Source organism: Citrus clementina, unplaced genomic scaffold (assembly GCF_000493195.1).
Source record: "Citrus clementina cultivar Clemenules unplaced genomic scaffold, Citrus_clementina_v1.0 scaffold_1, whole genome shotgun sequence".
Classification (NCBI taxonomy): domain Eukaryota; kingdom Viridiplantae; phylum Streptophyta; class Magnoliopsida; order Sapindales; family Rutaceae; genus Citrus; species Citrus x clementina.
This window is the reverse complement of record NW_006263303.1, coordinates 27,718,413-27,772,835: the sequence shown is the minus strand read 5'-3', so window position 1 is coordinate 27,772,835 and position 54,423 is coordinate 27,718,413. Positions and strand designations below refer to the sequence as shown.

At 32.9% G+C, this 54,423-nt stretch overlaps 7 protein-coding genes across 11 annotated transcripts; 3 read left to right on the top strand and 4 right to left on the bottom strand.

The window, feature by feature from the left end:
• The first annotated feature begins 323 nt into the window (after positions 1-323).
• LOC18055354 lies at positions 324-2,838 on the top strand. 2 transcript variants are annotated; one of them, XM_006453419.2, is made up of 5 exons: positions 324-625; positions 1,143-1,298; positions 1,438-1,533; positions 2,033-2,153; positions 2,458-2,838. In XM_006453419.2, the coding sequence occupies exons 1-5, from the start codon at positions 332-334 to the stop codon at positions 2,628-2,630; spliced, it is 840 nt and encodes a 279-aa protein (XP_006453482.1). In that variant the 5' UTR covers positions 324-331; the 3' UTR covers positions 2,631-2,838. The 2 variants fall into 2 exon arrangements, with proteins under 2 accessions (XP_006453482.1, XP_024048075.1); XM_024192307.1 differs by lacking the exon at positions 1,438-1,533.
• Positions 2,839-3,134: 296 nt separating this feature from the next.
• On the bottom strand, positions 3,135-6,341 carry LOC18055353 (cation/H(+) antiporter 3). Its single transcript, XM_006453418.2, has 3 exons — positions 5,751-6,341; positions 4,352-5,362; positions 3,135-4,256 (listed from the first exon to the last, which is right to left on the bottom strand). Exons 1-3 carry the CDS (start codon positions 6,006-6,008, stop codon positions 3,135-3,137), a joined length of 2,391 nt encoding a protein of 796 aa, XP_006453481.1. The 5' UTR covers positions 6,009-6,341.
• A 978-nt stretch (positions 6,342-7,319) lies between these two features.
• Positions 7,320-8,623, bottom strand: LOC18055352 (EG45-like domain containing protein 2). The gene is made up of 3 exons (XM_006453417.2): positions 8,433-8,623; positions 7,866-8,142; positions 7,320-7,487 (listed from the first exon to the last, which is right to left on the bottom strand). The coding sequence occupies exons 1-3, from the start codon at positions 8,539-8,541 to the stop codon at positions 7,481-7,483; spliced, it is 393 nt and encodes a 130-aa protein (XP_006453480.1). The 5' UTR covers positions 8,542-8,623; the 3' UTR covers positions 7,320-7,480.
• Positions 8,624-13,808: 5,185 nt separating this feature from the next.
• LOC18055350 (EG45-like domain containing protein 2) lies at positions 13,809-15,029 on the bottom strand. The gene is made up of 3 exons (XM_006453415.2): positions 14,861-15,029; positions 14,196-14,472; positions 13,809-14,099 (listed from the first exon to the last, which is right to left on the bottom strand). Exons 1-3 carry the CDS (start codon positions 14,970-14,972, stop codon positions 14,093-14,095), a joined length of 396 nt encoding a protein of 131 aa, XP_006453478.1. The 5' UTR covers positions 14,973-15,029; the 3' UTR covers positions 13,809-14,092.
• A 1,636-nt stretch (positions 15,030-16,665) lies between these two features.
• On the bottom strand, positions 16,666-17,604 carry LOC18055349 (EG45-like domain containing protein). Its single transcript, XM_006453414.2, has 3 exons — positions 17,467-17,604; positions 16,861-17,137; positions 16,666-16,767 (listed from the first exon to the last, which is right to left on the bottom strand). Exons 1-3 carry the CDS (start codon positions 17,576-17,578, stop codon positions 16,761-16,763), a joined length of 396 nt encoding a protein of 131 aa, XP_006453477.2. The 5' UTR covers positions 17,579-17,604; the 3' UTR covers positions 16,666-16,760.
• An 8,319-nt stretch (positions 17,605-25,923) lies between these two features.
• LOC18055347 (RING-H2 finger protein ATL56) lies at positions 25,924-27,392 on the top strand. Its single transcript, XM_006453412.2, has 2 exons — positions 25,924-26,632; positions 27,223-27,392. Exons 1-2 carry the CDS (start codon positions 26,145-26,147, stop codon positions 27,254-27,256), a joined length of 522 nt encoding a protein of 173 aa, XP_006453475.1. The 5' UTR covers positions 25,924-26,144; the 3' UTR covers positions 27,257-27,392.
• Positions 27,393-45,932: 18,540 nt separating this feature from the next.
• LOC18054629 lies at positions 45,933-49,270 on the top strand. 4 transcript variants are annotated; one of them, XM_024177649.1, is made up of 7 exons: positions 45,933-46,081; positions 46,616-46,700; positions 47,676-47,789; positions 48,009-48,110; positions 48,490-48,552; positions 48,698-48,764; positions 48,952-49,270. In XM_024177649.1, the coding sequence occupies exons 1-5, from the start codon at positions 45,975-45,977 to the stop codon at positions 48,508-48,510; spliced, it is 429 nt and encodes a 142-aa protein (XP_024033417.1). In that variant the 5' UTR covers positions 45,933-45,974; the 3' UTR covers positions 48,511-48,552; positions 48,698-48,764; positions 48,952-49,270. The 4 variants fall into 4 exon arrangements, 3 of the variants coding, with proteins under 3 accessions (XP_024033417.1, XP_006453469.1, XP_006453471.1); XM_006453406.2 differs by having other exon boundaries at positions 48,249-48,552; positions 48,952-49,257; XR_002903928.1 differs by having other exon boundaries at positions 45,961-46,081; positions 46,616-46,777; positions 48,249-48,552.
• Positions 49,271-54,423: the final 5,153 nt, after the last annotated feature.

Here is a 54,423-nt window from a genome sequence, read left to right as displayed (position 1 = left end):
ATAATTTTAAAATTTGAAAATTGTAATTCTGAGTCGAGATATATGTGCACAACCTTTATTTAATTAATACTTGAACAGGCATATTAATCTTTTCATCTTTGTTAACCAAAATGGTCCTGAAAAGCTTAAAGGAGGTTATGACGACGATTCCATTCTACAAAGCTGAGGTTTTCTATCTAATTTCTGAATTCAAGAGGGGCATTGAGCATCACTAATACAAATGGGCCATGAAAGGCCCGGCCCACTAAGGCCCAAGAATAAAACAATTAGAATCGTATATTAAGAAGACTCGAGTCAAAAGTAAAAGAGGATAAACCCGCAGAACGAAAAAATGGCGGTCGCGGTCCTCTCATCTTCAATCTCATGCTCAACAACTAGTATCATTTCTCTCAATCACAAACACAACCGCTCTAAATTCTCTGCATTTACGCTCTCTCTCCGCTTTCCATTGCGTCCAATCAACCTGTTACACGTGTGCACCCCTCCTCACCAAGAAGACTCTCTCTCGATCGACAAGTCGTCGTTAGTCGTCGACGAAACAACGGCGGAGGACCAGCTCTGGGCCGCCGCTGTCCTCCGCGTCCGATCATTCCATCAGTTTGATCCCGACTCTTTTGGCGTCCCAGTGAGTCCACTCAGTCGCATTTTTCTTTCTTTCTTTCATTTTTTTTTCAAACATGAGTCACATTTCTCTTATTTATTCCTTTTTATTTGCTTCGGATTATTATTTTTTTTTCCAAAAATGCAAAAGAAGAATGAGAATGGAGAGAAGAAGGAAAAAAAAAAAGTCAACCCAACTCATCTGGGAATTAAAAGTCAACCGTATAGAATGTGCTTTTATTTAATAATTTAGCTGATCATATCCGTTTCATCAGTGCAATGCTACAATTACAAATTACCGTGACAGAATACTATCGATTGAATAGAAACAAAAAATAGAGAAATGAATACATGTGATGTGATGTGCTTATCAAATCAATAGTATTATGTCACATCAGGTTATGATTCCAGCATTACTTGCTCAATTAATATCAAAAGTTACAAATAAGCTGATGAGCACAGCGTTTAGTCTTTTACTCGCAAGTGTTTTCTTCTATAAATATGATACTGATGGTATTTTGCTTTTGTCAAAGTTCTATTAGGATCATAAAAAGCACTTGGCCGAGCGTGAGTTTGAAGCAATGAAGGAACGAATCGCAGGAAAGAGGAAAGAGTTTAGAACGGTTGCTTGCATCAATGCCACTCTTCCTTTGTCACAGATATCGAGTGTTTCAGAAGAGTTATGTGCTGAATGTAAGGTTTGTTTGCTTTCTTCATTGGATCAAAAGGACGATTCCCATTTTCTAGTATCTTAATTCGCATATGATTGGACTTTGGACATGTTAATTTGATGTTTCATTTGTTGCATTCTGATATTATTACCCAACTCTCCTGTAGTTCACTGATGACGGAGAAGATCGAGTGGTCGTTGGGACCCTTGATCTTAATCAGTGTTACAGGCTTCCAGATGAAATTACAGGGAAGAAACCTGAGGTAATTTATGAGATTTTGGAACTTTTGTTTTTAGATGTTAAGTGTCCTTCACTATAATAGCTAAATTATGTGCTATACACCGTATATGGCATTTTTGGTTTTGAATAACAGATTAGGGCTTGTGTAAAAGCTAATCTTTTATCTCTTGTGCTGTCTTTAATCTTTAACCCGTGAGTGGCTGATTCGAAGCCATTTCAATGATCTGCTGTCTTAAATTGGTAGTGCAGTTATCTAGGACTCCCCTCACATTCAGCTGAATGGTGTTTGATGTTTTTATTTGAATTCAGATGCATGCAAACGATTCTGTTTGTCTAGCTTGCCTGTTCCCTTTCTATATTCTATAAATGGAGATCATTATTTATGCACAGGATACGTGTAATATTACAGCTCAATACAAATCTATGCAAGTAGGTTGACATATGAATTTTCAAGCATGGTTTATGACAGAAAAAATAACTCAGTAATAATGAAAATGAGCAACTTTTATACTTTTTAACAGGGGATTGGAGGTGATTTTGCAAGAGCATACTTGAGCAATGTATGTGTAGCCAAGGAACTGCATAGAAATGGTTTGGGTTACGAAATTGTTGCAAAGTCAAAGCTAGTTGCTCAAGGATGGGGTAACAACTTAGCTAACTTTATTCTTCTTTTGATGTCTATTGTGTTGGTAATTCCGGTTGCCTATTGAACTCTGGTCATGAATACTCTGTATTTCTTGCTGCTCTCAATCTTGTACCACTACCACACCGTACAAGATAATACGAGTAGCTTATGTAGAAGAGGCGAATTTTATCTATAGAAAATGATGGGTTCATCATTTCTTTCCTTCCTCTTTTAGAACGAACATTAATTATTAATTTAGTTTTTATGGAAGAGGTTAAAGTAAGCTAATCTGGCTGCATCTGTTCTTGCACCATTTTGCAGGCATATCTGATCTCTATGTGCATGTCGCCTTTGACAATGAACCAGCTAAGAAGTTGTACATGAAGAATGGTTTTATCTTTGAAAATGATGAGCCTGCATGGCATGCAAGGTTTCTAGACCGGCCTCGGAGGATTTTACTATGGATTGGTCTCCCAGGCACAAAGGACTTGTGATTTTATACCCTTTTTTCTTCGAATTCTTCATATGTTATTGATACATGTTTATAGCAATTAAGTCTTTCTTGAGTTCTAAATGTAAAGCTTCGCTTAACAGTATATGATGACTGAATTGAATTTTGATTTGAAAAATCTCAGTTCCCTTTGATATATGAAACAATCGAAACGGAAGAAGAAGAAGAAGAACGCTACAAAAGAATCACTATATGCCAAACATTTGAATTTGAACTTTTATGTACAATTCCTTATATAATAGAAGAATGACTAACTAAAAAAGATTTTGATCAAATGTCTGAAAATACTAGAAATCCTTTCATGTTCTAGTTGGAAGATGTTGTATGCTGTAATTCCTACAAATTTTACTGCTATGAAGTTGGAGAAGATGGATATGTGCTCAAGAATCATTACAAATTTTCCAGCTTCTTGAGTATAGTGAATCACTTTTCAAATCTTTCCGCATCATCTCTTCAGTATGAGCTGCATCATTTTTAAATCTTCATGTTAAACCGTTGTCTGCTGTTGTTGCACAACCAATACTGAATATCGTCCGGGAAGATCCTCTGTAACGAGACAGTTGCCTACAATTCCGAGCTCTGGGAACTCTCTGCATCTGTCAAGACCTGATGTTTGTGGGGTTTCCGTATTGTCTCTCCTTCCAACAATTACAAGATCATATTTAGGTACCACGGATTGAATCTTTGCCAGTGTTTCCTGCCCCTCGTTCACCATCTCTACCACATATTTTACTCGTTGATTGAAATTATTCTCAGGTTTAACTTCCTTTAGCACCTCAGAATCAAGCACTTTTTCCCAATTTGTGCTTATCATCTCATCAGTCTTGACGATGAAACGGAACACAGTAAGATTGATGCTCGTGTTCTGGCTCATGCGTTTGGCCAGAGTTAATGCTTCACGATCATCACTGCCTCCTAAGAAGATCATTGCAACCCTGAAAGATGAGCCTAATGATAATTCGCTGGAAATAAATCTTCCTATGCGGCCACGGTCAATAAGAATCCCTACAGAACAAGGTGCTCGTTCAAGGACACTGCAATTCAAGGCTCTTTTTGTGTTGTCGTCTGATTCAATGGATCCATCAATAAACCATTTTCGATGAAATGGAAGCACTACGATGGATGCAAGTTTGTCAAGTGCAAGCATGCATACATCCTCATGCATGAGTTTGGGCGGAGATATTGCTGTGAACGGATAAACACAAGCTGTTCCCCAGTTCTTTTCTTCGAAAAGTTTGAATGAAAGAATCACATTCTCAGAGTAGGAACGGTTAGAGACAGTTTTCTTCTGCATTTTGTGGGAAATAAAGAGCGGTGCAGCTCTCCCTCTTAGATCGATCAGGTGAAGCACATAAACAGTAACAAGGCTTCCTCTTTTTGGACATGAAGCTTGAAGAAATTTGATGGTAGCAGGGATGTTATCTGGCCTGTAAATGCAAGCAAGTATACGCAGCTCTCCACTGGCCTTGGAATGCTGCATGATGTTTCTTTTCTGATAGCCTGCATATTTCCTTGAAGGATCATAGAGGAATTTCACGAGGATTGGTATGACGATTGCAGTCACTAGGATTTCAACAGTTAAGAAACTAAACATCTGGTCAGTGAGGGACTGCACGTGATTAAGGCAAAAATTAGGAAATTGGACATATGAAAATGATAATAGATATGCTTTGCTTATATTTTATGGAAGGATGATTGAAATACCTCTATATTTCTGCTGATGTTATAGGTACTTATTTCAACAATGCCTTTGGTACTCATGATGAGAGCCAGTGCAAAAGCATCTCTTTTGGGTACTTTGCAGTACAATGGAGGTATCATGGTGGTAGCAACTTTGGCCAAAACAACGACGGCGACAATAACTGCAGTGCTCTTTGCCAAATTGTCATCAAGTAATTTGATGTCGGACAGATTAGTCCTCATCGAGGCTGAGGTTACTACAAGTGGAATGAACAGGCCCGAGACCATTGGATCCAGTTTTTCAACCAGGGCAGAACCCAGCGGCGGTCCAGCTGGTACAGCCAAACCAAAAACGAAAGGACCGAAGTAAACGTGCTGACCAAACAAGTCAGATATGTAGCCAGCCCCTAGTGCCAGCATGATTATATTGTGAATGTGCAAGCTATTGACAGGTTTTCCTTCAGGAGTTTGTTTGACAACCCAAAGCATTGCTGGCCTGACCACGAAGACTACTGCAAGGAGATACACCACCATTATTCCCAGGTTTCGATAAGCTGAATGAAGTGGCGCATGGTATATACTGGCAATCCAGATAGCAGATCTTGTAAGAATGAGACCAATCATTTCACTGACTAATGCACAAGACAGTCCTAGTCTTCCAAGTTCGGAATTTATGATTCGAAGATCGCTGACAAGGCAAGCGATGCTAGGAAATGGGCTAAGAGAATGTACTACAGTTACAACCAAGAGTTTCATCTTATCCTCCATTCCTATCCCCAAGATTCTGCTCATTTTTTCTAATGCTGCCGCGCCAAGTAGAAAAGGTATCAACAAGGTCAGCAAACCCGTAAACAATGATTTTTTCCCTGTTTTCTGGATCATGCTAACATCCATTTTAACTCCCGTTAGAAACAGGAATAGAATGTAACCAAATGTTGCTACCAAGTCAAGAGTACCTAGACTAGTATCTGAAAACAGCACGTGCTTGTAATATCTGTTGAGGCCGGGTATTGCTTGACCAAGGATTAAGCCGCCCTGAAAAGAAACAATCCCCAGTTCTTCAGTATGAGAACGCCAAATAATATGTCTTCACTGAAAATTGAATTTTCTGTTCAGCGTGATGATAGAAGCTCACATGAAAGTCATTTTTTACTTCCGCGTCAAGTCATCTAACATTTTGTTCATTTATAAGATTTTGTGTGTGCATATGTTTACGCATATCTTTTCTTTTGAATTTGATCTAAAGAAATGAGCACTGAAAGGAAATTTTTGTAGCTTTCAACTTGCCATGTTCATATTGCATGATCAATGTTGGCTTCTTATAGCGATTTAGCTCATTCCAGAAGTGGTATATGATATCAAAGACGAAATTTCTAATCAATCTAATGCACCATAAAGATAAGAATTGTTGAAGAGCACATACGGTAATTTGAGAAGCAATCATGGGAATCCCGAAGCGCTTAAGAACAAAATGACAAGCATGTGTGACGGCGAAAGCCACAATGATCTGCAGCTCAAGGCGCGGCAGTGAAGCGTCCCACGGATGATTTCCAGCCTTACCAATGAACTGCCAAATGCCATTAGAATTAACATATGGTGGTACGGGCATGCAAAATCTTGAGCTTAAGTTGTAGCCTTGATTCTCGCTGCCGACAAATGGTCTCGGGTTTAACTCCGTCATTTTCAGGCCTGCCCGGAGCACCTCAACACCAGAGATTCCCTGCCGGTGGCTTCCTTTCTTAATTTGAGGAGAAAAGAATAGAATGAGAATGGAGGAAGAATTATGGAAATGGAAAGAACAAAGTGCATGTAAAAGGTGGTCAAAGTTTTTGTCAAACTAGTTGCTGGGTTTAAAGCCTTTGTCGGGTTAAGCTGAGTTGTTTTTCGTTTCTTTTTTTTTTTTCCTGACGAATAACAGTCAACATGTCCATATGATTAGGTAGTTTGTCTGGAATAAACAGAATCTCAGTGGCTCAAAATTTGACAGTTTGACACATCACCATTTACACCTGTATTTTGTTCATCGTTACTCAGGCTTAAGAATCAGTGGGATTATAATCTCTTACATTCCATTCCATTCCATCTCAGAAATTTTGAGACTCAACACACTGAGTACAAAACTTGGACCCTAAGACTAATTTATGGCAAAATCTTCGTAGTTTATTCTCAAATTTAACAAACAGTGATCCCGTAAGAATTTTGTTCCTTTTTTTTTTTTTTGGGTTGATTTGGATTAGAAAATTGGAGACAACTTTTCCCTCTGTTTTTAGAAAATATCTCTATTTATAGCAAAACGATCCAGTTTTCTATACACTCAATTCTTGCGATGTGCATATATCTTTCAAACACATTTGGTATTTCCTTCGTTTCCAAGGATGAGGAAAGTGTAAAATTTGTCAGGTTCACTCGTCCTTTAAAATAGTATTTAAATTCAAGTGAGAATAATTTATTCTCATTTTCTAACTTTACATAAAAAAAGTTAGAGAACAATGTAATTGATGTTTTTCCAATTTTCATTCTTCAATGAGTCCCACAAGTCTCACTTTTACAACAAAAAATAAAAATCATGCAACTTGTGATGTAGGCCCGTCACTAATATTTATTTTATAATATGATTTTGTTTATTTATTTAATCTTAAAATTATTTATCTATTTTTTATAAATGAAAATTTTAAAATAATAAAAAATTAAAATTTCAAATAACAAAAAAATTAATTGAATTATATTATGATTAAAAATAATTTTAGTTTATTTTAAACATTTTATTATATTATATTTTTTCCCACGCTTTTTTTATTGTCTTCACTTCTCCGTACAAACAACCAAACATATTTTCACTATTTTATTTTATCAATGTTATTTTAGAAAAGTCTACCAAAAGTATTTTTAATTTAACTAGAAGCTAATTATTTCTTTTTATAAAATAAAAACAAAACAAAAACATCATTTGAAAAACAATACTAAATACACCATTCATTCAAGTTCGGTAATTTTTATTTATTTTTATAATTGTTATTTTCGTCGTAAATAACCAACAAAGATTACATAATATTATATGCTCAATCATAATATATTTGTTGCATCAATAGCTGCTTATTTAAAATATATAATCATTTTCGCATCTGAGAAGTGCTTTTGTCTCGTACAAGCAGCTCAAACCCTGCAAAAAACAATACAACATTAAAAAAAAAAGAAAAGAATTATTAGCAACTTTGTTCTATCTAACTATGGTTTTTATTTTTTTATTTTTTCAAATGGAGTTTTTAAAATATATGTTATAATTTATTTTTTGAAAAATATCTCTCAAAGATCAGAAAACTCTTCTCCATACAAAGTTTCCTAAAACCGAAGACTAGGGAAAATTCCTTTGCCATCATTTTTTAAATAACTAAAAAAAGTTAAAATAAGTAACAATCTGACTTGAAAGTTATTTACCCTTTTCAAAACTTATTTTCAAAAACGTGTTTTTGAAAATGCCAAGTAGAAACTGAAAATGGATAAATATCGGTTCGCATATAAAGGAATCAGTGAGGCTTACGGGTTATATTCAACTTGAACTTTCCCGGCAACAGGATCAGCAATGACGGCGAAAGCATCTTTAGAAAGATTAAGAACTCCATTGCATGGCTGTCTGCAATAATCAACAACTTCAACTTCAACACTTGCTCCATCATGGCAAGGATGCGGGGCCGTATTCGCACCCCTTACGCATTGCACTTTGTACTTCCTCCCGCAGGCTCTTCCGCCATCCCACAGGGTGTCGCTCACCCCGGTAACCATGGTCCCGTGGTCTTGGTTTTGATAGCAGGCCGACTCTGTTCAAAACATAAAAGTTATATAGGAGTTTGAATCTAGTGGTGAAGTGAGCTATACATTTTTTTTTTTTTTCAAATTACAAATGTATATTATTATATAATAACTATCGATTACAAATTTGTAAGTCAAAATTTGTCTACCGCCATTGACAGGTGCGGTTGGCCTGCCATCCTACTTCGGAACATTTTCGTCTAATACAGTAAATCAATTTTTTTTCCTTTTTATTTCTTTTTTTTTTAAATCAGAAAAAGATGAAATGAACATAAATCAATCAAATATAAACACTTACTAGTGTAAGGAGGGTCATAGTAAACAGCGTTCCCTTGAGCAGCGTATGCTGTTGAGATGAGGCATAACACCAAGCAAGCCATCATCAATATCTTCATCTGAATCCTCATTTTTTTTTATTGTTACTCTGTAAACAAAAACCTTGGCCTAAATTTTTGCTTGTGGTACAAAACTGAAGGGCAATTCGGCTTTTTATAGAAGGAAAACTAGTTATAGAACTCCCTGTGAATGCGTACGTGGAAATCTCATGTCAACTTTTTTTTTCCCTATTTTTTTTTCTTCACAATCTTGAAGTTAATTGGTTATTTAATAAAAAGGACTAAGGACTGTTTTGTCTTTGCAAGGACTTCCTTTTTTTTTTTTTTTTGGTCTTAAACACGAGGTATCCTAAAGAGGGCTCCAACTATGGGAGACATTTTTAAGCTCGTACCACAACTTAAATTAGAAGTTTCCGCTCGAACCGAGAGGCACAGGTTCTCCCAACAAAGACGACTTCCCTGCGAAGGACTTCTTTTTTTCTAATAGTTGACTTGACTACCTCAACCTCCACGGCTCATTAATTTCTTCTTATTTCTGTGCTGTGAATGTGTGATAAAAATGTGAATGGTTGAACAATTAAATTGTGAATAGAGATTGCGTTTGAAAGAAGTTAAGGTCTCTAGGTCCGACAATTAGTAATAAGGTCTTCTCATGTTTCTCCAACTTAGGAAACACGGCCATATAATTAAATAGGAACATCGTGTAAAGATCTCTTCCTCATGGAAGAAACTAGGTTCATGAATGATGATATATATCTATAATATTTTTCTCAAATATATTCGTGTATTAAAATTGTCAATCATGGATGAACAAGACTTTTCTAATTATATAATCATGACCCAATAGACGGTAAATTTACAAAAGAAAATTGAAATAGAAGACGAAAACTACTTTTTGAATGGTTGTTTAATTTGGAGTAATTGATTCCTGTTTTAGCAATTGAAGTCATTGCTCGCACCTTCGGGCAAAGATAAAAGGAGAGAAGTCAACCCAACAACTTCCACACGGCATTTGGTAGGTAGGTAGCATTAAGAGATGGAACGTGTTGCAGAGACTTCTATAAGGAAAGTTTTAATTTACCCTTTTAAGCGTAAATTCTCCTCTGGTTCGTAGAGTTCGAGTTAATTAATTATCAATTTAGTTTTTGTTGTGTTAAAATTAAGTTACACAATTCTTGCAGCTATAATTTCATTTGGCTATATATTAAGTTAAGTTTCTATTCAAGGCTGATTTGTTGCCAAACACCGCAGTGTAATATCATCACACCGAACCATCCATTTGTCTCTGGAGCGGCTTAATTTCTTTAAGATTCAGCCATTTCCTCCCGCTAGAAACTTAAGCCTATATTCAGACTGGATTCAATAAGGTGGAATTGATTAATTAATTAATTAACAACTTTAACAACGACACTGTTGCCTCTTTTGCAAGGATGTGGGGGGGCTTTATTTGCGCCCCCAATACATCTCACTGTACCTTCTCCCACATGCTTTTCCTTTGCTCCATAGCGCATCGATCACTCCTGCAACCATTCGCCCATTCTCTCGTTTGCCAAAGCAGGCCGAGGCTTTCCAAATCTTTTTAATTTCTAGTTGATTAAATGGATTATTTTCTCGTAAAACACAACAAAAAAATATCTAATTTTATTTACGTGTAAGTGACTTAAATCTAGTAGTTTTCGGGTGAATATTTATTTAGTCCCTACAATTTTGGTTAATTACTAAATTAATTTTTGTACTTAAAAAACCTCCTATTGCAAATATGTTTTCATGAAAATCTATTAATGTTTATTTGTATATAAACCATTATTTTTCAACTTTAAAAACTTATCATTCCTTACCAATAAAATTTAACTACACAAATAAATATGTAAAAAACTTTATTTTTTAAAAAATAAAATTTCAAAACATTACACCCAAATATTAAAACTAATGGTACTTTTTTTTTTCAAGTAAAATAAGTGCTATCTTAGAATAAGATATGTTGTCTAAATTAATTAAACAAATGCATGTTAATATATACTTACGCTTGTGAGGAGGTGGGTGGTAAACAGCATTTCCTTGTGCGGCGTGTACTGCTGATCTGAGGCACAGCATGATGCTAATCATCATAAATATTCTTATCTCAATCCCCATTTATTTCTGGCAACCTTCAGTAATCAAGAAAATTAATCTCAAACAACAATGTAGTGTTGTTTTTGTGGTGTAGATGAGAAGGGCCTTCTCCCTTTTTATAGGAGCAGAGGAGAGATTAGTCATAAATTAACCACCACTTAAATTAATGTTTACGGTATGGTCAGCTTCTGATGTCTAATAATATCCTTGTGAACTAATCGATCACGCTCGCCACTGTCTAGTCTATCGCCAAGTTAATGATAATTTTGTAGAATAAGAGAAAAAGCATTTAGTTAAGTTTCATTAATTTATGCAATCCTCCATTTCTTTCTTCCTTCTTGTGTGAATCGTGAACCGATCAATTGTTTCCACATTATATATCCTAATAGAATCACACCACTAGTATTTTGATTTTACTTTCTCATCTATTTTAGTAGTTAATGTATTATATTATATTGATGTTTTTTCTTGTTAATCATATAAGTCAATCAATAATTGTTTAATCATTGAAATTAAAATTAATGTATTAAATAAAATTCAAAATATATTATAAAAATAGTAAATATAAATACAAAGAGATGAACGTCTTTTTTAAAATACATTAATCTAAAGTTCTATTATGTTTAAAATTCTCATTCACAAAAAAATAATAATAGTTGAATACGCGTACCAAAAAAAAGATAAATAAAAAATAATAAAAGGATAATTTATATAATAGAAAATAAATTTATTTAATATGGTATTAATGAGAAAGAATATTAAAGTTCCATTCAAATGTTTTGCCATTAAGATAAAAAGTTAAAATATTTAACCTTTTCCATTAAGAGATAAACATCTTATAATCATATATAAGTATAAAAATTAAACAAAATAAAAATTTTAAATGTTTGAAAATAATTAAAATTCATAATTTCGTATTTCAGTAAAAACAAACAAACAAACAAACAAACAGCCCTTGGATTCTTAATGTTTTGCAGGCCCTTCGTTTTTATTTTTCGAATAACCCATCACGCGTCCAACGTCAAAAGGATAACAGATAGTGTTGGTGTTTGGTTTCTTTTAATATTGGAGACCCAAAAGTCGTTGTCCGGTTATCGCATGCCCTATTGAATCTCTAGACTGGACCGTTCCAAGTCTTCGAGTGAAGGCAGTAATAGCTATTGAAATTAGGCTCTGGCTAAGTTACGTTAAACATAACTTATGCCAGACACAACAACATTGTACAGTAGTGAGACCGCAATTGTTGCTGTGCCTGGCGTAAGTTACGTTTAACGTAACTTAGCCGGCTCCTTGAAATTAAATATCTACCTATCTCGTACTTAGTACTCTGCTATAAGTTCTTCCATTCCCACACATCTTTAAAGAGAAGGAAGTACGAAATTCATAGTTGATTTTGTGGAAAATTTATCATACATGAAAGATTCAACTAATTATATTGTTATTGGAAAATCTATTTTGTCAATTAATTAGTTGGATTTGAAAGGAATAATTATTGAGCCTCATAAAATGAGCCACTGTCTCAGCCACTGTCCAAGCACGTGATCGAAACCAACTTGGCAATCTGTATTAGCTTGGGCAGTGGGCACAGTTCGGTTCGATTCGAATCAAAATTAAGCAGAATCGATTATTTTATAAAAAGAATTGAATAAGAACCGAATTCAATAAGAACCGAACTCAAATAGGATTTTTTAAATCGGTTTGGTTCGGTTCGATTTTTTTCGGTTCTGAGCCTATTGGGTCTATTTTGAATTTCTAAATTTTTAGCCCATTGGGCCTCATGAGTGTCATAATTTTTTTTCAACAATTAATTCATCCTAATTTCATTACAAATATTAACAATAAATACAAAGTATTCAAAACATATTTTATCACTAAGATTTTACTAACTACTAATAAGGTACTCACTACTCACAAAATATGAAATATTAAAATTGTAAAATATATAACTAAACTCCAATACTCCATCTACATAAATATAATGTTGTAAAGACAAATAAAAATAACAACAATGATTTGGTTCTTCGGTTCAGTTGAGTGAACCGAATACTGAACCGATATTTTGATTTTTTTATAAATAATATATTTCAATTTTTTTTTAAATTAGAACCGAACCAAATTTTGATTTTTTTTAAGAATACAGTTTTTTTTGTCCCGTCCTAAAAAACATATTGCCCACTCAAGATTTAGTCAAAGCAAGCACCACACGAAGCAATAAATCATATCAAGGACTTGTCTCTTTAATAGTTTATGTTCTCATCAACGCCTGATTCACTCCAACGGCTCGTAATGTATTGAGAAATAAGTCTGTGATTTATAGTTGCCTTATTAAATGAGATATCAAGTGTATATAATAACTCTTGTATTGTTACTGAAAAAGACAAGTAATACAATTTATATTTTATTCAAATTCTTTAAAGTCATCAAGATTAAATATAGAGGAAAATCAATTTTGTACATGCTATGGAGTGCTTTTTGGGAAAGAAAAAATCTTAGATGCCTTTCGGTTTATATTTCAATTCTTTGAATGCTCATCACATATAGATATTTACTCTTTTGTAATTGATTAAAATGTATATAATATAATTTAACTATCAGAGAGTATATACTAAAAAGTATTTAAGACTTTCTCATATTTTATAGTTAAAAAAATTTATTATATGAAAATTTCTTTTACCTTGTCGTTCTCGGGGAGTCCCCAATTTTTTGGTTTTTCAAATCTTTTTGTATTTGTCTTTAGTAAGTTGGAATCTTCTCTCTGATTAATTGATAATTATTTCATCATTCAATGATGTCACTTGTGCGTAGTGATACCATCATTTAGCCATTCCTCTTTGAAGCTGACAATTATCACAAGGAGTCTTATTAAGCTTGGAGTGGGTTAGCCCATCCATTGGCATTATCCTATGTGGCAGAGCAATGAGATCCAAAATAGATTTCACTAGTTTTTAAATATATAAAATTTTATAAGTTCCGTATTAGAAGCCATCAGTGGTCCCACTTAGGGACTCACTGCTCTACTGTATGGCAAAAATAATTTATCTAAATTCTCATATAATGTAGTTGGTACAATTTGAGAATTATTAAGAACCATTATTGGGTTGGTCTAAAGTGCATGTTAATGCAACTTAAAATCACCTTATTACAAAGTGAATAATATAGAAGTAGTTATAGGTGGTCACATTTGTCCTTGTCAAGATCATTAATTCTACGTGATTGATAATCGTGAAAGTATTACATAAAAGATAAAACGAGTGTATCGTATCCTTAATGCACTCGCCTATTACAATTTTGACGAGTACGCGTTCATTTAGAAATGGTCAGTCACAAACGGGAGACTAAGAATATAACATAAATAGTAACTTTAAGCATTTAGGATCTTTATTTTTTTTTTTATTTGTCAATTCAAGCCACTGGCAAATTCATGCCATATCAACATTACTTACTACACAGCCGACGTCGATCCTCATTTAAACTATGACAATTTTCGAGCTTTGAAGCCTTTGTCACGAATTTAAACCCTGCAAGACAACAATAGATTTCTTCTATTAAGTATTTTATTACAATCTAAACAAAGTAATGATCAAATGTGCTTAAAAGAAATCAATTGGGCTTACGGATTATATTCAACTATAACTTTGCCAGCGTCGAGATCAGCAATCTCGTTAAAAGCATCCTGGGAAAGGTTAAGGATTCCATTGCATGGCTGTCTACAATAATCAACAACTTTAACAACAACACTCTTGCCTGGTTTGCATGGATGTGGAGCTTGATTTGCACCCCTAATGCATCGCACTCTGTATCTTTTCCCGCATGCTTGTCCGTTTCTCCATAGGGCATCGCTCACTCCTGTGACCATTGGCCCATTGTCTTGGTTCCCATAGCAGGCCGAGTCTGTTGTTATCCAAGGACAAAAAATTATCTGGTTTAATGATCAGCACTCGAAGTCTTAAATTGATGCATGGTAGAGAGAATGATATTTTAATCTCTCTCTCTCTCTCTCTCAGTCTCTCTTTTTTTTTAAGAATCTATTTTTACCGGATGAAATATGGAATCAAAAATCTATCAAAGACTAAAGTAGCAAAAATAAATTGTAAGATATATGGACTAAAGTGTCATTCTTCCTTAATACAATGAATGGATGCGATTTGAAAGACCTCAACATGCGAATCAAAAGCCCCCCTTACGTTGTTTCCTTGTTTATGAGTATAAAACTAGATATCACAAAGATGGTGAAATGTCACAGCTTTTTTATAAATTAATCGAATGAATATAGACATACGACTGTAAGGAGGTTTGTAGTAAACGGCGTTTCCTTGCGCGGCATGAACTGCTGCTGAGCAGAGGCACAGCACTATGCTAATCATCATAAATATTCTCATCTCAATCCCCATTTCTCGCAACCTAGCTACAAACAAGAAAGTCAAATTAATTTCAACCAATAATGTGTGTTTTTTTTTTTTTTTTGGGTGAAAATCAGAAGGGAATTTGTCCCTTTTTATAGAGAGCAGCAAGTGATCCATTAGTCTTAAATTAGCGTTTACAATAGAGTATTCACGGTCAGCTCATGTGTAATATTTCTTTCTGGACTAATCGATTTTGGCAACCACTACCTCCAAAGTCCAAATTATTGATAGCTTTTGTAGAATAATGAGACACCAGTTTCTTACCTAATAGTTGACTTGACTCCATTGTAATTAGATCTAAATTGTAAGGTTTCTTTAATCTTTTTAATTATTTATTAACATTTAGTTAAGTATATAGGTGAATTTGACTTGGATAATTTGGTGTAGTAATTACAATGGACACATATTGGCCGTTGAATTGAAGAATTGGCATCATTGCATCAACCTTCGTGGAAAGTGAAGAAGAGAGAACTCAAAATACTCAACAAATTTCCACAAGAAGTTAGGCAGGTAGCATTAAGAGAGTGCCACCCCCCCCCCCCCCCCTCCTTCCCCCCAATTTCAATTGTTATCAGTTCGGAGAAAAAATGAACTAAACGAATAAGAGAAAATTTTCAATCTCTTATTTCAATTTTTTAAATTATGTTCAAGAGGGAGATTGTCACTTTTTTTCGTTTTAGTTTTTCTCAACTAGGTACTTCTTACAGCTGTTATAATACTGTATTACGTTCTCAATGTCAATATAACCACTAAAATAGTTGCGATAATACAGTATAAGTTATGATAATTTAAAGCATGATTAGGGAATTTAAAAGGTTAGGAGCTATTAGTATATATACATTGAGTGAAGCATTGAAATTTTATAATTTAATTCAAATTATTATAAAATTGGGTTTCATCCGTCATTGGTGACTTAATTATTGAAGTGATTAAATTAATAAATATCGCATTGAATTAAAGTCTAAAATTGATTTTAAGTAAATAAATATCACATTGAAAAGTCTAAAATTAAATTGATAGCACAAAAAATAAATTACCAATTAAATTGATTTTAATACGTACGGCAAAAGCAAACAAACAGAAAAAAAAAATCGTGTTTAAATTAATGTTATAATTAAGATGCTTACGGGGATCCCAAGAGATAAGTTTAATTGAATTTGTTTTGCAATGAAAGCAAGAGGGTCAGGAGATAACAATCCCATGGGGGGGGGGGGGGGGGGGGGCATAAGCTATAACATTATCCAAAACTTACCCAAGAGCAATATAATAATTTTTTTTTGGTTTAAACCACCCGATTTCCGGCGACTGCATTGGGCCCCGACTAATTCGGATTCGGGGTGTAGTCACAGTTAAGGCTTTTTACCCCTCCCAAATAGTGTGTTTTGTGGGAATCGAACCCGAGAGCTTTTCCCACTTACCCAGCCTGCGTTACCAACTGAACCACAACTGTTTGGTAGAGCAATATAATAATTTCTTTATACAGATCCAACATTTATTCTGATTCATATAGCACACTCACTATCCACATTAAAAGTTTTTCCGGATGCCAATGTATAAAAATAAAAAACATGCAGTGCAAGAATTTTTTATTTATTTATAAAAATAAAGAACAATGAGCATCGCCGTACATAGCGAGCCATATTCCTTAAAAGCTTCTGCATGCATACAACTATGAGTTCTCACACAAAACAGAACAAACAGAACAACTATTTTGTATTATGCATGACTTATTATAATCTTATTCCATCCAGCTGGTCCTCAGTAAGGGAGTTCAATTCAAGCCCTGCAAAATAACAAATACAAAAACATTACGAGCCATCATATATAACAGTGTTTCGTGCGCATAATACAAGGTTTTTTGGGCATGTGGGCATACTGATTGAACTCAATCTTGATCTTTCCGGCATCGGGGTTCGCTATCTGGGAGAAAGCTTCTTGAGAGAGATCAATGGTTGCTTGGCATCCTGCCGGACAGAGGTCGACTATCTTAACCAGAACGCTGCCGCCGCGGCAAGGATGAGGTGTCCCTTGGTTTGTTGCGCCGGTGCACTTAACTCTGAAGCTTTTGTTGCATACAGCCCCGTTGTTCCATATTGCATAGCTTGCTGCGGCTATCATGACTCCATCATTTTTGTATCCATTGCATGCAGAGGCTGTAAAAGAGATTAGTTTAATATATCCCAATACAATCGGATTCACATCCAGTCTAATCCTGCCCAATATTCATTGAATTTGGGCTTGACAGACTAGATTTTAGATACTACATCGTGATAACTAATTGATAACTCTTGAAATTGAACATCTAAAGTAGAGAACGTAGTTGTCAGCAATCCGGTAATAAATTGCCAGGAACTATGTTTAACGTAACTCAGCGTGCAGACAATTGTATATAAGAACGACTATTTTTATAAAGCAAAAGAAAATTAATAAAACATATATATGTATTCATCAAGTTATGAAAATATGAAGAATTTATACTCACGGACATAAGGAGGAGTATAGAACGTGGCAGTCCCTTCACTGGCATATGCAGCTGAGCTAATTAGGCATATTGCCATGGTCGTGATCACCAGAACTTTTGTGCCTACACCCATTTCCTCTATTTTAAGCTACGTCTAATGGCTTGTAACAATATTTTTTTACTTGTTGGTGCAAACAAGTGAAGGGTTTCCTCCAAATTTATAGAGGAAAACCAACCATTCTTAGTTTCTTACCCACAGTTTGCGGCACAACAATATAATTAATTTATGTCATATTCAATAAATAGACTTACTGTTTCAATTCAAGTCTTCAAGTGGAGGCACAGTACCAACTAATTAATTATAAGTATATAAATTTTGAACAACTTTTATTGGTATGTCAGGGAAATATTCTCACATCGGCCAAAGTTCTTGTACCAAGTATAAAAATTAGGTTGAGTATTTTAGTATGAATTAGCCATATAAGCTACCTTCGATACTTGCATGCGGTAAAAATAGACATCAACTAGAACTTTCGTTAAAGATTTATACTATCCCTTAATACTTTGGTAAAGACTAAGCTTGGTTAAACAAGTAAAAGTAGACATATTTAACATTTGATAACTAACCGCCTGAGATAAAATGACACTGTATTTGAAATAAATACAAAATGTAAATAATAGTACATTATTAATTACTTGACAAATAGTATTTCATGATCACCAAGATGTCACTTATAGTCACCATTCATCAAGTCACTTTCCATTCCACGTACCTATTGTCTTCCTATCTATAGTATATCCAACCCATTTTGTCATTTCCCAGTAAAATGATTTGTGAAATATCTTTATCACTCTTTTGGAATTAGATTTCCATAGCAGGCAATCGTTTGGCTCATCTTTTACTTTTTAAGGCAACCGTTTATTCACTTTCAATAACTCATACATAAATAAAAATATAATTCAGGTGAGACTAGTTGTAACCACATAGCTGAACGTTAAGTAATTTGTAATCAAAGATAATTGTACGGTAAAATGTAAATAGAAATTGCTTCAACCGGTCAAAGTTGGTTAATTGCTTCTTATAAGTAGCAACCAATCTTTTGTAATCTGTTCACAAATTCACGGAGAAATGAAAAGGAAAGAGGAGCTTTCAAAATTGTCTCTCATTGGTTATTTTATGCCTCTTTAGCTGTTTTTGCCATTTGAATTCTTTGCTTGCATAATTTGGATACTTTTCAATTTGATCCACAACCAGATTCAAATATAAAGAAAGTCTTCAAATACGACATGCTTAATCCAAGATACCACATTAAAATTTATCCTTCATATACCATATATATCCAACGTCACGAGCTATTTATTCATGTGCAACAACAATATGTATATATCGGTAGTATTTTGATTGCAATTAATAATTAAGAATCCACGCTGGCGAAACCACACTAGCTAACGAACATCACTTTCCATTTCCAGTAGTGTACGTACAAGGATCCGAAAGAGGACCATCTATTGGATTTCATATACAAGAGGGGATATTGTAATATATTAATCACATCAAATCCGTTATAATAATTAATTATTTTAATGATACAAATATGTCAGGCTTGTTATTTGAATTGAACGTACATTAATTAAGGGTTGAAAAGAACCCATTTTCCTAGTAAATTAAAGCACCCGGAAAATTCTTGACAAGCAATTGAGGAGAGGAATATTGTTTATCCTCAACCAAAATATGTGCAAATTAAATGTGTCAAATTGGTTGCTGTAACCCAAGCTTTCCTAATATTCTAAACAAAATAATTTCAGCTGTTGTCGGTAAGGGTAAATCTTTGTCATGAAAGGCCAAATAAAATCGATGTCCAGAAAATGAAGGCCAAAATCCAAATAGAAATGGAAAGCTGAATTAGTAATATAAGCTTGGCAAGTACAGCCCAAGGAGCTGGACAAAATCAAAAGAAGTCACAGTTAATTAAGTCGATCGGGTTTGGGAGAGTTGAAGAATGAAAATATTGTTTCGTAGCTAAGAAAGCAGTGAGAAAATTGAAGGAAAATAAGAACTGGATCTGAGAATTCTCTAGAACATCATTTTATTCATCAACAACCAAATGATATGTACAAGAGGTTCCTTTATATACAAAGCTGAAGCTCAGATCAATTGTTGTAACCAACTATAGCTAATTAACTACTAATTTAACTAATCACAATAGCTTAAGCTAACTATGTACAAGTGATTACATAACCACCAGGTGACAACTGACAAGCCATGTCATCAATTTGTAACCGAATGCTGCTGCTGCTATGGTCCTCTGCTTTGCTAACCACATTGCACGTATGAGCTTCCTTAGCAGGGAGGCTGGCCTTGTCAGCCTGAACTCTTCTCCTGAATCAATCTTAATTGTTGTACCGTAGTCTAATTCATTTTGAGCCAAGTCTAGATTGATTTTGGTGGGTCGTTTTTATTGTCAATTTTGGTTAATTTACTCTCATTTGAAGAAGAGATATTGGCAGAGACTCGAATATCTCATAGCTCATGAAGACAAATTAACCATCAGTCTAATAACCAGTAATAGAAGCAATGAGAGCACCTGACTCCGCCCCTTTACAAGGACCTGATTCTATGTATAAACATCATATGGAACCGACGGCTAAGGCATGGACAATCACAGATCCTTTTCCCTAGCCGGAGTCTGGAGGTTTGTCGTAGCCGCAGAAGCTACGACATGAGCATTGCTAGGCGGTGGCTTAAGTATTGGTGAAAGTATAGAAAGCAAATTAACTATCAGTCTAATTACCCGTGAAATATAGCATGTAAAATACCAGAAACACGAATATCTCATAGCTCATATCAATCTTCTCTACTGTAGCTTTATCCGACGAAATGTAAATTTGAAGTGTAAAAGTAATGATGATACTATAATAGTGATACGTACAAACTCACCCATACAACTTAATGTGCCATAGATCGGTTTAAAAAATGTAAAAATACTAATCTATATATATTATTTTTACATGCCTATCTCCCTCATCATAATAATGATGATGACGTTAGTTATTTATGATGATGACGATAAATAATCGATCTGTTCAAACAATTAACATGTATGCACAATTGAATGATTCAAAAATTTTCATCATTTTGAACCAGATTAGTAACTAGATTGGAGTCTTAATAGGGCTTATTAACATAGCAACTCAAAAAAAAAAATGAACTGTGCATAAACAGGGGGAAAATAAAATTCCAATGATGAAAAACACCTGCGCACATAAGTTGGGGTCATGGTGAATAGAAGCTACAAAAGCATTGCACTAAACATAAAATTGCAGATAATCAAGGGAAGGGCGACCGAAGATGCGCGAGTAAGTTACTGGCCCGTGGTAGTCAATGTTGATAATTCCTGACACTGGATTGGCAATCTGAGTGAAGGCTTCTCTCGAGAGATCTATGGTCGACGGGCAGCCTGAGCAATGATCAACAATCTTCACATTTACGTTATTGCCTGTCCATGGATGTGGCGCAGCATTTCTTGCCTCTGTGCACTTATGCCTTAACATTTTTCCCCACACGGCGCCATTGTTCCATAAAGCATCACCTGCCGCCTCTGCATCACACCTTGGCCTTTATTACCAAAGCATGCGGTGGCAGAAAAATTAACTGTTGGCCACCATAATCAAAATGCTCTTCTGCATCATGACTTCAGTTGTTTGATTAATTTTTTTTTTTTTTTGTTTAATGCAAAATACACGAAGCTTTTAGTTCTTGATTATTTTGTATATAAAACAATAGTATAAGTCGTATATACATAAATTTTAAACGCTAAGTGGTTCCCAACAATAATTCTCAGACGACATGCCATGTATTTCATGTATGTATGTTAATCTGGGAAAAAAAAAATGTCACGGACAAAGGAAGGAATTAGTAATGAACTATTATCAATTTTTTTTAATGCGGATACCCTGTTAAGTTGTGTGGGGATGCTACTAACAAAGAAAAAATAATGTTCAATGTATTGACTATTGATGCTTTGCTTGTTCATTGGCGGCAAAGTACTCCTTCTATGAGTCATATTTATGTTATTCTTTCTTACTTTATTTTTGTGGCATGTTTGAAGGGTTTGTAATGTCTTCAAGTTCGACTCATTGGCATTCTTTATTGACCTGATTACTTATAGGGTGGTTTTAGAATTTAGGGTTGTTAGTTCTGCCTTTGTTTTTAAACCATCCTAATTACAAGGGGTTTTAGGCTCTTAGATTGCAGAGGAGTTGAGAACTATTGAGCTGACCGGGAAGCCAATTAGATAAATTTCCTTGTTGCGACCACTACCTAAGATGGTGAAGCTAACTGTGGATGGTTTTTTGTGATCATCGGGTGTGGTCTTAGCTGCTTTTAGTTCTTTTCTTTGACACAAGCCAATCCTTTATGCTAAGCCAATGGCCATTTGTGAGTGTTTGGAGCTTGCTACTCAGTTTGGTTACTCTGTGCTTGAAGTAGAGTCTGATTCGGCCACCCTAGTCTCGTGGATTAATTCTCATGGCTCTTGTGCGATGGGAATATGTTTGTACTTTGGGTCAATTCCGCATTATGTCTTCTGCCGTTTCCGTCTTGGTCAGGCATGTTCTTCGGGAGGCTATCTCCACACCTGATTTTATGGCTAACTGGGCTTGCACTCATCGGGTTCATCAGTGTTTTTTGAGTCCTCAAGCTTTCCTGTCGGCTTATCTAGGATTACTTATTTGTAAGCATAGCAAGTACCTCATGTTAGGCGTTAGATTTTACCTATCATTTTGCTTTTACTACTTTATTATCTTTTCTTCTTAGTGTGTTTTTGTGTATTTTTCTTATTTCTTCTCTTAAACTTGGAGGTATTCAGTTATGTCCCTCTCTATATATTTTATGATCTATATTACAAATAGGGTTCTAGCCTAACCCCCACCATCTTGGTGGTTTTAGAGAAAATAAATTTTATATATTTTTTATATTTTAATAGTATTTTTAATTTAACAAAGTGAGTATGTCTTTGTTAGAAAATAAATTTATATAATTTTCTCAATTGGTCACCCAGATTAAGCTTATTATCCGAGATTTTTTTCAACTATTAGATACAATTAAAGGTTGAGATTTCTTTAGTCAGCTACAACTTTCTTGGCTAAATCAATCTTAACATTTAATAATATCGAACGGTTGAAATAAAAAATTCGGAAATAAGCTTAGTTATTTCACTATTAAAATAAATATAAATTCTATTACCAAGTGTCAGATTAGGAGTGTAATAGAATAGTGGCATCCCTATTTCCTTTATTAATAACGTTATGTTTACTAATCTGGAATGTTTGTTTATATCCTAATTCCTGTAAATCATTTATTTCCATGTGTATTTATAGTATTAACTGATTTTGTTATTAATTAATAATTATCAACATACACTTGATCAATGGATAACATGGAATGTGATGTTAGGATGGATAGGAAATCTTTTAAATTAAAGTAACATTAGAGATCTCAATATTTAAATTGTAACTTAGTCGCTACTCAATGAATCACTCATTTATTACATAGTGAATTTTATATTTTATAAATTTATTATTCTATCATCTAATGGATGAATATTATATCAATTAAAACTCATATATTAGTAAGGATGGCAATTTGTTGGGTCAAGCGTGAGCTCAAGCCCGACTGATCACAAAAATAAAAGGTCCGACCTAGAAAAAAACTTGATTATTTAAATTTTGGGTCAGTGTTGGGTTGGGTTTTTGTCCAAGTCCGAATTCCTTAATTTTTAAGAATTTTTTTAATATTTAAGTAATTTAATGGATAAAACCTCTCTTATATATTAAAATTTAATATAACCTCTCTTATATATTAAAATTTAACTTAAACATAAAAATTACTTAAGTTCTCAACCATATAGTTTTATAAATAACAAAATAAACATAATCCAAAATCATGTCTTATAAAATGATACAAATAAAATCATATTTTTATATTTTATTTTAAATTTTGAGTCAAGTTAGGATAGTTAGGGCCCAAACTCTGACCTAAAATTTAATCGGACCCTCATATTTAGGCCCGAGCCCAACCCAAAATCTTTAAATTTAGGTCAAAACCTGAAAAATTCTAATCGAGTCAATCGAGCCGAAATTTGGACCGAAACTTTTTGCCATGCATATATATTGGGATTCCTTTCAGTGTACTTTAAATTATCATACATATACATGTGTGTGCCTTTATAATTGTTTCCTTGAGTGATTAACTACTTCCCTTCTCATGGAAGGGGTTTAAATCATTACACACCCAAATATTTTTTTATTGCATCATCACAAAGTTATCTGGAGGATTTGATAAATTTTAATTGTAGATATAAGTACATTTGTAATGTAAAAGTAAATAAAATATAAGGTTTAATAGATAACCCGCACCCCTCATTTAGTCAATTTTGTGAGTTTAGGATATTTAATTCATAATGTCAAAATTGGCACTTTAATCTTATTCGTAATGTTCATAATTCTTTAAAGTTTTTTATGTTTCATTTTTATATTACTAAGTTTGATGTTCTTTACTCACGTGTTCTAACAGCATAGCATTACTCTATTCTATAATAACATGTTTTTACACTCATAAATCAGTTTGTTCATAGGCCCACAACATAGTACTAATGATAAAATTAACGTGATATTCAACATTACATTTATGGTGCGTTTTATCAATTGGTAATTGGAATAGACTGAAATTAAAATTAAAATATGTTATATACTTGAACTGTAAAAATTATAATTGAAATGAGTTGTTGTTCCCATTTATGTGTTTATTTTGTTTAAGAATCAGATAAATTATTTTAAGTTACTAAAATGCACTTAGTTGATTATTATCATTCTCATTCTCCCTTTTATTTTAACAAGTAAATATCATCAGTCATTCTCATTCTACAATTCGATTCTCCAATCCCACAAATAAACACACCATTATTCTTGTAAGTTCTCAATTTGATATTTAGACAAATAAAGACGGAACATGTACTCTTCAAATTTGCAATAAATGAAACTTTCAATTCATACCTTATACATTAGATCATTTCTTAAAATAATACTCAAAATATGATTTTTTTTTAATGTTAAAGTGTAAATGTCGATCGTTATCCATTCCCTACAATTGACAAGGTATATTTTAAGAGTTAAGAATTTAGTTGAAGTTGACCCGAAACAAACCACACCTAAAATTTAATTCGGTTTTTAGTTTGGTTCGATTTGATTCTAAAAATTGATTTGGTTGAGAATTAAAAATCAATTGGATTTGGATTCAGTCGTGTTAAAACCAGACCGAACATTGACCCGATCGGATTACATTCAAATAAAAAAAAAAATCTAATAAAAACTCCAATTTCCTTCAAATTTCAACTCAAACCAAATTTTGACCCAAAATTATAACTCAAACTCAAACCGAACCGAATTTGAACATGCATCAAACTAACTTTTGAATTTATTTATGTTGAATTTTCAAAACCGAACAAATTATAACCCAAACCGAAACCCATAAAAACCAAACCAAACCAAAACACGAAATGCACGCCTTAGTTTATTCCTTAAAAACTTACTAAATAATTGTCATGTCGATTTCCTAATATCTACTTAGGACAACAACCATCAATGTTAACTATAACTATTAGTGATGATATATTTAATGTAACATGACAATTTGGGGTTTGGTGGAAAGAACACTTCAGCAATTGTAACAATTCGACCAAAGAAATAATGTGATTTGGAGGATGAGAAAAGAGACTAAAAAAAAATTAAAATAACTTTAAAATTCTAGTGGTCCACATGTACGGAGTCGATTATTGATGGATAATCGACAGGCAATCCATATGTCAAGTAACTAATCCATGAGTGGCTAATACGCAATTCACTTTATTTGACTTGACAAATTTATTAGAGATATTTATGTTTGAAATACCATTTATTTGCTTTTAAAATAAAAATAAGTATCAAGAAAAATTGAGCCACTTTCTTTAATTGATCATAGGTTTGGACTCTTTCAATAAATTTCCAACCAAGAAAGAAAAAAGCTAATTCATATAAATAATGGAGCACAAATCGATTGCGTATAATACCTAGAATTAATGAATTATTCTCTTTATATCAGAAGCAAATTCTTAATTATTCATCTATTAATCCAATGAACAGGATAAATAAATAACATTTAATCACTAATTCAACAACTTTCTAAATTCGTATAAATAAAAAAAATCTAAATTGTCAAATCAAAATGGAGTTTTGGCAGATCAAAATAATAATACTCCTTACATCTGAACCAGCTTGTAATAGAATATTAATCGCGATTCCCACGCTTTTATTTATATATATATATATTTGATATATTTATTTTTATTAATTTATTTTGAAATTATCAAAATTGTTATCCAAAACGATAATATATATATAAATAAAGAAATAATTGATTAATGAAAATATCGAAACCGCCATATAAAAGGTTATAAACCTGTGGTCCACAACCACAAACCACGAACGTAAAGCGTCGGAAGTTTTGATTTGATCTTTGACTTGCTTCCTGTTTTTATTCACCGCTCTCCCGTCGAGTGTCCAAATTAAGAAATTTCTCTCTTTTGTTGGCATCCGACATCTCTTTACGGGAATATTCGATTCTTCTTCATTCACGCGTTTCATCAAACACCTTATCTGCCGCCATGCCTCCGCCGCAACGATACCAACACTACGACGACGACGTCGACATCCACCACCGCCATGATTCTCCCCCGCTGCCGCCGAAACCAAATCCGAAAATCCTCCCAATCCTTCTCAAGGTGATAATAATGACTCTAATAACCTCGATGTTCTTCCTTCTTCTCGGCCTGGTTGCTTTCCTACTCCTCCCTATCCTCTTTACGTCTCTCAACCGCCACCACGACCGCCACCGCGGAGCCTGTCACTCAGATGGGTTGTCGCCCAAAGAACTGAAAAGCTTATCCCAGTTCAAAATTTCCAAGAGAAACGAATCCCAGCCGGGGTTTGAATCTGAGTGCGTGGTTTGTTTGGAAGGATTTAAACAAGGGCAGTGGTGTAGGAAGCTCGTGGGCTGTGGCCATGTTTTTCATAGGAAGTGTTTGGATACGTGGCTGCTTAAAGTCGCTGCGTGTCCGACTTGTCGGACTCCGACAACCTTTGACAGATTTTTGTAAGTTTTTTGAGTTTTTTGTTTATGAGTAATTGTTATATGCAATTTGATTTAGTTAATGGCAAATTGGCAATGTATAGTATCAAGATCTTCCAAATATAAAGAATTGCCTAATATTTGTTTAAATTTTTTTCTTAAAAAATAAGATAAGAGTGAATTTTGTCTTGAGAATGAAAGATCAATTATGTTTTATATTTATGAAGCGAAATTACCAGGATAAGTGTCGAAATGGGAGTTATTATAATTTAGTTATGTTGTTTGTAATTTAGCTACAACAAGTAGGAAGATCTAAACAGTTTGATTGGAATTCGAAAATAATGAATAAGATAGAGCCTTTATTTGACAGGATTAGAATGGGATTCTTCTTTGAAGTAGTACATGTTGATAAATTGTCTAGAATTTGAAGTGAAGGTATATGCCATGGGACAAATATGGTTGCATGTGGTTCTGTATCAAGAATTCAATTTTTTAATGCACCTGTTTGCTGTCAAAGATGGGGGTTTTACTCCTCAAAGCTGGTTTTTTCCAGGTGTTTCCCATTAAGCTCTGCTGGAATAGCAGACTACTGATATCTTGGTTTGATTGTGTAGGAGGAACTCATTTTATTCAATCTGGGAGAACTAAATAGTTGCGTTGTCATTTTGGCTCGAGGATTCAGTAATAAATTGTAGCACACTTATAGTAGCTTGATAAGTTACAGTTTTAAGCTTTCCTATATTTGCACTTTCTTTTGTCTCTCAATATGGGGTTGCTTGTTTAATACTAGTTTAGTTTGCTGCCCATCTTGATTCTTTTAACTCTTCCTTGAAGTCCTAAAATGTTTATGATGAATAAATTGGCCACACAGTGGCTTCCTAGGTCTCTTGAGGATGACCAGATATGTTTTAGCTTCATAATGATCTACTGCCTTAATTATAAGTGGTAACCAGCATGCACAATCTATCATCTTATACTCTGGAGGCTGTTTTATCTGTGGAAGTGTATGAATAAGAGTTTGGCTTCTGATAGCAAATTGATGTAGAACCAATTAAAGAGGAAGGGAAAAAAAAAGGAAAAGGAATTTCAAGAGCGGGAGAAGCAGCAGAATATAGGGAGATATCACTTTGATTATTTGATAGTTTGATAATTCATCATCAAAGTCTCCTACTCAAAACTAAGTGATGCATCTGAAAATAATCAAGAATTGTTTATTTAGGATTATAGGAATTTGAGATTATATTTATTTTAAATCAATATTTGCTAGCTGTTCTAATCATATATATACATTGGGCTTCCTAATATAGTTTTCTTGTTCGATTGGGTTATGTGTTACTTATTAGGAGTACATATTCTTTTCTATTAAAAGTTGATTGGATTGTGTTGCTTAATTTTAGGGCTTAGCCTATATAAATAGGATTTTACTTGTAAATTAGGAGTTAGAATTTATGGTGTGTTTACTTTTTGGAAATGAGAATGTGGTGGAATGGGAATGGGCTGGGAATGGTAATGAGATTTCAATGTTTACTTGATAAAAATAAATGGGAATGAGAATGTGCTGGAATGCCATTAATGTATTTACTTGGCAAAATAAATGGAAATGAGAATCAATTTACCAAAATACTTATAGTATTAATAATTAATAAAAATAATTAATTTATCATTATTAACAATATTATCATTATTGTTGTTGTTATTATTATTATTATTATTAAAAATAATATTAACAGTAATTAATAATAATTAAAATAATAAAGTTAATAAAATTTAATAAGGGTAATTTAGGAAATATGAACAAATTAGAATGATAGAAAAGTAAATATATGTTTCATTTTTATTTTCACATTTTCATTCCCAACCCCCCCATGGGAATGAGATTTATTCTTTATTCTCAAATTGTGTGGGACCCACACGTTTTATTCCCATTTTCAAATTACATTTTGCTAAGTAAACATGAGTTTCATACTCATTCCCCAAACCCACAAGTACACATACCATTTAATGATGTGTTTACTAAAATAGAATCAATATGTTTACTTTGTCTAGAAATTGAAATTGGAATGAATTAGATTGTAATAAATTATTAAAAAGTACTTAATGAACTGTTGTTATAATTATTATTTTATATTTTAATTATAGTGATTATTTATTCAAATATTATTATTATTAATTATTGTTAATAATATATTAAATAATAATAAAATTATTAGTAATTATTGTAATAATATATTAATTAATTATAATTGAGATAATAATATGTTAATTAAGTATATTGATAATAATTATTTCTTTTTGGGGGGAGGGGGAATGGTCATTCCTCGTAATGGAGGGGACTCATTTCCATCTCACCCTTGAGAATTAATCTTCTATTTTTCATTCTCAAATTGGAGTGAGTTCTACTATTCTGATTTTATTTTACGAAATAAATGTTGTTAATGACTTTGATTTTGAAATTTGATTTCTTAATTTTTAAATTAAAGTGGGTCTCATGATTCAGATTTCAATTTTAATTCTTGATTCTGGATTTCGATTCTCAAATACGGAAACTAAACGTACCATAAAAATATCGATTGATGGGTTATCAAAGAAAGGATCTTGGTTTCCCTACATTTTTACTCCTTTATGTTAGCCGATGGTCAATCATAAATCATAATGTAAACATTAGACTCTTTACAAATAGTAAATAGTACTAGAGTTTTTCACTATATTTTCTGTAAAAAGCTTGTCAACCAGTTAAGTCGTGTTATTATAACACCTGTCTTCTACAGCTCACCTTGCGGCTCTGCCCCGTTCCTAGCCGACTTTATTGAATATGTCCAAAATTTTAGCATGAGCCTTTGGCCCTTTAATAAACTGGAAGAAAATTGAATAAAAGCAATAAGCATAAATCTAATTATTATTGACAACTGAAGTGTAAAAGCTCATGCTAACATTTGATTTGTATATAATATTAAAACATTTGAGTTCCCAAAAGTTTAGTGTGATCAAATTATTAATAAGATTCTCACAAACTGATATCAAATTATTCGTAATAATTACATTTAAAGAATGGCATCAATTTATATAACAGTATTTATTTAATTACTTAATGATTCTTCACCCAAAAACTAAAAATAACATAGACAAATCCCTAACTAGATGAAGTAGGTTTATTTTGAATTTGAAGATGATGCAAGGCAGGCCAGTGCATCAATCAAGATCTTGTGTTGCTGCGGAAGTAAAGGGTTCATATCCCATTTGATTTGATTTGTTTAAACACATGTTTAAATACAAATTTTCAATTATTAGATTAGATTGAAAGGAAAGGTTAAGATTAGATGACATGAGTTATTAATTTCATTAATATTTTTCTCTCTCCTCTCTTTACTGTTTAATCTTCTTTCTTTTCTCTTTTAAGATTTTCTCATTTCTCTCTACTATAAATATTTAAATGGAATAGTTAAAAGTATCAAAATTAATTTACTTATAAAATAAGAAACTGGCATTTGTATTTGAAAAATGTTGGTTTATTAGTTTTCTCCTGTTTAGTTTTTATAGTTCTTTAAGAATATCATTTGAAAGATATTTTGATGGGTACAATTGGAGATTCAACAAAATTCAATGCATGGCTTCTCTGAAATTATAAAGTAGAGAACTTGGCGATACAGGAGAGAGAATGGAGATAGTTATTAAAGAGATGAGAGATGAGAAAAATAGAATATTAATAAGATGAATATATTAAATAAGTGAAAGAATAACGAGTAATAATTTAATTATTATACTGGATTCATTATATGATTTTGTTAGTATTTAATTATTAGAATACTTGTTTAACTTCTGTTTAAAAATTGTGTCTCTTGAACCTGTTCCGTTTATTTTTCACTAAGTTTATTCATCTTCAATGAAAGTAATCAATTAAATTAAACATATACTTAAGTAAAAATAATTAGTAATAAAATTACAACAAACTTGTAAGAATTTAGAGGTACAATATTATAAGTGATTAGACTATTTATAACAAAAGTTAGGGTAAACTCTAATTCACCCAACTAGAATAAAATTAATTAAAATTTTATCTATTAACAAAAATACATTCCAAGCAAACCCTTGGTAGCGCACAGCCATGCCAACCAGGATGTTGATGATTTCAATATAAATAGTTTAATATTTAAGGTAAATGATAAATTTGTGTAAAGAAAAAAATTATAATTCATTAAGGATATACTACAGTGATGAGAGTTGGGCAATGCTCCCGCAGACCACAGTCTTCTGGTAGGCGGGGGACGGGGCTTGAGCAAGATGAAGTTGTCGGTACCGGGCCATGTTAGCGGTGATGGAGTGTACATTTGTTGACATGTCTAGTGGTGGATGTATACGACCAAGATAATCAATCATATGGTTTGATTTTGCAGCTGCAATTACATCCTGCCGTTAATTTGGCTACGTTTCTCAAACATAATGTTTCATCAATACTCCATTAAATTGATAAATTCCACCCCTCATTGTTTGCACCATGTTCTGTTCTTGCATTTTCAAGAGGTTGCTACGTCCTACGTATGCTATACGCTCGCTCAATAATTTGTTTTATACTGCTTGGCTTATGTCATGTATTTGTCGAAGTACTTCTTGTCTGTCCTCAATTTGGTTTTTCTATCCCGAAGGTTCCTTAAACATCTCTTTTTTGTCTGTCGTTTTTTTTCCTTTTTTCCTTTTCTATCCCGAAGGTTCCTTTTTTTTTTTTTTTTTTTCTCTTTTAAGATCACAGGTTTACCAAATTGTTTAATTGGTTGATGAGTTGGTAGAAAAGGTGTCAATTACGAACAAATATTTTGGCAATCTAGCTACAAGTCAATTGTGGTCATTTCGGTTAGAAATTAGGACAAAGAAAAAGACTAGTAAAGTAGATAATCCACTATTAAAGAAAGAATCACCTAGCTAGATATATTATATTATATCTAAATCAAATTCTCAATATATTATATTATATTATATTATATTAACACGCAACGCATATTAAGATAATAACGTTACCCATCGATTTCATAACCTTACTGAGATTTGCTTTGGTTATTGTTTCGTACATACCATACATTGCAACTCACACCTCCCCGTGATGCACAAAGAAATTGAAACTGTCCGTGTATTTATAAGAGTCATTTAATTAAAGAACAGCAACACATACCAAACAAACTATAATAAAATTATATAATTTTAAGGATTTAGAAGGTGAAAATTTTACAAGAATGAGATTAAAATATTAATTATATCTAATCCAAGTATCGGGATTTATATATATGCTAGAATTGCTTGACCGACTTTAAACTCCGAAAAAATTAGTTTTAATCATGCATTAATTTATATCATAAAGGGAGATGAAAATAGCTAGCCAGGCATGATGTTTTAATTTGAGGCCACCAGAGCAGAGGCAAAGGTGTTCGTTGCGTTGGCTCACAAGATTCTCCAGTTGAAAAACTTAGCACACACGCAAAATTAAAAAAAAAAAAAAAAAAAGTGATAAACCCCACAAACAAAGGGCATTCTAGTAATTATGTGTTTACACACTTCGTACGGACGATTGAACGAGCACGCCAAAGTATAACATAGATCGCACCCAAGCCAAAAACCAACCAAAATCCAACAGCTGATTCACAAAATGTCCGAACGACACGACGATGATGATGACGAGAACAACATCGACAATGCATTTTCTTCCCAAGAAAATAATTGCTTGAAGATCCTCTTCAATTCCCTCGTACTTTTCTCGAGAAACAAACGGATTTTTTCCCTCATATTTGCCCTCACCGTTCTCCCTCTCTCATTTCTCCGCTTCTCCCTCTCCTTCTCCTGCCACGCCACCAAGAATCACATCTACAGCCTCGAAGCGCTCGCCGGCTACGCCCTCACACGCTTCGAGTCACAACACGTGCGGGAAGAGTCACGTGCCAACGCCCTCTCCCTCCTCCGCCTCAAGTTTCTCTATTTCCCGCCCTCCTATCTCCTCTCTCTCGTCGCCGCTATAACCACCGTTAACTCCGCTCACTCCGCCGTTCACAACAGACGCTTCACTCTCCAATCCGCCATTGCCTCCGTTAAGCTGACGTGGAAGCGTCCGTTGGCTACCACGATTTGCATCTACGTCGTGTTAGTGTTGTACTCTCAGCTGTTTTTTGTGTCAGCCGCTGTAACGGGTAACAACTCACTTTCAACCGTCCCCACTGTGTTTGTGTGGGCAGTCGGGTCGGTTCTTCAGGTTCACTTAATGGCGGTTCTGGGTCTCGCGTTAGTGGTGTCCGTGCTGGAGGACAGGTTCGGGTTTGATGCGGTTAGGGTCGGGGCGGGTATGATGGAGGGGCGGATGGTGTGCGGGTGGTTTCTGTCGTTTTGGTTTGCATTGATGTCGGGTTTGATCGGGTGGGGATGGGAGAAGTTGATGGCTGCGATGATGGACGGTGAGGATTTTTGGAAGGGGAATAAGTGGACGGTGGTGATGGGGAGTTGGGAGAAAGTTGGGTTGATTTGTTTACATGGGATTGAGGTAGTTTGGAGTTACGTTGTAACTACCGTTTTTTACTGTGAGTATAGGAAGCGACATGTAAGTACAAATGAAAACGACAGCAACGTATTTACAGTTTAACATTTTGTAAGATTTTTGCATGTGATAGAATTAGAAACAATTCCTCTTTTGTGTTTATCATACGGGAATTCTTTTTCTTTTCTTTTTTTTTTCTTTTTTTTCTGCCTTTTTTTTTTAAACTTTATTTCATTTTTATCAAGATTTATTTAGAAGTGCATAAAAAATTGTTATCCATGATTATGATATTGTGATAACAAATGGTGAAAGTGTTTTTACACTAATTTTCCTTTGGCTGGCATTAATTAGTATCACAATACTTAGTTTGCATGTCAACCTTAATATGCATTATAAAATATGTTGCGCAATTATACGTGTTTGGTTGAAAAATCATTATTAAGTTGAAGGAAACAAAAAAGTATGATAGTGTTAATGCTTTTTTACATGTTATGTATATGGTTGCCACTTGGCCAACTTTATTTCTGATAATGTTTATATAATGTTAATATATCACGACTTAAAGGAATTAAAGTGTTAGACACTTTTACCATATATTTTCTTCTCTTTGATGGGATTTGTCGATAAAAAGTATACAAGAAAAAGATACGGGTACCAGATTTCGTGCTTGATTCCTTGAGAAGTGCAGGCAACGCCAGCAGCAGCTTTTCTTTTTTGAGTTTTCATCTTCACCACAGAGCTGGCAATGATGCTTTGCTTTTTCAGTTTTATAATTGATTGGCTAATTTAATAATCCATTATGATAAGGCAAATGTTAAGTTACAATAATTGTAACATACATCCCTCATGTGAACCACACAAAATTGTAGGACCCATAATTTGTGTGGTTCACATGAGGGATGTATGTTACAATTATTGTAACTTAGAGGCTCCCTTATGATAAGGTTATTGCAGTCGGTTGGCTCAAGTTTTTTTTTTTTTTTAATAATGATTATACGTTATATGGCAAATGCTATGTTACAATTAATGTAACATACATACTCAATAACAACCACATAAATTATGTGGGTCCATCATTTATGTGGTTGTTGTTGAGCGTGTATGTTATATTAATTGTAACATAAGGGCTCTCACGATATATTAATGCATTGCACATATATTTATAATTATTATTGTAATAGATATTTTATTGATATTTACAATCAGTTATAAATAATTACAATTGCTATTATAATAGATATTACAGTTATTATAGCAGGTATTTTATTGATATTTAAAATCAATTGTACAAATATTTACAACTATTATTTGATTGTACAAATATTTACAACAACTATTATAACAGATATTACAGCTATTATAACATACATTTCACTTATATTTTATAATCAGTTGTACAGATATTTATAACTATTATTATAACAAATATTACAGCTATTATAGTAAACATTTCACTAAAAAGGAGATATATTTTTACTCTACTTATATTACGCAAATAAAAATAACTTATGAATATTTTAATCTCCATAATATTTTTGGAAGGTTTTAACTGCTGCCCTCACACGTGTGACGGCAGCAGCTCAACCACTCGTCAAACGGATGAAAACAGAATTTTAAAATACTTAAAAAGAGTTTAGACTCCACGTTCTTTTGCTTAAGAAATAAAAAAAAAATAGAATAACAGAATGCGGCTTCGACTTGAGTTGACACGTTTCAAAAACAAAATCTTTATTCTGTAGACATGTAGCCAAGCTGTTATCCCATTAGTATGAAGTCAATGAAGATTTGAGTGGCATTATTGGCATTTTCCATGTGTATATCATGATCAAAATTTTCGGCGGATGCGGTGTCCGCTTTCTAATATTACCATAAAAAAACACAATACAAATAATGATAAATACATCCACAACTATCTCAATCATATCAAAACTTAAAGTTTAGGGCTTTCATCCAATATCTACGTAAACTTGAATCAACGATTCAAAATTAAAAGTTAGTAAGGGTCAGTTTTGAAATATTATATTTTTTAAAAATAATTATTGTTATCTGTATACTGTGCTGTGAAGAAAATCAGTTAAGTATTTGGTAAATTTTATTTTCAAAAGTACTGTGAATTTTAAAAACAGTTATGGACGTTTGGTAAATTTTACTGTGAAACTGTTAAGAGAAAATAAATGACTAAAAAGTAAATAATGTTAGATAAAATTTATTTATACATATAAAAATATGTACATATAATATTTTTGATTGTGTATTATAATAATTTTTACTAAAAATAAAATTTATAGTATATTGATTTTATTTTTATTTTTTATCCTAAAATAATTGATAATTAAATTTATAATTTAGGGAAACCAATGTAATAATAATTCGACCAACAAATTGATATTAATAAATTTATATTGATGAATTATAATAAAAATTTATCAAAATATTGATTTTGTTTCAATTTAAATAAGGATAATTTTGGGTTTAGGTAATAATTTGAAAGATATTTATGGAATTGTATTAAATGATAAAATTGATTCTCAAAATCAGAATCTAAAAACTATTCCTTCTCTGCTTTTCAAAATCAGCTGTAGGGGGACTGATTTTGACAAAAGTGATTTTGATTTTATTTTACCAATCGCTAAAATTAGCTTTTAAATTTTCAAAACCGCTTTTAAACCTCCTAAAAGCAATCCCAAATGGGCCCTAAATGTATTTAAGATTTGTCTTAATATATCAAAATTACAACTGAACTTAAAAATTTAAAATAGAAAAGCTTTAATAAGTAAATACTCACGCCCGTAGGGATGGCAATAGGGTGGGGTGGGGTGGGGGTGGGGAGGCTTACCCCATTCCTCATTTCCACCATATTCTCCATTTACTTATTTAATTATTTTACAATAGGTATGGATACATAATTTCAATAAACTAAAAATTAGAGATTTAAATAAAATAAAGTCATCACTATATTATAAAGTATTTGAATTATTAAAAAAATTTAAAAGTTTGAAACAATATCTTAAAATGATATTGAAACTGTAAAATGTTTGGACAAATAATAACTAAAAGAATAATAAACATATTATATTTACAATATGTTTCAAATCCTTCTTTGTTAGGCTTCATCTTCTCTTTACCATATTCATATAGCCTATGATTGCCACTTTAATCCTGCAATATCAAATAATATATTAATGACAGTTAGTTCTCTACAAATTTAGTTCACTACAAATTTATTTAAGAAAATGTTTTGTCATATGTCATTTGTAAACATTTGTAATAAATAAGATGATTAGCTTCATTCAAATAGAAATTTACCTCAACTGTATCTTCATAAAATGAGTTGCATCTCTTTTTTTTGTGAAAAACCTGATAATATAAACAAACTCACATATGAACAATGGTTTGCAAACACCAAACAAAAATCTTAAAATCAAATAGAATTAAATATATGTATACACCTTTAATGCAAATTATTTATTCATACAACATGCCTTTAATTTCTGCCCATAACTAATTTTGAGCGCACATTAAAGCCTCTAATGTTTTAGGATATAATTTGTTACGTTATGGACTCACGAATCTACCACATTCCAATATTTTTCAATTTTTTCTACCATATATGATGTCATGTCCTTTATTGCATCATATGGAGAAATAAGCCATTCTAAAATCGATAGTCTAATTTGACAAATCTTTGAAAAGTAAAGGTTGACTATAGGATATTAAGTACTTGAAAATAACTCAAGTCACTTCAAAAAATATTTCCAATCTATTACAAATCTTCTTGACCAACATCCAATCTTCTTCAAAAGGCAAATATTTATATTGTGACTCTCGTTGTTTTAAACGAGGAAAATAATTTTATTTATCAAAGCAGTATGAAGTATTAAATAGGTAAAATTCCACATAGTTTTGCAATCGAAAGATAACTTCTTGTTACTTTGAATATTCAAATGGCGAGTAGCTCTAAAAAAAATTTCCTCTCTTTTTGGTTTTGCTGTCCAATAAGCAACACTATTACAAATTTTTTCAACATGGTTACTAATCACATTATTTCAACACTATTACTAATCACATCTAATCCTTCTTTTACTATCAAATTTAGGATATAGGCACAACAACACATGTGAAAAATCTCTCCGCCTAATAAAAGTGAACTATTAGACAAATTCTCATAAAGAAATTCAATTATAGCATCATTAGTGGTATAATTATCTACTGTTAAAGTAGAAAGATTACAATCAATATTCCAATCCAATAAACATTCCATTGACACATCAGCAAAAACATTAGAAGTATGTGGACATGAAACATAGATAAACTTATAAATAAAGAATAACGGTACAAAGATATTAAAAAAAAGATGTTAAATTTGTCTAATTTAAAATTAATATAAGTGTGCAATTACAAACTTGCCATCAATGACTAACGATATACAAAACCGCATACTAACGTGAAAGGAGGAAAGTGGAGATATGCCAATAAATCCTATCAAAGTGGAGATACACCAATACATCCTATCAAAGTGGGGATACACCATATCTCAGGGGAGGAAAGTGGAAATTACCCAAGAAAAAAACAAGAACATATTGCATATACTTTGACCAAGCTATAGTAAAAGTATTAGTCTACAGTAAAATATTTTCAACTCACTGAGCTTTGTTGAAATTTCTTGAAGAATAAGGTTGGATTTGTTTGAAGGGAATGGCTGAATGGCACTTTAAGACAAAAAAATATATAAAAATCTTTTAGGGTTAAATAAGAATTGTATTGTAAGATTTTTCTCTTAATTATAACATATTTATTAATTTATATTAGGTAAAAATTAAAAAAAAAAATTATAGGGTGGGGTGAGGAGTACAAAACCAAACCTCACCTCATTAAGAATTTAGGGATTATTTTTCCCTCACTCCCCACCCCACTCCCCATCTCATCCCCCATAAATTATTTAAAATTCACCCCATTTGGATGGGGTCCCAGGGAACCCTAAACTCATGGAAAATTTTATCATCCCTAGTTCCCTACACACTCATGTAATTATGTGAAGACTTAAACTAATACCTCAAAAAATAAAGTAAGGAAGTGTTTAACCAACTTAGTTAAAATATTATCCACCATTGGATATTTAATTATAGTATATTTTGTACGAGTAATTTTATAACAAAAGATCCCTAGTTTCAATAAAATATGGACCAAAATTTATTTCATTGAAGACAATATCTAGAAAAAAAAAAGTCATCACGAGATAATTTTAATAAATGGAATTTGTTTTAAAATACAAAAAGAAAATTTTAACGAAAACAAAGAGTCGCTGGGCTTGGTTCGAGGGATGGGCTAAATATTCGTTTGTTTATACGCATTGAAACGTGCAAATCATTCCAATTTCCCTTCATCAAGTAAAGCCCAAGAGGTCGGTGCAGAATAAAAAATCGCTCGGGTTTTTATTTTAGTTCTCAGAAGTCAAGACTTCAAATAGATGAATGGTGAAATTGTTTGTTTATTATTATTATTTTTTTTTTCCAAAGGCTTACAAATGTACGATGTAGTTCGTATCTGAATAAAACTATATATATATATATATATATATACACACACACATATGGGTGTGTTTCACACTGAAAGTGAAATCTTGGTCTAATTGACTTGTAGACGATTATCAAAAATTAATAATTATAATAATAATTTGTACCTGAAGATCAGTATCATACATTAAACATTGTAATCCTACCATGCTGCTTTAACTCTCATTGTGAATTTATCTAGTTAATCACGGCTTTAGCACTGTTCATTAAGCAATATTACACATGTATTGTTGTTGCCCTTGAATGCAGAATACATTGCTTGGTCAATGAGTCTATGTATTTGGATTTTTGGAAGCACAAGAATTCGGAATCTTATAAATTGCTAAGTCAATAAATTGCTAAGTCAACTATTTTGCCAACAAATATTCAAAGTCAATGAGTGAGTGCATTCACTCAGAAGCTTCTGCGTGCTGCACCCCAAAATGGAGTTTTCTCTTTCCTTTCTAGAATAGACTCGCTCCAAGTTTTATAAAATGCAACTCTTATACGTATAATATGTCTGTATATATAGGCCATAGCTTATGGCTTCCTTGCACAGGCATATCAACACATCCTGTTTATGCTTATGGCATCTGATATGACGTTAGGTTTTGCGGGGATTCTAAGAGAAACCCCCAAAATCTTCAGCAAAAATGTGCGGCTTATGGCCTCTCTCACCTTGCTAAACCTCTTACTTCTCTCCTTATTCTTCTTGTCCAATGTCTTCTGCACCAAACCGTTCATCTCTGACTTGGTTACCAAGGCATTTCTTATTCCTGTCACAGACCCCAAAAGCACAGAATTCGCCTATCTTCTCATCGGTTTGATGCAAGATCTTCGAGTCTTTATTGGATTGGAATGGACATATGCTATCGTCATCACTGCTACCTCCTTATTCCTTTCAACAGCTACGATAATTGCATCAGCTGCAACGCATGGTGGAGAAAGCTTGTTCTTCAAGGAGCTCTTGCTATCAACTCTTAAATCATTAAAAAGGCCATTCTTTACTTGGTTTTACATAACCCTGCTGGGTTTGGGTTATGGTTTCCTTGTCTTGGAAAATTTACTTCCTATGATGCTCATCATTCAACAACCAATCGCTTCGAAAGCGTTATTGATAACAATTGGAATCTTAGCTTCTATTCTCTACAATTACTTGGCTGTTATATGGGCTTTGGCATTTGTAATTTCAGTTCTGGAAGAAAAATGTGGAATTGAGGCTCTTGGAAAGGCAGCACAAATTGTTAAGGGCATGCGGCTTCTTGGTTTTGGGTTGAATATCGTGTTTACAGTATCAAGTTCCATTTTATTCCAGGCTTTGAGGTTGATGACTATTAAACAATCTACGGTGCTTCCTATAGTCATTGGATTGCTTGTTGTAAATTCTATCTGCCTGGTTAGAATGTTTTGGTGGATTGCATACACAGTTTTTTACTATCAGTGCAAGGAAACACAAGGAGAAGAGGTTGAATCACAAGACAGAATTTTGTATAGCAAAGTACCAACTGCACCGATTCTCAATGAACCATGATAAAGAATCTCTGTTGACGTAATTGAATTCTAAATTGTTGTGCTGTAGCAAAATTGTATTTTCCATTCTGATAATAAATCGTTTTCTTCTCCTAGCATTTGAATGTCTTTTAGGCTCTGATTAGAATTGGGGAAAGCTCCCTCAAATTGGCAAAGCAAGATTCCATTGACAATGAAGTGATGGCTTTCAGATCTATAATTGTGCTTGAATGAAAAGCTTTTGCATGCCTTGACTGACAATTCATCGTACAATTAATGTCTTGGAGAAGTATGAAATTGAATATTTATACAATCCTATTCTTCTCCCACAAAATTTTCATGATAATTGACTGTCGTTCAACGAATGAATTTAACAAGAAATGATGTACCAGAAACATGTCGCATATATTTGACAAATTTAATTTTTAAGTCCGTGTTGAACTGCCAGCAAGTTAACTTGCTCCAATCCTGCAACTGTTGAAAATTAGAGAAAACAGTTGTTAGAGGCAGCGTCGGTGGTGGTTGCGATGACACTCCAACAGTCAAGTCAAGTAAGTATTGGAAAAATCGTTGGGGTTTTAGAAACCCTAATATTAGTGAGAAATAATGTAAAACTATTTTGCTGAGATTGACCTGACCTTATATGGAGAGTAACCCCGAGTTCTTAGTGTCTTTTTAGACACGTGACAAGTTGTAATAAATCATTGCCCTCCTCAAGTAGGGGTTTTTAAGTAATTTGACTATTCAATTAGAGTCTTTTAGCTTCTTTAAGGCATGTGTGAGACTTTCTATGGTGACAACATATCTTAATATTCAATTAGCTCATTTGAAATAAGACAATTGGGTTATAGAAGCTACTGAATTCACTGTTGGTGGCTCAAATGATAACTGAGCTGATTCCTTTCTCATTCTAGGTGCATGTGACTGTTGAAGAGATATTTTGAGATAATCCATATGGGGACCATATCATGTTGACATATAATAATTTTGATAAAGAGACTGTCATTATTACCGTGGGTCTCCATTGACATGTGGCAACTTTAAGGTAACAATTTTAACAGAGAGACTGTCATTATTACAGTAGGTCCCCATTGACATGTGGCAACTTTAAAACATTTTGAGAGATATTTTTTGCACTTTTTATGTTAATAAAGTGGCTCATGTTCCTTTCTTAAGATATTCCCATTTTATTTTTACCTTTCAATTTCCTTTTCACATTTTATAAGGGCATATTAGACATGGGCCTATTGTATATGTGCCACACTCTAATTAATTGTATGACCCAAATTTTATCACCAACTGTAAAATAGACTTTTGTTATAATTTATGTTACCTTTAATGGTTTGATTAATGAAATAATAAAAACTAAAACATTAAATGAGAAAAATGTAATTATCATAAAACTTTAATGATAAAGTGATATATATATATATATATATAAAGGTGATAAAACGATAATATCCTCTAAACACTTGATAATCAGAATATTTAACCTTCTAATTGGGTTTTATTCTTGTTCTCCTACTGTGTTATATTATAGCTTGAATGATTTTTGAGGCTTAATAATCAAAGTTTTTGACCATCGCATAATTGAATGAAGTATTTGTAGTAGTTGGCAACTGATTAAGAGGCATACAAGACTTTTTCCAGTATTTACAATGTTATTTTAAGGACTCCGAATTTTCTCTGAAGTTTCTGCCCCTGAAGTTTGGATTTTGAAAATAGACTGATTCGAGGCATTGCATGACAAATCTTACATACATGTAAGTCAAGGTGAATCTTTATTCACAATATCCCAAGCAAACTTTAATAAGGCGGCTAATTTTAAAGACTTCAGATCCTCAGACCTAAACCACCTTCATCTTTAGGAGAGCAAATTGTATTCCAAGAGACTATAATAGATTTATGGCGGTCAGGATCCCAAATCCATAAAAATATTCTTCACTATCTGCACAGAATTCTTATGATAATTAAGTGTCATTCGCTGAATGAATTTAATAAGAAATTATGTACCAGAAACATGTCCCATATTTTCTACAATTTTCTTAAATCAGTGTTAAACAGCCAGTATGCTTGTTACATTCAGGTAGCCTATACAACAAAGCTACCAAGTGAAAATAAGCTTCTTTTTTCGCAGAGTAAATCAACTGCTTTTTAACAGAATGCTTGTCAGATCAAATACACTGGCTGAGCACATGTACACTTGGAGTTGAATGCAGAATTAACAGATTGACTCACAAGTTAAGTTATTTCCCAAGGCTGTTAAAGGTGTTTTCTAAGCGCCCTTCAGAATTAACTGCCTGAAAGCTAGAGCTTACATTTCATAGCAATTGTGGGCCAATATCCATAACCGATCGAGTCTCTAAGTAGGCTTTTCATTTAATTCCCAGTTGTCATGTTTACTTGGTCTCTTCTCCTGTTCTGTTATTGAGGACTTTGTCTTAAGTTTCCCCCAAAAAAAAAAAAGTTTGTAATCTTATTGCCAATTAATTTATTCCATCTTTAATTTATTTCACTTCTTTGACATTGATTTTCTTCATATTATAATCTTCATGCTGTTACCACAATATTAAATTATTTTCCATCCAATATATTGGAAACTTCAACTGTGGAAGGCTCAGTGCCTCAGTCATTACAAGGAAGTAAAAATGACCAAGACTTTTCTTTCTCCCATGTAAATGGAAAAAGGATGGACTAATGCAAAGATAAAATGTCATGATTTATACCTAAATATATAGGCAGGGCTATAGCTTTTGCTCATTTTCTATATACAAGTTTTCTGAGGATTTGAAATGTAGAGTCAGTCCACAATTTGTGCAACCGAAGCCCATATGCTTCTTGGATTTTTGGAAATTCTTAGAGAATCCCTCAAAAAAATGGCAACCTTGCGCATCTTTCACCGCACTTGCCCTCTCACTTATTTCTATCCTGTACTTGTCCAATTTTTTCTCCATTAAATCTTTGATCAGCCAATGGATCATTAAACAAAGCTTCCTTCTTTTGTTAAGTCCAAACAACCCTGAACACTCTTAACCTTCTTATCCTTCAGCATAAGGATATAAGAATGTGCGTTGGCACAGAATGGATTTCCTCTTCATCACCTTCATCATCTCCTTCTTCCTCTCAATATCCACTATCCTTGCATCAGCAATAGCACATCGTGGTCAAATTGTGTCATTAAAGGACTTGGACAGCAAGAACATTTAAAAGGCCATTGACCACTTTCACTATATTTGGTGTTGCTTACATTTTCCCTGCCCTGGTAACTCTGCTTCCTCTCATGATGTTTCTTCAAGATCCATCAGCGTTGAAAGCTTTGTACACGATGCTGTTTACTTCATTCCAATTGCCGCATTCTATGCTTACTTGACAGCGGTGTGGAATTTACAATTTAGCACTTGTCATTTCAGAAAATTACTATGGAACTGAAGCACTTGGAAAGGCAGCAAATATTGTCAAGGGCATAGAGCTTCATGGATTTCTTGACTCCTCTCATTGCAATATGGTTCCTGGTTTTATGATTACATTATCAAAACATTTTACGGCGTTTCAGATGATGATGGTGGGATTGCTTGTATTGAATTGTTTATGGCTAATTGGGATGTTTGGTAATCTGTTAATTTTATAAATGATTATTTAGTTAAGTGGTGGATATCACCACACCTTATTGTCGAGTGTTTTTTTTTTTTTTTTTTTTGGGTGGATGAGATAAGTCTCCACAGGACATTGGACTGAATTTCAAAGCTTATTCAAAGAGTAAGAAGAGAAACAGGCCTATCTCGAGTGAGGCTGTCTATAGTATTGAACATGTGTGTCGATCCAAAAATAAATAAAATAAATAAATAAAAGAATGAGATTAGTCTATGAATGGTGAAGTTTGTCGAATGGACTGGGCATGTTAAGATCGCGTACTGATGCAGTTCAGACTTAAGGTTGGGCCAGGCCTTTACACGCCCAGACTGAAGCCTAATTCATTATTAATAAGCCCAATCCCTTTAAAAATTGTTATAAAGTAAAAAATAAATAAAACTAAAGATAATTATATAATAAAAAATAGAATAATAGCCCAATAAATAAAATATTAATAACACAATATAATAATTCGCAGATATTAATATAAAAAAAATATCTATTTAATATTTTGATTTTTTATTAATGAATTAAAAAAACTCAAGTTTTTTTTCTCTTAAGTCCTTATTCAGGCCCAATGTATATGGACTTATACATTTCGGCTCATTTCCAGGCCCAATTTATGTGGGCCGGATTTCAAGCTTTACATTTTTTTGGCAACCCTAATTTGACTTACACTTTTGTGGAAATTTTAGTTAAAATAGAAAAAAAAATACATTTTGAAAGTTATTTTATTAATAAGTTACATTATCCTAGAATGATTCGATTGTTAATTACAAAATGACTAAAGAATTTATTTTTTAATTAATTATTAAGTTACAGAAAATATAACTCAACGGCCGGGCCTTTAGGAACTAATATATACAGTAAGCCCACAGAAATGTTTGTGACTTGTGAGCCACCGTCTGTCCATCACAGTTAACGACGGCAACCCCCTCGGTCCCGCCCAAATTAAACGACCGTTATGTAATGCCTTGATTAACGATAGCGAGCGAAGGAAAACAATCTAGGGATGGCAATGGGGAGGGGATGGGAGGGGACCAATCTCTTTGTATTCATCCCTGATATTTTGCGTATGTCCCCATCCTCACCCCGTCCCCGTCAGAATTATTTAAGAGAATCTCTATCTCCTCCCCGAATAATAACAGGGGATCCCCGAAGGTCCCCGATTCCCGAATAATTAATATAATTTTTTTTTGTTTTCGATTTTGAGTTAATCATATTAAAATAAAAAATTCAAATAAAAGTAAAGTTCGAAATATATCTTACATTAATGTCCATTACAAAAGTCACATACATTAAATTAGTAAGTAACGCAGCATGCAAGGGATACAAACTATCATGAATAAATTAATAGTCTAATATAAAATTATAACAAATAAAATCAAATTTAGATTCAAAATTAACTTTTCAATGGTAGCGTGGGCACTTTATAAATGTAGACTATTTCCTTTACTACATAATAGTTAAGTCAAAGCAAATCAAGAGCAAATATTAGATTAGATTAGATATTAAAATTGTGATTTGCTGTGGCAATTATAACATTTAAAAATAAATAAAAAATAGATTTAAGTTTAAAATATTTAATGAATATTAAAATTAAAACAAAATTTTTGGGCTAATAGAATCTGTCCGGTCTTTTTAATGTCCTAAATAAAAATTTAGAACTTTAATTAGTTAATCAGGCCTAAAAGTTTAATAATATAAATATTTTGATATTTTTTATTTTTACCAATACTTATAATTTTATAATTTATGTACTAGTAATTTTAAAAATTAAAAATTAAATTAAAAATTAAATTAAAAATTAAAATAGAAAAATGGGTAGGGGATGGGGATTCCACCTCATCCTCGTCCCCTCCCTGAATAAGAAATTGGGTTAAAAAATTTTTTTGTCCCTTTCCCAAATAAGAAATTGGGTATAAAATTATCCTCATACCCTTCCCGAATGAAAAAAATCTCTGAAAATACCCGTCAGCGTAGAGATTTTTGCCAACTCTAAAACTGTCCCTATCAAAAAAATTAAAAAATTAAAAAATTTAAAAATTTTAAAAAATAAAAATAAAAAATTTGGTCCAATCAATCCCAACGAATAAATAAATACATAAATATGGATAGGAGGATAAAGAAGTGAAAAGGCCGAAAAGAAAGAAGGGCGAGAATCGAGATGGCGTCCGCATATGATGTACAAGCACGTGCCATCGTCATCATCAATGGAGCTCCGGAGTTCTCCTCTTCTCTTCGTTACCCTTGTTCTTCTGCTACTTTCTTGAAGTAAGTTCACGCTTACCCACTTCTTCATTTCCTCTTATTCCTTCCTTTATTTGGTTCTTTTTTTATTTATTATTTTCTGTCTTCTCTCTGGTTGCCGGGGGAAAAAAATGGATGGTTATCTATTTAAGGATTCATGTTCATTTGGTTTTAACTGATAAGAATAAATATTTATGAATATTAATTAAACAGATTGTTTTGACCGACTTTTTCTGGGCATTTTCCCAGTTCCTATAGTGAAAGGTTGTTTTTTAATTTTTCAAGAATGTGAATAATGAAGATTATACATGGCTTGATAATGAAATAATTGGTAAATTTTTTGAAGTACTTTGAATACAATGGAAGTATTTGGTCATGTGGTTTTGTGGGATAGTTTTGACCAGAACAATATTACATCCTTGAAGTAATTTCAGTTATTAAATGTAACATGTAGTTTATGTTGTTTCGTAGTGATGCAAGTATGAAATTGCTTGGTCGCCTCATGTCGTGACTACTATGATTGAAGGGGAATTTATCTTTTTACGTTTCTCTTTTCAGGTGGGGATGGAGAAGAGACCTGAATGTAAGCCTGGTTACTCGTAGAACCAAGGGTCAAGCATTTCAAGTCTTGGCTAATCCTAATGTATGAATCAACCCCCAAGCCTTCCACATGTATAATGCCAGATATATTTGGTTTGACTATGGTCAAAGATCTTGTAGGTATGTGATTGATGACCAGTCAGTTGAGTGGCTCATGTTAGTACAATCCCTGTGTCTAGACATTTTTTCAGTTCATTTAGATATAACTGCAAACCATCTATCTGAGGAGCATACCGGTATTAGATAAGGGTGAGCACGCATCTGTTCACTTCAGTTTTTAACAATAATTTGAAACAAACCATAAGGATCAGTCCTGTTTGGCTAGAATTCAAAATCAAAAAGCAAAACGCTTTGGTTATAGAGAAGCTTTCCCTTTTAAACTAAAAGGACCTCTTCCGAGGGGCATATTGTTAGGTGAATTATCCCTTTTCTGCACTTTAATGTCACTTTCTTGCGAGTACTTAAATGATTACTTAGCGACTTAGTTATGAGCCCCCATAATTTTGGGGGACCGCTTAATGTGTTGTAATTCATTGAGTGCTCTTAAACCTTCCTTGTAGATATTGTCTAGAGAGTAGAGAACCTTACATAAGATTTTTTGTGAGTGCTTATTGTTAGCCCTATACCTTCTGAGTTTGAATATTGTATCTCTATTTATTAAGTGGCTCTCGTGTTTCCAGCCGCCAAAATCCTATAAGCCTGTTGACGGCTCAGGGGAATGCTTAACTGAGAGATTATCCTCTTTCTTAGGAAACTATATCCTGATCACTGCTTATGTTGCATCTGTGCGTATATTTTGTGATCACATCCTTCCTTTACTATCTGTTGGAGATTCAACTCGCACTTTTTGGTTAAGATCATTTCACCACCTTGGCACTTAATTTGCTTGCAGCCAATGGGAGGAAATTGATTCCCTGCTTCATGTATTTTTAGCATTGTATGGAAATAAAATTGTCTTTTGTGCTAAATCACAGTCTTATTAATATGAATGTGCACCCGTCTTTTCTTCTTCATACAGATATCTCCTAGGACAAATGATTCAAGCAAAAAAATAATCATGGTTGATCCTTTGGAAGCCAAACGGTTGGCCAACAAACAGATGCAAGAAATTCAAGCAAAAGAGAAATTCAAGGTGGAGGAAATTCACTATCTTATGAAGATAATGAATAATAAATGACTTCTCTTGTCGTATTAAGTATTGATAGCAGTAGTTTATCGTAAATATTTCCTGATGAGTACATTGGAGGGCAATAACCAGCATACCCAAATTTCACTCTTGAATAAAAATTGGGGAGTTGAATGTGGGATATAGTTTAGCTTTGTTTACTGATGGCTTATTTTGCATTTTCAGAGAAGACGGCAAATTGAGGCCATTAACGGAGCATGGGCAATGATTGGTCTCACTGTTGGCCTAGTAATTGAAGGTCAAACGGGGAAGAATATTATAGAGCAGGTGAAGTATTTTCCTTCTTCCATACACAAGCACAAACGAATGAATCTTTTTTCCTTCAGTTGGCTTGAAGGTTGAAGCTAGCCATTGCGCATCGACCACAACCAGTTTGATTAATGGATTCTTTTTTTTCCCTTTCAGCTGGCTGGTTACTGGTCTTCCATTGTCCATTTTTTTGTGCATTAGACATTGTGCAGATGTAATTGTTGAATTCAAGCAGTAGCAGATCCACTCTTTGAATACATGTTTAAATTGTACTTGCAAGACTATCACACTGTATTTTCTTAAGACTGACATACACACTATACCATTTAATTTTAAAGCAACTGAGCTTTATAAACTGCATGGTTCATATGATGCATAACAACATTTTCGGCTACAGTGGCGACTGCTTGTTGGTTAAATCAGCGGCTGACATTTGGAACAGAGGATTTGTTTGATTTAGGTACATTTTCTGGACTAAATTTCGTAAGATTTTGTTTATGTTAATTCTTCAATCAGTAATAACTGAATGCCAGTGCACAAAGGGACGATTTTCTATTTCTGGTGTTTTTATTTTCTATTTTTTAAACTATTATTTCCAATTGTAGGGTCCATGGACCATTAACTTTTAGGCCTTTCACTGCAGCTTTCTAAGTTCAAAGTTCATCTCCCCTGGTATGTATACAATGTGGTGAACCTTCCCACCTACTTAGCTTTTGTTTTTATGCCTAAATAAAATGAATATGGATTTGTTCGTTGCTCGTGTACATTACCGGGTCATGAGGGAAAGGCCGTGTGGAAATTCACGAACCATGTGCTTTTGTATTTATTGATTGAGCCATTCAATTCACTTTTACTGTAGTGCCTGTAAAGAAAGCGCTTCCGAGCAGCAGCATCAACCACTTCTACAAAGACAGCTACTTTAGAAAAACCCTCAAAAGCACTTGTGATTAATTTTCTTCCACACCATTCCTGGAGGGCTTTATGTTTTTCTGGAGACCAGCAATGTACTTTCTGAAAATTATAGTGAAAAGACATAATTTTACAGATTGGAACGAACTGGAATTAGTTGGCGGTCATTCAATAATATTCAACCACCAAGTTAGAAGAATGGACTGTTGCCAAATTAAATTATTAGTAAATGAAGCTAACCGCCAAGGATTTGGTATTTGCCAACCTGAGTTAGTAATGTATTAAATGTTGTTAGGTGAAAAACATCTCAATCTTTTGGTGTGCTTCTTATCTAATAAGCACTTTCCTTTCTCGGAAAAAAAAAGGTTGGTTTAAACTGATAACGAAACCTGCACTAAGATCAATGGAGGCAGAAGAGAGATAAATGGAACAGGTAAACAGGGCGCTTAAAATAACAAACCCATTTCAAAGTGTTCTCCTAATGCTGTTGATGAATACTAAGGTTTGTAACGCACAACTGATATAATGTCAAAAGTTAAAATTAAGTGAAAATGATGCTCTCTGATCCTCAAAATTTTAATTTTGTCTGGTGAATGGATAACTCTCCAACAATTTACGAATAGACAGATAGGCCAACGCGGGAACCAAACTTAAAAGGGGATTTGTGCGTCTACTCGGTTAAAAAAAAAGAGAAGCTACTACCAAACACATTAAGACAAACACTTCAAGTGCGTCAGTGTTTTTCTTGTACTTTCATGATCATACTATTATTGCCTAACAAATTCTCCAACTCCACAAAACGTGGCTGAACAAATAACCAGGCAAAAGGCTTTGGTACAAAGTGATATTTTTTTCTCTGTCCAAATCTTATTCAAGATCGTGGTGGGCTCCTAGAAATTAGATTGATTTTTCCTTCTGAACAATTAGATAGATTTGGATATCCACAAGTATTGATTACCAATATTGACCACTAACACGAATAGAATTCTCACAAATCAACCAACAATACATGTCAAAGTTTTCGTCTAACGTGGCTCCTCACGAGTGGGGTCTCAATTCTCGAAAATCAAAAAATCAACCCAAAAGTGCTGGCTAAACGTATAATATTTGATCAAAAGTTTGATACGTGAAGGCTCAAGGAACCTAATTGGAGACTTGGAATTATTTGCTTCGCCCTTTGGGTGTGGTGTGAATAGGAATGTGAAATCTGGAGAACAATTTTTGAAAAGTTTGAAGTGTTCAATTTAGGCCACCATTCAAAGTTGGATTTTAATTAATTGAGAAATGTGTATTGAAGAAGGCAGCTTGAATTTAGCTGTATTCAGGCTCCACCACTGCTGTTTCTACCTTTTACCAAATTTGGTGTGAGACTAGCCATTAGAATCAATCCATGTGGCCTGGGCTGCCAAATTCACAGGGACATCCTTATTTCAGTTGATCTTATCTGAATTGACTTTGATGATTTAAATAATCCTTCGAAACAAAAAAAAAACAAAAAGAAAGGACGAGACACATCATGTCCTTCTCCACGGAACGCGAATATTAGAACCACAATTTAAAGAAGAGTACTAATTGCCACTTCCCACCAAATGTTTGCAGCTCTATTACTTTTTTTCTTAAAGTTTTTTTTAATGAATTGTTTTTTTTCTTGATCTTGATGTTAAAACTTTAACCCATAACCATGGTTAGTTGAAGTAATGAAGTAACTTATATTGGTTTTTTTGAAATTAAAGTTAGGCAGTTATATGTTAAAAGTTATAATACTCAAATATTTGGTAATTGTATTTTAAAAGTTAAATTAATTTAATTTTATGTTTGTACGATAAAAAATTTATTATATATTTACTAATTTTGTTAAAATTATTATTTAAAAATTATATTTACTACATAATATTAATTTTTATTTTATAATTATAAATTTTTTCACAGCAACTGTAGCTTTCAGTTCCAAACAAAACATACATCTTATCAAAATTTCAAGTAATGAGTTATATTTTAAATTTTACACAATTTAAGACATGTTATGACAAATTTAAGAATTATATTAATGGAGTGTAAGTAACATAGAGTTATCCTAAAATATAAATTTTTAATATGCATGATGATGAAATTATACATTAATTCATTGAACTATTTTTTTCTTCATGAAAGAAGCTTTTGTCTCAAAATTCACTCATGGGCTACACGTCCTTGATCGCCATGCTAGCAAAATCAATTGATTAAGCAAACAAATCCAATTTATGTACCACACATGCAATTCCCAAAGTCTTTTTTTTTTTTTTTTAAATGGTAAATGATTTCATTTCCAAAAGAACAAAACAGTTACAAAGATTTTTAATTTTTTTTAGAACCTCCTCAATCCACACTTGAGATTCCGAACTGAACAAGGCCATTTTTGCTAAACCTTGAGCCACTAAATTACATGATTTAGGAGTATAAACAACCCTATAATCATGTTCCATTAAAACTACAAGCAAAAATCCTTGACCTGACATGATAAGAGAAGCCTTTGCAACAATAATTAGATCCCAAAAATTTAAAATAGATGCTGTATATATTGAGAGCAAGCTAGCCGGTTAGGAAATTGATGGACCCCTTTTTTAATTTTCATTGATATATAATTATTCTTATCCACTTGATTTGTTTCCTTTAAGATTACAATTTATAGCGATGTAGGTCCATCTAAAAATTGGTTTGCCACATTATTATTATTATAATGTTTGTGTCCACCATAAACAACCATATCTCCAAAAAGTGGAGGAGTATGCTAGTGGAGTTTTTATTGCTATGTCGACCATCCATAAAATGCACTTAACTTTCATGCATGCATGATAAATTAGAAGATTGTGTTGCTTGTTTCAATCTCACCCACTTCTTTAAGGACAATTTTATTTTCTTTATTTTGCTAAGTTTAATTTCTTTTCTTATTAAAAAAAGAAGAAGATCATATTCAATTAAATCTACCCTTCTTATTCTCTTGAATTATATTGAACGTATAAAATCTACTGCGCGATTGGATATAATTAGATTGAAGTTTTACGAATGGATCAATATTAATCAAAAGGATATATATATTAAAAACTCATTAATTTAAACCTTAAAGCATGGAAAGAATGTAACAAATCTGGCCACATAAAATAAGTAATATCATATTTGGTCAATTTTTCCAATTTGGTTTCGATAAGGATGTAATCTTTTGGGTGTGGAGGCCAGAAGAGATTTCATGAGCAGCAAAGGTGAAACATTATTTAACTCTTTGTCAGCTGTCTTATCCAACTAAGGAATTATCAAGCATTATCAATTTTGTAAATCAAAAGCAAACATAGTACCAAAGGGAAACAAAAAAATAAATAAATAATGTTCTAAGGTATGGTATAAGCATTAAACAATTGGAGAGATAAATGAGATAATAAGAAAGTTAATAGAGATTGGATTAGTTTTATTCTTTGAATATTCCCATGTGATTTGAATTAGTAAAGTTTTTTTTTTTTTTTTTTGGATTAGGTAATAAAGACACTGCACTTTATTTCATTTTATCAGAAACTTTTCAATTTTTTTTTTTTAAATTTTCGAAAATAAACTTTTCTCCATATGGGTCTACAAAAATGACATTGTTTGGATGGCCGATTCCAAGAAAATTCATAGACTAAATTAAGGAAGTTGTTAACAGTTCATAAGACTTGAAGCCAAGTGTGTTTATTGGGTTCATTTGTTTTATTAAAATAAGCTTTTATTAAAGAAATATATGTCTCTACACAACGGGTTTTGATTCGTGACCTTTCCTTGGTGAAACTTTGACTCAAACGAATAAAAGCTTACGGCTGCCGTGTTGTTTGAACTCGGCGAGTCAAGAGACTATTTATGTAAGGATTATGCGCTAGCATGACGTCATTTATACTCTTCATTGTTTTAGCAAAATTATGTTTAGGTGATTGATTTTTTTTTATTATTATTATTATATTATTGCTTGAGCATCGTCCAAGGTATCTATTAAATGAGTTTATTCTTGGCACGTTCTAAATTATAAAGAGGCACTTTATTTACGCTGGTTAAGCGATAAATGTCTAAAATCCAGATTAAAGAGAAAAAAGTAGCAATAATATCGCTTACGAAATTTACTATTTAAAAAGAAGCCTATGATGTTTACATAATAGGCATAATGCAAATAGAAATTTTATATCAATATGCGAAACTTATACCGACACGTTAGATTTATATTTTGAGTGTTACATCCTCTTTTTTAAATAGTAACTGTAATTGTTAATAATCTCCTATGTTTTAAGTTCTAAATAAATAATTTAGACATTATTAACTTTTTTTGAAATACTAATTACATATCAAATTATTGTATGATACAGATATTTAAAATTTTTATTACAATAAATTATTATATTATTACATTAAATTATATGATGTATATGATCAGATAAATAATCTTTACAGACGAAATATGTCTATGTGACTCTACTCATATTTTATAAGAGAAAAAAACTTTTATAAATTAACTCTACAAATTATAATTAATTAAAAAAAATTAAATTCATAAAAACTGAAACTACTGCTCTTATAATTATATTTAACTTTGAGTTTTTATGAATTTAACTGTTTTATTTTGAATGAGCATTAAGCACCACAAGAAATATCACAGAATACAAAAAAATAAAGATAAGCACAAAACTCTTGGAGTGTGGGTCCCATCCTAAGGCGGGCGCATATTAAAGACGAGGTGCCGCCCACGTTCCATCAGACTTGATGAGATTATAAGATAAAAAGAAAAAGAAAAAAAGAAAAAAAAATGAAATGAAATGAAATCCTCAGCTCCAGCTTTGTGGATAAAGTGGGGCCCACTGCTGAGCGAGGTCCCGCTACTGGGTCGTTCAGTCAGATGGGATAATTTAATTGATTTCTTCTATTCGAGTTGCATTTTATCGAAATTGCGCGCGGTCGTGGATTTGGACCAAAGGCTACAATTTCTTAGAGGTTGGAGAGAAGCTCCTCTTCGCCTAAAAAGTTCCTGACTTTGACTCGCAATTGTCAGAGTGCGTCCTGTGCTGACACGTACGACGGAAAAAGCGTCCACGTGAGATTATTTTATGGGGGGGGGACCTTTTGATGTTAAGTCACGATTTTTTTGAAGTTAAATTAATTTTTTAATTTCCACTCATTTTAAGATTTTTAAACTTAATTGATCAATCAAATCAAATAATTTTAAAAATTACTCGATTAGATGTCCGAGGATAACTTACTTTTAATCCAAAAATCAAATAAAGGTGCAAATATTTTAATGAATTTCCTTTACATTTGAGTTAATGATGTCTTAATGAAATTCATTTGTGGCGCAAATCATTTTTTATTTTTCTTCCGTGTCGGTACTCGGTATCTTATAAGCCGACGCGTTACTCTTTTTTTTTTTTTGGGGGGG

What these genes read in the sequence shown, in the direction of transcription:
- LOC18055354 (XM_006453419.2), top strand. Translation starts at nt 332, where the DNA reads ATGGCGGTCGCGGTCCTCTCATCTTCAATCTCATGCTCAACAACTAGT. An exon ending in TTACAGGGAAGAAACCTGAG is followed by an intron (nt 1,534 to 2,032) that starts GTAATTTATGAG and finishes ACTTTTTAACAG; the next exon opens with GGGATTGGAGGTGATTTTGC. An exon ending in GCTAGTTGCTCAAGGATGGG is followed by an intron (nt 2,154 to 2,457) that starts GTAACAACTTAG and finishes ACCATTTTGCAG; the next exon opens with GCATATCTGATCTCTATGTG.
- LOC18055353 (XM_006453418.2), bottom strand. Translation starts at nt 6,008, where the DNA reads ATGACGGAGTTAAACCCGAGACCATTTGTCGGCAGCGAGAATCAAGGC. An exon ending in TGATTGCTTCTCAAATTACC is followed by an intron (nt 5,363 to 5,750) that starts GTATGTGCTCTT and finishes GTTTCTTTTCAG; the next exon opens with GGCGGCTTAATCCTTGGTCA. An exon ending in ACATCAGCAGAAATATAGAG is followed by an intron (nt 4,257 to 4,351) that starts GTATTTCAATCA and finishes AATCACGTGCAG; the next exon opens with TCCCTCACTGACCAGATGTT.
- LOC18055352 (XM_006453417.2), bottom strand. Translation starts at nt 8,541, where the DNA reads ATGAGGATTCAGATGAAGATATTGATGATGGCTTGCTTGGTGTTATGC. An exon ending in CTATGACCCTCCTTACACTA is followed by an intron (nt 8,143 to 8,432) that starts GTAAGTGTTTAT and finishes TGTTTTGAACAG; the next exon opens with AGTCGGCCTGCTATCAAAAC.
- LOC18055350 (XM_006453415.2), bottom strand. Translation starts at nt 14,972, where the DNA reads ATGGGGATTGAGATGAGAATATTTATGATGATTAGCATAGTGCTGTGC. An exon ending in CTACAAACCTCCTTACAGTC is followed by an intron (nt 14,473 to 14,860) that starts GTATGTCTATAT and finishes GGATAACAACAG; the next exon opens with ACTCGGCCTGCTATGGGAAC.
- LOC18055349 (XM_006453414.2), bottom strand. Translation starts at nt 17,578, where the DNA reads ATGGGTGTAGGCACAAAAGTTCTGGTGATCACGACCATGGCAATATGC. An exon ending in CTATACTCCTCCTTATGTCC is followed by an intron (nt 17,138 to 17,466) that starts GTGAGTATAAAT and finishes TCTCTTTTACAG; the next exon opens with CCTCTGCATGCAATGGATAC.
- LOC18055347 (XM_006453412.2), top strand. Translation starts at nt 26,145, where the DNA reads ATGCCTCCGCCGCAACGATACCAACACTACGACGACGACGTCGACATC. An exon ending in ACAACCTTTGACAGATTTTT is followed by an intron (nt 26,633 to 27,222) that starts GTAAGTTTTTTG and finishes TTGATTGTGTAG; the next exon opens with GAGGAACTCATTTTATTCAA.
- LOC18054629 (XM_006453408.2), top strand. Translation starts at nt 45,975, where the DNA reads ATGGCGTCCGCATATGATGTACAAGCACGTGCCATCGTCATCATCAAT. An exon ending in AAGTCTTGGCTAATCCTAAT is followed by an intron (nt 46,701 to 47,675) that starts GTATGAATCAAC and finishes TTCTTCATACAG; the next exon opens with ATATCTCCTAGGACAAATGA. An exon ending in AAGCAAAAGAGAAATTCAAG is followed by an intron (nt 47,790 to 48,008) that starts GTGGAGGAAATT and finishes TTGCATTTTCAG; the next exon opens with AGAAGACGGCAAATTGAGGC.